We start from the raw sequence: 71,224 nt of genomic DNA on the forward strand, positions 1-71,224 counted from the left end.
TGACAAATCTTTACATTGTGCATTATTTAAAGGGATATTCCCAACAGAGCATTTATGGCTGTATCAGTGGGATATGCCATATCTATCCAATTGATGCGGGTCCTGCCTCATGAACGGGTTCCCCTGCCATAGGTGCGCATGCGCAGGTCTCTCCCTCCACCTGTATGTATACTTGTCAACATTGTAGTTCCCCTATATGGGAGTACAACCCTGTACACTAGGCCAAGCTCCATTGTATGGTCACGTCTCTTTGGTGGTGTCACCCATTTTTTTGTGATATGGGCTAGAACAGGGGTAGGGAACCTTTGGCTCTCCAGCTGCTGTGAAACTACAACTCCCAGCATGCTCCATTCACTTCCATGGGAGTTCCAAGAACAACAGAGCAAGTATGCATGCTGGGAGTTGTAGTTTTGCAACAGCTGGAGAGCCGTACGTTCCCTACCCCTGGGCTAGAATGTCACTTCTTTTTCAAGTTGTGGCCAGTACAGTGAGGGCCCATTGGATGCCGGGGCATTTTGCCAGGATTTGGAGACTTGCCCACTCTTCTGACCCTTCTGGAACCTCTGGAACAATTGGCCAGTGTGCTTGTATGGGACTTCCAAATATACCTGAGGGTCATTTACAACATGCCCTATGGATACAGCCATAAATGCTCAGGTGGGAATACCCCTTTGCGTAAAGGGTTAATTCTATCTTGGCAAATCCAGGTCCGAGGTCTGGTTCCGATCACATGACCCGGGGACGCAAATAGACCCAAACCACCGGGTCCATGATCAAGAATCCAACGGATGAATTAAAGTAAATTTAAGTCCCCTGACAACCCCTTTAAGGGTAGTATACCAAGCCAATGCTCAACGTAGAGATTGCTTGCTTTCCTCATCTCTCGTGACGTAGACATGTCCTGTGGCCTGCAGTACAACAAGGAGTTAATGAATAATTAACGCTCATGGTTAATTTATGGTCTGTGCTCAGTTTCTGAGTTAATCATCCATTCGCCTCCCTTGTGGCTCCGCCATGTGATACCCAGTGTCTTCCCTGTTGTTTACTTTTGTCACCTGGTTGCCATGATCTGTTCCCTCCTCCTTCTGTTGCTATGGAGGAGCTGTTCGTCTTGTAGGAGCATCAGTCATGGCCTCCCGTAAGAGACGATCCTCTACACCAGGTCTTCCTCACGTCTCCGTCCTGACAGTGCTCCTCGAAGCCCAGCACATGGTTCGTGTCATGCGCCGCCATCATATATACGTGTAGAGACTTGATATTATATAATAGATGATGAATAAATATGAATATGATAACCATTGACTTCTATTGTAATAATCTTACCCCTGTGCGCTGTCATCTCTACAGAAATCGATCATCCATAGGCTGATTTACGTGGCAAGGATTTCTCCAGCGCAAGCGCACTGCATGGATATCCCAGGTAAATACAATGCAAGCTCCATCCTTAGCCGTCTAGGATGGTAACGTTATACAAACTTGGGTAACACGTTGGATTTCCTCAAAAAAACAATGTGAAGTATTACATAAGTAACCATTATTGGTTCGGTAAGGTTAAAGAGGTAATCCAACCCCAGGAAAATAAAAAAGAAAAGCCCAAAGGGAGTCTGTCGCCGAAATCCATCATATCGACCTGGGGAGTAAATAGGAACGGCGGGGCACCATAACAAGATTTTGACTGGGCCCTGCACCCCTGATGCACACACAATGCAACAGGCCTTAACTGGCCTCCATATTGCGTAACTCCAACTGTACTGACCTCACACATGGTATAATGGCTCATTTACTAATCCTACATATGGTATAACGCCACCTTTACTGACCTCACACATGGTATAATGACTCAATTATTGACCCTACACATGGTATAAGGTCCCCTTTACTGACCCCGCACATGGTATAATGCCTCCTTTATTGACCCCCATGCAGTATACTGCCCCTTTAATGATGTCCACACAGTAATTGCTTCCTGTACCGACACCCCAAACAGTATACTGCCCCTTTACAGGTAAAGGCTCCTACTCTGACCACTACAGGTGAATTTAGGAAGAACTCCAGCCGGTAACAAACAATATTCACTTACCCATCCCCACGCCTCCTTCACTTTCACTCTTTTGCTGCATGTTACATCCCGACACTGAACAGTGCCACAACATTGAGGACGCCATTTTATTGTATGGCGCGCACTGGAAGTTGAACGCAAAGTGGAGATGGCAGTGAGCCGGAACGGGTAAGTGAACATATTATAAATAAGAAAGCAGTGGGGCTACCCGAATCAAGCAGAGAATCACTGCCTCTACTGCTGAGATATCACTGTTTTTGTCAATATGCAAACAAGCTGTCTGGAGCAACAAGGATGCTGCCCCCTACCTTTTTGGGGCAACAATAATGTCCTCATTACTCCAAGGAGCTCAATTGCATATTGAGAACAATGTCAATATCAGATTTACTGTGACAACTGGTGAGTTATACCAGAAATCTGCATCGGGTAGAGATTTGTGTTCAGGATCCCAAGGACTGTGGGAAGGCGCAGTATGGTCTATCATTCCGTTTCACTACGTTCCATCAGTCCATTATAGATTTTCTCATTGTGACATCCATTATATTAATAATATAATATGTAGATCGATTTCTTATTCTTTGCACACAGACCATTATGAAAAACTGTTCAATCAACTGATAAAATCCAACCTTGGAGAATCCATCTCCGGATTACTTCTGCTCTATCCCAGCTGTGTCGTTCATATGATTGAGGTAAGGGCTATCACTTGGACAGTTCCAGAACCTTTGTATAAGTCAGCGGTACAATCAGTATTCTGCGAGCTTTTACAACTAAAAGTACCAGAAGTAATTGCAGCTTGTGCTGTCATGGGGAAACTGCTGATCTGTGGAGGTCCCAGCAGTCCTAAGGAATAAGATTTGGGTCATAATCACCCAGTTATCACATGAACATGGAAATTAAGAAATATAGACTTTTCACTTAGTGGTATTCCCATCTTATAAAAGTGATTGTATCACCAGGTCATTCATGTAACACTAGGCTATGCCGTCACTTTACGATTGAGGGATTCTGACCTCTGGAACTCCCACCAATCTTGAAAAGAAGATTCCGCTTTGTATCCCCTTCTTAGGGTGGCCATAGACAATACAAGCATATCGATTTTTGTGGGATTGGCCAACAATCTAATGCGTATGGGGTGACCCAACTATTCTTCTGTATAAGATGTCAAGGAAAAGATGGGTCAGGCATGTTGTATTTAAAAATGTCCAATCTATTTGCTCTCAAATGGGAAAGGTCACCCCTAGCGGAGTCTGTCAACAGGTTATTCCCCTTCAGTATTGAAAAAATTCTCATTATGTTACTGGATGGGGCTGGTAGAGTGAGATCTTTACCTTGAAGTATGTGTGACTACCGATTTGGTCATATATCAATACCTCTCTTGTCTACCATCTCTGTAGGCTTCTTCCGAAATTGTGACTGGAATAAATCAAGATCTTGTCCAGATCCAGAATCAGGGAGCAAAGTATGTTTTCCTTATTCTCTAATGTATTCTTCTACCATGGCTGAAATGATGATCTGATTTTAGGCCATAAAGCCTGCAGGTCGTACCTCTGCAATTTCCTGTCTTCACATAATTCATCCATGTTTTCCAGCTCACTTCTACGAGACATCAAAATACTTGTCATCTCCCACAATATCCCGAGCAGGCTCCTTCCTCAGTGGTACTTCCGCATTGTAAGACTACCCACACAGTACTTGTACGACTTTGAGCACGGACAGTCAGTGGAGACTGCGGTGGAAGAATGTCTCACCCTCATGACGAAGTTAGGAATGTTCTTGTCTCAGATACTAGAGGTAAGGTCCTGAAGAGGACTGGGAAACTGGCCATGCGATATGCTTCTTTATAAATTCGTATGAATTATCTTGAAGGAGCACTTTTGGATTTTTGTGTAGTCAGTCACACTTCTTATCGCTTGGACCAATTCCAGTCACACTTCTTATCGCTTCATCCAATCTTAGGCTGGGTTAGTGCCTTCTCTCCCATGTGTTACAAAACTGTCAAACGGAAAGCGATGCCAGAATTGATCTCATATTATTCTACGGTATTGTTTGTGACATCGGACACATCAGTTTTGATGAATGTCTCACTATGTTGGACAGAAAACTATTGCAACATTTTTCTGTTGCACAATGTCTGTCTATGGACGCCAGAATGGTGCTCAACATACAAACTAAAGCATGACATAACTAGCCTCTCACTGCTCGTTCCCCTGGGTCTCTGTCAGTGTCCATTTTATGCTTGTGCCTTGAGGAAATGTGCACCTAGACGTCAGCCACTGGCACTGGGAAATGGTGGCAACATGGCGCTCACCTGACTGCAACCAAAGCCATGAAATTCAAAGTCCGATGCACCACTCATCAAGTCGTAATGCTTATCTTCATGGAGCATTTTCACGATGTCCCCCTTGCAAGTCACCTACCAGAACGTCCCACCTGGGGAAGAAGAAATTCTCACATTTCAAGGTCTTCACTGCAAAGTTATTCACTGTGGTGCTGCAAAGTGAAGCAGCAAACACACATCTAGGGCCTCTAGCAAGGGTCACCACACTTCCACTAGCCTAGGGAATACAATTCTTACCTCCCTCAACCCATGTCACTGTTGCATAATGTATGGCGGTACCGCAGTTCCAAGAACCAGTTGACGTCTTGGTATAAAGGTACCTGCTTCCCCAAGCTAGCCAGGCCGCTTGAGTTATCTGCCTAGGATTTTGCCCTTCAAGTGGACCTTCTAACTACTCTCTTCTAAGCAACATGGACAGATCCTTGAATAGTGTACTCCTTCTTGACTTGGGTAGCCTGAGAAACCCCTCGTGGGAAAGCAACACACAATATTCTCCCTCAGTACGATCCAGTTCTCAGAAAGCACTAGAATACTGACCACACGATGGTCTACTCCAGTTACTCCATTCCCTAGTGAACACTAACTCTAAACAGTCCCACTATATTACACCGTGGCAATGTTATCCAGCATGCACAATGTGAACAGTGGTTGAACCCTTGCCTTGCCCAGCTACGCAACTGCTTGTGCAGACAGAGAGGAGAAAGCCAAAAGTTTAAGGTGTGCATTTGCACCACCCTGCATAAACAGAGAATGTGCTGCCAACAATAATTTACCATATATGAGGATGAACAGCAATAGGTTATTGCCTCCATGCAGTTTGCTTACTCACGATGATTTCCACATGTAAATGGAAGTTAAAAGAGGAAGGAAGTCTGCCTGCGTAATAGAACCTTTAAGTGGTTTTCGCCCTATATAAAAAAGGGTCCTAGAACATTGCAAATGGATCAATGAATAAAATCACTTATACTCACCTTGCCACTGCTGTAAGAACAGTGGCTGAATCCCTGATGTCTTCAATTCAACTCCAAAATGTGTCCGCTTAGCCGATCACTGGGTCACCCGTGAGCCGACATTCCCAGCCATCTTGTGCTTTGTTGGGGCAGGAGCAGAAACTGGAGCACCATCACTGGTAGGAGATCGATGACATTACCTTACCCAAGAGGTAAGCAGCAATGTCCTCGTTCATCCAAAGAGTGAATTTGCCCATTGACAGAAATGGTAAAATCAGCATCGGAGGTACCGATACACATGAGGGAAACATTAGGTGACCCAAACCTATCTATCTGTAGGGCTTGGTTCTGGTGACAGACTTGCTTTAATGATAAAACTTTAATTTGTGCAGCTTGGCAGTAAAGGTCCTGGAGAAAATCTGCATGATTTGGCCCCAGAACTGCTAGTCCGAGAGGAGATCATCTGCTTCCTTCTTCAATCTGAGAGATTTCTAGCGCCAGAAGAATTCCTCGCCATGTATAACAAGCCCATCAACAGTTCTGTTACTTCTGGTAAACATGTACACAGCACTACATGATGTCATAAGTGTGTATATACAGTGCAGTAAGTATTTGCCCCACCCTACTGTTAGGGTATGTTCACACGATGTTTTATAGAGCAGATTTTGACGCGGAATCTGCATCAATATCCGGCTCCCATTGAAGTCAATGGGAGCAGCTCGCTTCTTTTATCTTCTAGCTAGTAGCGGAAAAAAGAAGTGAGCTGCTGTATCCTGCCGCGGATTCCGCTGCGCAAGGCTCCCTCCTGATTAGGCCCATTCTTCGGGCCTAATGCTGTGACTGGATGTTGATGCACTGCACCATCATCCCGTCGCAGCTAGCCGCGCGGAAGTGTTCACATACAGAATGCAAATTGTGTGAACATACCCTTAGGTTGTGGGACTTTGCAAAGTTGGAGATTTTAGTATTAGGATAAGTCAAATAAACACCGACTTCTTCATAGTGATCCATCTCCACAGTCACACCACAGACATTGCATTATAGTAGTAGTCTAAAGATCACCCATAGATTGTGTCAATGCCCATTCGTTGACGTCACCATGATCTACTGAACAGAGGGACGAGCATAGGAAAGTGACATCAGTCAGCCAAGTCTGCCCCAAGGGGGGAACTCAGTACTTTAGGATATATACGTATTTTTGTTTTTCATTTTAGAATATTAAATGCAATGAAAAATTTGCTTTGAGCTGCTGTAGGAAAAACCCCGGAAGATACGAAGTACTGTTATGGCGTGAACACTTTACTTTTCATTCCTTTCCAGATTTTCTCTGGCCAGTTTCTCAACAGCTATCTCTATAGCGGCCATTTTGGACTGGACTACCAGAGGCCATCTTGAATCCACCTCCTCGCTTCATTGGTTGTTTGCATTTTTGTTACCTATTATACATTATAAAAATAAAATTATTTAAAAAAAAAAAAAATCGTGTCCACGTTTGAATGATAGTTCATATGATAGTGAAAAATGTCTGTCACATGACCCAATATGTCTGATAATAAAACATTTTATTTATATAGCGCCAACCCATTCTGCGGCCCTTTACAAATCGCAGGGTTACGGTACAGACAAGATGAGACATTACAATGTAATAAATCAATTTATACAATAGGAGTGAGGACCCTGCTCACAGGAGCTTACAATCTATGAGGTAGAGAGGGGGACATGAGGTAGAGGTCTATTCACATGTCCATGTTATAGACACTAGATCCACAATGTCGTTGGCCTCTCCATTTTACTGGTCTGTCGGAGGACCAGAACAATGGACAGACGGACCACTACAACAGCGGTCACATACAGAGTCTGATGGATCCCATTCACTACAAAGGATCAGTTTTTAAAAACTGAAACCGGTAGCCGAAATAAAAATCGGACTTTTTCATCTTGCAATTTTGACGTATACTGAAATGAAGTCTCCAAACGGTGCGAACGTAGTCTGACAATTTTTCAGGACGTTTCTCTGCCGATTTTAGGAGGAATCTGCGTGAAGTCCTACAGAGACTCCAACGCAGGTGTGAACCTCGCCTTAAACTGGACTGAATGGTTGGAAATCTGCTATTTCAGTCACGACACTTCACGTTTCCGCCTCAAGGTTTCCGTTTTACAGTTGTCGCAGTAAATGCTGTTACTAGAACGTTTTTTCCATGGGAATATTCTTCGGACGGGGAATATTTCGCGTATATACATCCGTCACCTTATATAGCACACGATACGTAGAAAATACTTGTCAAAATCTTTACGTCTACTTTCCACATATTTCACAGCCACCGACTACGATGTTACGTCGGTAAGTCGCATCAAACATGGCCGAGCATTGACTAATAGTGGACGCAGGCGACCTTGTAGGGCTGACATTGCGCTCCTATGTGGTCACATACAGATTTCATCATGTCAGCCAGGGCTCTGTCACACACCGGTCCCTCCCAGTCTCCTCCTCTGACAGAAGAGCTGAGGATAAGGGTAAAGCCGGGCCGGCGTCCACAGAGACAAGATGGCAGCCTCCAAGTGTACGCGTCTGACAGGAGAGCTTTCCCGCCGTTTCCTGGCTTCGGTGGACACGGTGCTGTTCGACTGTGACGGAGTGCTATGGCGGGGGGACGAGCCGGTGCCGGGAGCTCCAGAGCTGGTCACCGGGCTTCGGAAAAGCGGGAAACGGGTCTTCTATCTGACGAATAACAGCACCAAGACCCGGGCCATGTACGCCGACAAGCTGGGGCGGCTGGGCTTCGGCGCGGAGCCGGGGGAGGTGTTCGGCACCGCGTACTGTACGGCCACGTATCTGAGGGATGTGGCGAAGCTGCGGGGCAAGGTCTATCTGATCGGCGGGACGGCCCTGTGCCAGGAGCTGGAGGCTGCCGGTATCCCGCATGTGGGGAGCGGCCCGGAGCCGGTGACCGGCGGCATGAAGGAGTGGGCGGCACTGGAGAAGGAGCCGGAGGTGCGGGCGGTGGTGGTCGGCTTCGATGAGCACTTCAGCTACATGAAACTGAACCGAGCGCTCCAGTATCTGCAGGACCCCGACTGTCTCTTCATCGCCACCAACACGGACACTAGGCTGCCCCTGGAGGGAGGACGCGCCATCCCCGGTACTGAGTGGACACCCCTATATCCCTATACACCGACCCCTTCTATAGGATAGAAAGCCCTCAAAATGGCTGACTGGTAACATAAGGCGGTGTTCACCTCTGCGCCGCGTCCATCCAGGGCCACAGGTTCTAGCTGCAATTTTTGCCTTAGTGATGTCAGGGAGAATACAAGATGGACCCCATTATAGTCCATAGAGTACCTCAGGATCCAATGTCCCTCATGACGCTAGATTCACAACCTGGATGTCCATTGTTCTGGTCTATCAGAGGATTAGAACAACGGACACAAGGATTGCTAATGATGAGTTCACACTCAAAATCCGGCTCCAAAAAACGCCTCCCATTGACTTCAATGGGAGCCATTCACTTCTTTTTTCCGCTAGTGTTTTTTTCCCGCTCGAGGAAAAAAGAACTGCCCTATCGGATTCGGCGGCGCAAGACTCCCTTCCGACTAGGCCCATTCATTTGAGCCTAATCCAGAGCAGAATGCCGCGACTGGATTGCGGCTAGCTGTGGGAGGTGTTTTATGGAGATGGATTATGAGGTGAATGTCGCGTCACAATCCGGACCAAAAAGCTCCCTGTGAACTCCACATAAAACAGCCACTGACTGACCATATTGACTATAATGGTGTCCATTGTTCATTGCAAGATGAAAAAGTCAAAATTACAGCACCTTTTTTTTTTTCCTTCTGTTGTTACTGTGACGGAGTCTCCAAACAAGAGATGTGACGTCAGCCAGAGATGGATCGACAACGACACAGATGTGAACAAGTCCTTAGGCGACACCTGGCAAATATGTCGAAATGATGGTTGTCGGATTTGGTTGCAAGTGCTTGTCACTGTGCTCATGGCGCGGTTACATTCACGTGGTCATTGTCAGTCTTGAGAAATGCAGTCTGCACATGGAGAGTGTTATACTGATGGAACGCGGTTGTGCAAATGATCCCTAATGACAGCAAGTTGGCCTTCTGGATAACCTATGCATGTATTTTAAAACAAATTGGGTGTGAAGTGACCCTTAGGGTGCATTCACACTACTGATACGCTGCCTGATTCTGAACGTTAAAACACGTTCAGAATCAGCGCGTATAAAGCAGTTCCCATTCATTTCTATGGGAGCCGGCATACGAGCGCTCCCCATTGAAATGAATGGGCTGCTTTTTTCACTACGAGCGCTCCCATTGAAGTGAATGGGAAGTGCTCGCTTGTACGGCTAGCTCTGCTCATTCTGAGCCGTACACACGAGCACTTCCCATTCACTTCAATGGGAGTGCTCGTAGTGAAAAAAGCAGCCCATTCATTTCTATGGGGAGCGCTCCTATGCCGGCTCCCATTGAAATGAATGGGGACTGGTTTATACGCTGCTGATTCTGAACGTGTTTTTTGTTTTTTTTTGCAGAATGCAGGTCAGTTTTAGTGGATGGTATAAACCCCTACAGTCAGTGTATGACCTATTGAGATCCTTGAGGATTTGATTTCCGCTGTCCTCAGAGTTCAGCACCTGGACCCCGACTATATTTAGTGACTGCAGAATTGTACGAGCAAGGAAATGTTCTCCTAATGCCAAGTTACTAGGAAAGGTCAAATCTGCTCAATCATCCTGACAGTGGAGGGAGCGGCACCACCAATCTCCATAGGGCAGGGATACTGCTGACATATCCGTTACTCACCTGCTTACTACATACATTACATAAGACTGTTGTGGGGGGAGGAATGTACTTCGCTTTTGTCTGACTATTTTCGATATAATACAGGATACATAGTTTATCGCTCAGTTCATACTTGCACTAAATCACATAATGAATAAATTATGTCCCATTTACTGGGCCAAAGCCGGAGGCAGAAAGCAGGTACAAACATGCTGACTGGGTCACCCATTGACAAATACGACTTATCTCAGCACAATCTGGGGACTTTTTATTCTTTTCCTCCGCCCGGTCAGCTGTTTGAAGAGTCTGCAGCATTTGGGTGAACGCTGCGTTCTTTTAAGTACTGACCAAGCTCACGAATAGTACTGCGCTGCAAACAGATCGAGTGCATGAATGGAAGTTAAGGGGGATCCTATCATTAAAACTCAATTATTTGTCCATAACACGTAGGAATAGCCTTAAGAAAGGCGATTCGTCTCCTACCTTTAGATGATTTCTCTGCGCCATCAATCAGTATAAATCTGTTTTTTGTCGGTATGCAAATCAGTTCTCTCACAGCACTGGGGGCGGTCCTCAGCACTCAAACAGCACTGGGGGCGTCCCCAATGCTGTGAGAGAACTCTCCAGCGCTGCCTCCATCTTCTTCAGGAACGGCCTCTCTTCACATCTTCTTCCGGGGGTTGGCTTCACACTTCTAGGCCTCGGGCAGCCGACTGCACATACCTGCATCCCACAAGAAAATGGCCGCTTACAATACTGTGTAACCAGCCATTTTCTTGTGGCCAGCGGGCATGTGCAGTCAGCTTTGCCCGAGGCCTAGAAGTTTGATCGCCAGCGCCGGAAGAAAACGCCAAGAGAGGCTGTTCCTGAAGAAGATGGAGGCAGCACTGGAGAGTTCTCTTGCAGCATTGGGGACGCTCCCAGTGCTGTTTGAGCGCTGAGGACCGCCACCAGTGCTGCGAGGGAACTCATTTGCATACCGACAAAAACTGGGATTTATACCAATTGGCGGCACGGAGAAGACATCTAAAGGTAGGAGAAGAATAGCCTTTCTTAAGGCTATTCCTATGTGTTATGGACAAAAAAATGAGTTTTAATGATAGGATCCCTTTAAAGGGGTGTATTAAGTTACTTACCTTTTCTGGGTTATCGCCACTTTGCAACTTATGGGTCATGGCTTTCATCTTCTGGGGTCATACCTCCTGGATTGCTTTAAGGCCTCCTCAGATCACATGACCTAGGGTTATAACATGGCTGGAAAACCCAGGAAAATCCATCGGCTGCAATAACCCTGAACAGGGTAAGAACATTAAGGCGTTGCAAGTATTCATGTTTTTTTTGTTTTTTTTTTAACCAGTTGTCTTCTTATTCTTCTTAGGTACCGGCTGCTTGGTACGAGCAGTAGAAACTGCGGCTCATCGCAAAGCCCAGGTCATTGGAAAGCCCAACTCCCTCCTGTACGACAGTGTAGTCAATGAATGTGGCTTGGATCCAGCCAGGACTGTGATGGTGGGCGATCGCCTGGACACAGACATTCAGATGGGTTCTACATGCGGGATCCGCACACTCTTAACTCTAACTGGGTTCTCCAGTCTGGAGGATGCAAAGACCAACCAAGAAAGTGGCGCCCTCTCCATGGTCCCAGACTTCTACGTGGACTCTGTCGCTGATCTCCTCCCGGCACTGTCTACGGCCGATCAGTGACTTGCCCTGCCACGGAAGAGGACTGGGGTTCCCATTAACCTTAATTTATGGAAGTCCTTCTGGTTTGAGCCTTCTTTATGATGATTGTTAAATGGTTATCCTTGCTGAGTACTTGGGTGGGCTCCGTACACGCAGGTCTCACAGTCCTATATTATATCAGAAGTAACGGTTCTATACTGCCGCCCTGTCCTGTGTGTTATAGATTCATGGCAGAATTAACCTATAATGAGAAAGTAACCATCTAATTTATTTTATAATATAAAGAGTCATTTTACAGAAACCGTCCTGTAGTGTTACATTATTTGTCCACGTATGTGCCGACGTCAGGTTTCACCATAAAAATTAATGACCGGATGGATAAATTACACACAAACTGGATATTGGTTAAAAAGGATAGGCCGTCAATCATGGAAACTGGATAAACCCTTTAAATCCCATCTACATCACTACTGTACATCATAGCGGAAAAAAGCCTCCCATTGATTTCAGTGGGTTCCACGCGGAAAACGGTAGCCATTGATGTCAATGGGAGACTTTTTTTTTTCCAACGCTGATCTGTGCCAAAATACTGTGAATGCCCCCTAAGGCCCCACAGGCCCTAATCACAGCGCTAAAGCACTGCGGAAAGAACTGCGGCGTGAATGCATTGCGGTTCTTTCCGCAGCGCTTTTAAGAGAAAGTTCACAGAGTTTTCCTCCGCGGACTTTCTCTTAACATTATATCTACAGGAAAGCCGCCGGCGTTTCCGTAGATATAATTGACATGCTGTGATTTGCAAAGCCGCAACGGCTTTGCAAATTGCAGCGTGTCCGCATTGCGTTTTTTTACGCAAAGTAGGCATGGGATTCGCATGAATCCTATCCCATTTGCTTGCACTGTAAAACGCCGCGATTTTTCCCACAGCGTCTCCGCTGTGGGCAAATCGCGGCGTTTACGTCCTGTGGGGCCCCGGCCTAAAGCAGTTTTTCAGTCTTAGCTCTTTGTCAGATAACCATAATGCAGCAACAGCAGGAGGCATAGGTCCTGCGTCCTTAAAGGGATCCTGTCAGGGCGATTTAGGACACCAAGCCACCCACATGTCCTTATGGATTAGGGGTTTAGTGTCCCAAATCTGTTATGACACAATCAATGGCTGCATAAAAAAATAAACCTTCATACCTACCTAGAGATGGGTCTCGTTGTGCTCGTCTGTTGCTCCTAGTGCCTGCACTGTTCTGCGGATGTACGCCCCGACTCCTCTGTGCATGTGCCTGAGGTTGGGCGCATGCGCACTGTAATCAAGGTATATTCCTCTGGGTTCACTGAAGAACTAGGAGTCAATAGAGGAGTACACTCTATAGGAGATTATAAAGCTGTTTTTTAATTCTTCACGTGGCCACGGATGGCGTCATATCAGGATAAAGAACCCCTGGTCCATAAAGATCTGTGGGTGGTTTACTGTCCCAAATTGCCCTGACAGATTCCTTTTTAAGGCTGAAGCCCCATGTTGTGGAAATGCAGCTTTTTTTGTTGCAGATTGGCTACAAAAGGAATGGGAACTACGTAGGCAGCGCTTCTACTTCTCCCTTCTGCTCAATCCACCCCTGACTTTGACTCAAAAAACCGCAACACAATCTGCAACAAAAAAAGCTGCATTTCTGCAACGTGGGGCCTCAGCCTAAGGGGGTTTACCTACTAGAGCAAATTATCTTTTATCCAAAGATTAGAGTATGCAGATGGGGTGTATGTGACCGCCGGGACCCCGACCAATCATAACAATGGGGGTGCTTATCCCTGTAGATAGAGAAGAAATTGCTCCCGTGGGAAAAACCTTTTACTATAGACATTAAAATGTATTATGGCCGCCTTCATCTGTGATACAATCCACTCTGACCTACATCACTTATAGCAGTGTTTGGATACACCATGTGATACGTCTGATGGCGGCAGAGCTGACTGCTGCTTCTCTCAACTCTTGACTGCAAGGAACAACATTATGGCAGTATTATTGAGTGACTACGGAAGTTACGGTATTTTTCTTCCTTCCTTTTATGTGGTAATGTAATACAAAGTGGCATCAGAAACTCCCGTCCAGGTTTAGGGCGAGTCTTGTTCTACTCTATAGGCATCCTCTAGAGGGCAGTCTAATCAAAGATTTCCAAAAAGCCCATTTGCTAATATGTTTAAGCATGGACAGACTACCTTGAGTACCTCCACATATCTGTCATGTGCATTTAAAGGGAATGAATCAAAAATAGCCAATTGTTTGGTTTAATTTTTGGTGTTCCTATCTGTATTTTAAAAAGTCCTGAAATTTTACGAAGACCACTGAGCCTTGTAATAGGCTGACGCTTCCTGTTCTGTAGAGATCACTTCTCTGCAGTCACCTCTGAGTATTACAATGACAGATAACACCTCTATATGGATAACATAGGATTAACCAGTGATAATGGGGGGGTGGTCATCGATCCTGATATGGTTGGCAATGAGGTTATAGATGGAGTCAGTGACTCTGATGAGATTTTGGTCACATAGGGAGATCACGGTTTGATACAAGGTGCAGCCATATCCTTTTGGTCGCCCTTCAGGACAGATGACCCCAGTATAACCGACTGGCCGCGAGCCTACTAGGTTGTTCCTTATTCCTGAAGTCCGCTCTTTCTTCCTCAGTCCCTGGTTCCCCGCACACAGCGCCTTTTGTGACTTGCTGGGAGTCAGGAATGTGTGCACTTGGCATCCTCTCCATCCTGTCACCGATAAGCTCTTTTTTTTTCCCCCTTTCCCCTTTAGTACAAAGCCCAGGTTTGTGTTTCCATCTCACTGGTTCCAGTTCCAGGGGGGCTCATTTTTTTTCCCGTCTTCCAGTTTCTCATCACAGCCCCGCCATTGTTACATTCCTGCCTCTCGAGTTTCTCAGGTGGAGCCTGGCTAAGAAGGTGGCTCTAGAGGTGCTAGATGCCCGGGTGCTGATGGACGCGCCCTTCACCCTGTGCTGTCCCCGCACCATGCACAAACTTCACATTGCAAGGACTTGCAGAGTTTGGGACTGCAACACAGTATGGAGGGGACTGGAGACGCAACGGTAAGAGACCACATATCTGTATAGGCTGGGCACCCTGCGCTCCTGTGTTGGGGGGCTGTATAGTAACATATTAGGGACCCTATATCTGTATGGTCCATAAGGGGCCCTTGAACCAGAATATTCACTTATTATTGCTGCCATGGTTTTGCTGGATGGAGTCTCAGCATTTGGTCAGTCAGATAATACTGTAGGATTAGAGATGGTTTAGGTGGAGGGGTTTTTTTATAATTAATTTTATGAATTAATTATATTAATATTTCCTCACATCATGGTCATCAGAGCATAACTTGTCCACAGATCGATCTATCTCCTATCTATCTATCTATCTATCTATCTATCTATCTATAATCTATCTCCTATCTATCTATCTCCTATCTATCTATCTATCTATCTATCTATCTATCTAGGACCTTATCTATCTATCTATCTATCTATCTATCTATCTATCTATCTATCTATCTATCTCATATCTATCTAGTATCTTATCTATCTATCTATCTATCATCCATCTCCTATCTATCTATTTATAATCTATCTCCTATCTACCTATCTATCATCTATCTATCTATCTCTTTATCTATCTATCTATCTATCTATCTATCTATCTATCTATCTATCTATCTATCTATCTCTCTCTCTCCAGATATTTCCATACCAGCTCACCCTTACTGTATCTTTTTGTTCACATGACAAAGTTTTTTAGTAGCCCAATAAAACCAATGGTGTCACCTGCTTCCATTATACATATTGTAAAGATTTTCGGCCATGACTAAGTACAGGACATCGTGATGCAGAAGATCCACAGCAGGGCAGGTATTTTGCCAAACCTTAAAGGATCACAAACCTTTCACAAAGTTTTGCATACATCCACAGTACTGGTGAATATAAGAAAGTCTGAGATCTATTAGTATGAGATTGAAACTTATCAGCCTCTCCCTTAAATTCTTCACTCACTCTGAAATCTCTGCTGAATCCATCTTGGTCTCCCAAGACGGACTGTGAGATCACAGAAGCATCAGATGACAGCCACCTATAGAAATCTACACAGAGGGAAGGATAAGCAGAAACATGGTGCCGCATTTTTCTTGTTTTTTTTCCACCAGATGTAATTTATTGACATCAATATAAGTCACTTGCTTCTCTATAATGTTCTTTACGGTGCTGCACCTATGTGTTATTTATGGGAGGCATTATGGCGGCTAGTCGTCACTCAATAGTGCACCTGAACGTTTAGTTATGGATTCCCTCCTTTTCCTGACCACCCAAAAACCAGCAACTAACTCCGACCCCAGGATCAGAATAAATTGATGTTGTAACCCGCCAGCGCCTCATAAGAGCCCTCGGCTACATGTTCATTGCACCCGGTGTGTGAGAGGTAACTGGTCCCAAACCACCGCGCAGGTTCTCTAATCACCACTAGAGGGCGCTTTCTGCAAATCTCCTGTAATAATGCACTACTCTTGGGAATACGCTATGTGAATGAGCACTTACCTCCGGGGTGATCCTGGCCATGCCATATCCTACCTTGCAGACACCTTGCTGAAGAGCACTGACTAAATGCAGACTATTTTCCTACAGCCTCCCACCGAAAGAGGACCTCGAGGAAGATCTAAAGCCGCTACCAGGATATTCTGGGGCTTCCTGGCGGTGGCGCTGCTCTTCTCCATTGTGGGGATAAGCGTGGTGGGAGTTTTAGGATGGAAAGACAATAAGACAAAGGTACGGACTGATGTTATTACTATTCTGCCCACATCTCCAGAACAAATAACTGTATCTACAAATCCTATAGGGAAACCCACTTTTAGAGGATCTTCCAACTCTGTACATGCTTCGATAGGTGGCGCTGCACCGATTCCAGAGTAGTTGGAATTTTTTCTCTAGCCTTTACCATTCCTGAGCAATCCGTGCAGGTTTTTTTTCAGTAAAACTATACTCTATTGTCAAGTGGGCGGTCCTTGGCTGGAGCAGAAAGACAGGACCTCCTACCTGACAGTACAGTATAAATTTACTAAAACTAACAGGGGCAGTGTTATAGGGAGATCATAGATGGGATTTCACATATAAAGATTAAAGGGATTGTCGGAGATTGGACCAAATCTTTGGAAAGGGATAACCTCTTTAAGAAGGAAAATATGAGACTCTACCTATTGAACAAGGCCAGAGACATGTTAGTTTTATGCAGTAGAGATAAGTGGCTGTCAGAACCCCTGATGCGGCTTATCTCGGTTCATACATTGTCACATTCTTAAAGCCTTTATGTTCAGCCTCTCTTACAGGTTGTCCGACTGACCTACAAAAACCTGCAGGGTTCCCTGGTAAACCAGTCTGCGGTCACTGACAAGCGGAGGAATACAGTCACCTATCGAGTGACCACCAGGAATCAGACGTCGGTGGTGTTGTTCGACAGCAAACATGTGAGCAGGGATGGGTATATAGCATGACTGAGTATTAGAGATGAGCAAGTAGGTATTTGATCGGATACTACAGTATTCGAAATACTCGTACTCAGTCGAATACCACGTGGTAAACGTAAAAGGCGTTTACCGTGTGGTATTTGACCGAGTACCGTAGTCTTCGATCAAATACCCTACATTTTTTAGACGGGAACGTCACAATGTCATCTGATGGGGAATACTATAGATAAAAGGAGTTATACGTTTCTATGAAGCCAAGGCGACTCTGTGACTGTGTGATCGGCGGTGTCTAAAGGGACCTTCACTGACCCAGTTCTGAGGGCATTCCAAAATAAAGTCCCTTCCATGTTATTATACATTTACACTCTTCTTTGTGTATTCTTACCAGAACCCTACTAAACCTCGTACACCTTCTCTATACCTCCAACAGGGACTGGTTTGCTATAAGGCTGCTGGAGAGAAATCCTGTTTCCTTCGCCGCATGGAGATGAGAGATATTGAAAATATCCAGTCCTTCCTAAATACGTCTGTAGCCAAGGTCAGGTATTAAATAATGCTCTCCCCCAATATTACTCTTCAATGTGAACCTCATAGGTGACTTCTGTCTGACAGCAGGGTATGACATGGGAGAAAAGCTGAGCTCTGGGATATATCAGGTTTGTGAAAATCACAGCAAACCCTGCCAGGACTCCTAGGGAAACCATTAAGAGTCCTGTGTAACCCGCCCACACATTGATTGACAGCTGCCTTGTGTCCCCACTCCTACAGGGGGAGCTGTCAATCCTATATCCATAGGATATGCCATAAAGACCTGATAATACACCTCTGGGCCCTGCATCTATGTTGAGAACAGGGCCCCTATCGATGCCTGCAAGTGAATAGAAGGGTTGTACACACTTGCATTTTTACCATTCACTTGTATAGGAGTTTTATTTCTTTAACTCCCATGTAAATGTAAAAAATGCAGGCGCTATTGAGACCGCAGCAGGTTCCAGAGGTGGGACCCAAATCTATTAGGTACTTCTGGTGTATCCTACGGCTATAGTCAGAAATACGGAGAGGCGGTAATACTCCTTTGACATACCGTTAGATCGTCCTTCACTCACACGTGTCCTTCTGACCACCTGCCACTTGTCTCTATTACATTGTATGTAAATTTGCTATTTTATAACAGGATGGCGTCCTTTTCCTGCAAAACAACAAAACACGTTACTACCGCGAATTCCTTGGCGTAATAGGAGGTCGAAAGGTCAATTATGACCTCGTAGGGGAACCTGTACAAATGTTGTGTGACCAGCTCCCTATTTACTGGGTAAAAAAGAGTGACGGTAAGTAGGCCTTAAAGGGGAGCTGGCGAAACGGTTAATACTGGGGAGGTTTCTTTTCACTTAAAGGGATTTACCAAGCTTCCAACGTATCAAATAGATACAACATATCTGGGTCCACTCCCAATAATCATGTCCTCAGCATGATGGGGCGGCAGGTTGAGCAGCTCCCCCTTCTGCTCCATCCATAGGATACCCCCATATATACACTTCTGTGTGGTTCTGTATCACTTGCTGTATACTGCAGTATCACATTGCACATTAAATCCTCTCCTCTGGTCACTGCAGGCCCAACAAGACGCCTCATTTACCTCTGCATCGATATCTGCTTCCCTAACAACATCTGTGTGTCCGTCTGCTTCTACTACCTACCTGACTAGGCCAAGCGTACGGCAAACATGGACTCCTCCCAGCGCGGCCTGGACAATCCCTCCCTAGCAGATTTTGCACAAAGTGTGGGAGGAGTTAATTTAGGATTGATCGGTATGGTTTCCTGTTAACCCCTTTTGCGACAGCTGGACTGTGCAGTGTATGGTATGTCTCCCTGAAGAACCACCAAGTGCCTTCGGCGGTGGCAGCGCTGCCACGTGTATCAACTGATTGACGGCGATACGGAATACCAGATAGATGTTGCTTACACACAGTTTACGGATGATATGCAGCGTAACCCCCAACTTCAGTTCTAGCCTGGAAATGGGGATGAATATACACAATGATGGCAGATTCCTGGTTGTATAATCTGTATGTTCGATTACATATTAAAAATACATGCTTTTCAATACTGACTTCATTCACTTACTGCTTTATTATTGGAAATAGAACCTCAACTCGTGGCGGCATTAATACAGCCCCAAACCCCAGTGACTCGCCACATTAACCCTCCGTATATTTACATGTGGCAATGCGTTCATGAAGAGTTGTATCCTCCCCTATTGAATCACACAGTCCGGGGATACTTATTTTTGTCCATTGTCTGGCAAAGTAAAGTCTTATAGTGTACAACAGTAGAGCTTACTGCGTCCAGCTCAAGCTACCCCAGGACGCTGTCATTGAAAGCCAGACAGACCACTGCTTTTTGGTGACCGCTGTATTCTCTCTTGATTTCTCCAGTCTCCACACACCAAAGCCGGGCCAGGTTATCCGATGAAGCTGGAGGAGAGAGAGGAAGTCAATTGTGTGATATACAGGTAGCCATACATGTCCCATGACTTTACCCTCCTGGTACATATGTAGATTTGCCCATACACATAGCCATCTCTCCTATTAAGGCTAGGTTCCCATATGCATTGATGTGAATTTTCTAGTTTCCCTGTAAACCCCCTTTAAGAAATGGGAAAGATCCATACCGGTCACAATGTACTGTGAATCCCCGGAAAAGGCGCAGTCCCACATCCAGCCGCGTGACGTCTCTCCCGGGTTATTGCTCTTGATACTCAGCTCTGTCATCAGAGAGAAGTTTGAGGTCCTCCATATCTTGCAGGTCTGGTCAGCCGAACACGTGGCCAGAAGCCTGGAAAGGAAAACGGAGATGTCCAAGGTGAAGGCTGTGACGTAACGGACTATGTATGAAGCTTGTAAACTTTCATACTGGCCGTGTCAGGACACTTACGTGGAGTCCGGGCTGAATTTACAGCGAAGAGCGCAGCGCTTGTGTGAAGGGATTTTAGTTTTAGGAATGAGCTGTGTGAGATCTTCACCGAGGCCTCCGGTCAGGTTCCAGACAAAGCAGTTGCCCTAAAATAAGTTATATAAAGATCATGGGACAATAAAGAATCTCGAAATGTCATATTATACAAGTAAGAGAAGAAGGGGATTATAAGACAAACACAAAGGTGGTGTCAGTAATGCAGCTATGCCCATCCTCTAAGGCTGCATTCACACGATGTAATGTGCAGCGTGAACTGGCACGTATACGGCGTGTCAGAGTTTGCGCGCCGTAAAAGCTCCCATTCATTTCAATGGGAGTTAGGATCGTATACATTTTACGGCCGCAAAATAACGCGGCGTATATGATCCTAACTCCCATTGAAATGAATGGGATCTTTTTGCAAGCGCAATCTGCTCACATGTGTATACGTGCCAGATTGCGCTCCACTTTCCTCCGTGTGAACTCACCATAACATGGTGACATTAGCCCCAGTGCGCTGTAACTATAGTGCAGCTTAAAAACTATTCACTACAATGCAAAACTCTCTTTCCTACCTAAGTCTACAGCAAAAAGACTAAGCGCATTTATAGCCATCACTTACCGAGCTGTTGACGGCCGCCATGTAACTGGCATCTGGGTCTATGTGAACCGCATTGACAGACGCGTCGGCTTCAGGAATAAGCTGCTCATTCTGGTCCGTTTTGAGGTCCCATATATGAATGGCCCCGCTCTGGTCACCAACAATGAGCTCGGCCTAAGGAGAGAAAGAAAGAATATAACAAAACTAACATAATATATAGAGTAATAAAATCTAAACTAAAATATACTTCATTTTAATAAACCTGTCACCCCATCGATGTTCCTGTATATGTGATTTGCTTTAGATTTCTGGATTTTTGGGAAAAAGGAAAAAAAAAAAAAAAAAAAGGCCACCTTATAATTCCAACACTTTGCCTTTAAATACCCTGGTCACAGAGTGTCCTACATCCGTAAGATAAGTTCCCCACTGGCTGGGGGCTAGGAGAAAGTATTACATTTTTGTTCTGTTCAGACACAAAAGAGCTTTGTATGAGGGGAAATCTCCCAAATAACAAGGTGGCATTGTGTCTGCGGGCTTATCTACCATGTAAGACCCAGCTGCTGACACACCTGACCTATCCCGGGGCACAATATACCTTACTGAAGAACAACTTTCACAGCGCTGCAGAAGCATTATGTGCACGTGTCGACAGAAAGGGAGACTCTGATCGGTATCGAGTGGCTGCAATGGCAACTGAATATATAGGAAAGGCTTTATCCTCCAGAGGATAAGAGAACAGCTTATACTCCGCTCACCACAGAAGCCGCACCTGACACTTGTAACTGGGTATGGTATAAAAGCTGGCGTGTCGGGGAGTTTTGGAAACGGTTCAGCGATTTTCTAATACACATTGTGTTTTCTTTTCACCAAGTCTTCATATCTCCACTTGCTGCCAGTGAATGGAGACATCCTTGTTCACTCACAGAGATGTCCTGATCACTGACACTGGTGCGTGGTTTGTTACAAGAGACTGCTGAGACCTCTGTGCCTGTACTGACCAGTTTCCGAGGTCCCAGACATAATCTGTGATAGGTGCATGACCATCAATGGTTAAAATATACCACTGTACAGCCACGCAGAGGCCTGCACTGGAGACGTCTGTCAGTGACTATTCCCAATGTGTACCTCAAACGTGGCCAAAAAGAAAGAGATGTGACCAGAGTCTAAATATTAGAATTGCCCTTTATTATACCTTGTTACGTTCCCCAATTCTCACCGCATTGCAAATACCTGGTTAGGATGGAGAACAACACAATTGATGGGTGCGTTTACTTGGAAGATTCGCTGACATTGAAGGTTGCGTGACCTGCAAAGAAACAAAGACGGAGTAAACGGAAAAGGAATCTGACAAAGACTCCATCCTTATGACTTACAAAGTAAAGGAGTGGTCCCCCGCTCGGGAAAGCCCCAGAATGTAGGACTGTCCTTTAAGGATGTCTGGTACGTATTGCTACGTTTTCCTCTAGTGGCTGCTGCAGGTAAATGCACATTCAATTGGGGTATCCCGTGGCAATAAGAGCTGATGTAGGGCGATGAGCTGTATTCATACAGTGGCTGTCCATTATAGTATTATTGCTCTTGATACAATACAATATGTAGACATGAGAACAAAGCTACATAATACAAAGATCGCATGACACATCTAAAAGCAAAAAAATCCTCAAATCCTAAAAAATCTCTCATGCCACGAGACGTCATACCTCAGGTCCCATATCCTGGCCATACAGTCTTCTCCACCTGTATACATCCACCGCCCGTCCTCATGGAACCCGACAGAGGTGATGTTCTTGCTGACGCCATCATAGTTTATAACAGGATTGGGGTTGTTGGAGTTCAGATCATACATACGGATATGCTGATATCCTACAAATAACAGAACACGTCAGAGGCAACTTGGGGAGATAAACGATTCTTTATGTCTGGCTGCAGCTCAGTGTGAATAGTGTGAGCGCAATCCGCCTTAAGTATCACCGTACTGAAGTCCAAATTAAGATGGATGTTATAGTTAACATGTCCGTATGCGGCCTCTTACCTCTGCTGCAATACAAGACACAGCCAATGAGGATATTGCACCAGGTAATACAATGAAGAAGTCACAGTGGATGGGATATCAGTATTAAAGGGGATGCTCAGCTTTTTGGTAATGGTGACCTATCCTCAGGATAAGTCATCAATATCTGATTGGTAGGGATCCGACTCACCTGCCGCTGCGATCATGCTTCGATCTGGGGTCACTTCCAAGGCATTCACTTGCTAAAACTTTGAGTCAAAGATCACAATAATACTGACTGCCAGATTGGAATCGGGAAGGAATTTTTTTTCCCCTGAAAAGAGGCAATTGGCATAAACCTCATGAGGTTTCTTGCCTTCCCCTGGATCAACACTGTAGGGGATTGTAGGGTTATAGGTTGGACTTGATGGACTCATGTCTTTATTCAACCTCATCTACTATGTAACTCTAATGCAGCGACCCTGAGAGGGTCAAATCTAAGGAATACAAGAGCCAAGAAAAGGAAGGACTTTAAGGCTAAGACCGCATGTAGTGAGCCATAGCGAAAGTGTTGCGGGAAAACCCACGGCAGAAACACACTGCAGTTCTTCCCACAGAAAGTTTTCCTCTGTGGACTTTCTGCTTCAATTACACCTATAGGAAAACCTCCGGCGCTTCTGTGGCTATTATTGACATGCTGTGTTTGGTTTTGGAACTCACATTTCTGCAATGTGTGGATGGGATTAGCTAGAATCCCATTTGCCTAGTAGGGCCATGTAGGCCCCAACCTAAGGGTGCATTCACACTACGTTTCCTGAAGCTCATTCTGAACGTAAAACACGTTCAGAATAAGCGGCGTATAAAGCAGCTCCATTCATTTCTATGGGAGCCGGCATACGAGCGCTCCCCATAGAAATGAATGGGCTGCTTCTTTCACTGCGAGCAGTCCCATTGAAGTGAATGGGAAGTGCCGGCGTATACGGCAAGCTCTGCTCATGCCGAGCCGTACACGCCGGCACCTCCCATTCACTTCAATGGGACTGCTCGCAGTGAAAGAAGCAGCCCATTCATTTCTATGGGGAGCGCTCGTATGCCGGCTCCCATAGAAATGAATGGAGCTGCTTTAGACGCCGCTTATTCTGAACGTGTTTTACGTTCAGAATGAGCTTCAGGAAACGTAGTGTGAATGCACCCTAATACAGTAAAATGACCTTAGAGGGGTTGGATGTTCTCTGATGTCTCTATATGTTAAGGTGCTGACACTTACTCAGCAGCGCTTCTTCCTCCTCTGCGTTTTTCTTAATTACAACTGATGAACAACCCATCCCGTTCTGCTGCCCCCTGTCTTCTGTGGATGCCCTCCCTCCTCCTTCCCTTCCATAACATAACATGCAACTCCAGGATCCTTATGTCACTCAGCCACCTCCATAGTACCACACTGTACTGCAGAAAGAAGCGCAGGCACAGTGGAGGAGGAGACATATATGATCACGTGGTCCTACAGCTGCTGCCATGTTATGGATGACAAGGGGGTGTTGGTAGAACACTGTTGGGTCCTGCATTTACATCACCTTCTATGTTTTACTCTGACATTTCACCCAGTCTGAAGGATACAGAGTCTTGGTGCTGGACGGTCCTTGTACAGATACCACTATGGGCTTGCCAAAATCGTACGGTGTGGTCATATCCAGCCGTGGCAAGAATGACGGGGTCACTGCCCACTGTGCCCTGCGAGGAGTTCATCATTTTTCCTAAATACAATAAAATGAATGTCAGCAAGATATGAACTTGTGCAGTCAACATTACATCACAGAAGGTCACAGAGACTGTCGCCAGAACAATATGCCGCAGGGAGGGTATGGCCGCCTGTACGTGACCGGGTAATGCATTTGGATTTTCAGGACCAAGTTATGGCCACAAATCCTGTTACGACTTTGGGTTGGAGGAAAATCACTTGCAGTGACCATCCCTATGATGCTGTAAATGTGGCTCATCCTACCCACGCCCAGGATGGAATTGCATCTGTAATATCTGGAAAACCCAGAGACATTGTACAGGGTGCAGGAGGTTTAGCTAGGGGGCGTCCTGCCAGTGGCTGCACAGTATTGCAAGAATTAAAGCTAGGACATTCTAGTATAGAATCAACATCTATTGTAACACCCTGCTGATGTTTCAGGGCTCCAAATCCTCTGCACAGCTGTGAAGAAATATACAATAACAGCCACCATGAGGGGGAGCTTACTGCATACTATGTACAGGGGAGCTGATCCACTGTTCTGCTCCTCAGTCACATGGCGCAAGAAGTTCTGCAGTATCAAAAGGGGACCTGAGGGGGGGGGGGGGGGGGGAGCCACGGTGGCTCAGTGGTTAGCACTGCAGCCTTGCAGCGCTGGGGTCCTGGGCTCGAATCCTGCCAGGAACAACATCAGGAGTTTGTATGTTCTCCCCGTGTTTGCGTGGATTTCCTCCCATTCTACAAAGACATACTGATAGGAAAAAATAATGTACATTTAAAAAAAAATAAAAAAAATCTGCCTCTGGCTCCCATTTAAAGGGATTCTCACATTGGAAAAGGAGGTTTTGAAGAATTGGCACCTTGGAGCCGCCTTCTACTCCTACCTCTCATGCCTCCTGCCGTTTCTGTAAAAAAGCCTTTCTTCCGACAAGTAGAAGGTGCTCAAGGAGCGTACCCCCTGTGCTCCGAGCACACCTGAGACATCAACTGCTCGCCACCCCTTAGAGTAAGTTCACAAGGAGTTTTTTGGTCAGGATTTTGAGGCCATATCTGCCTCAAAATCCTGACCAAAAAGACTGCTCCCATTGAAATCAATGGGAGCCGGAACACACCGATGCGCATTCTTTCAGGCGGATTTGCCTCGGGAAATACTCCCTCTTTCCATCTAGTCCCATTCATTTGGGCCTAATCCAGAGCGGAGTGTGCGACTGGATGCGGTGCACTGCACCAGCATCCAGTCGCAACTACCGTATTTTGGACCGGAACCTGTTGCGGCCTACGCCTCAGATTCCAGTCCAAAAAACCACGTGCAAACTTACCCTTAGTGTCTCCTCGTCTTCAGCCTTGTGTTGGAATCCAATGCTGCGCTATACACGGTTGAAATCGTGTAACAGACCACCGCAAAATGGCCGACGGAGAATTCGCAGTCGGCTTTGCCCGAACCCTAAGAGTCCATTCACATGGAGGAAATTGGTGAGGAATTTGGTGTGGAGATTCAGCACTGGGGGGGAAAAAAAGCCTCCTATTGGCTTCAATGGGTTCCTTTTCCCGTTAAAGGGACCCATTGAAGTCAAAGGGAGGTTTTTTTCCACATGGATTTTCAGCGCCAAAAAACTCTGTATAAATGGACCCTAAATGGCAGAGCCGGATGTCGCAATGTCGGATGACTACGCAAGGCTGAAGACGAAGGGGGGGGGGAGAGACAGGAGACACTAAGTGGCGCGAGCAGGTGATGTTGCGGCTGTGCTCGGAGCACAAGGGGAACGCATAGGACTCCGTTCACTTACACAGGGGGGGGGGGGGTCACAAGGCAACGGGGGTTTTTTTGATCATGGAATAGGAGTCCCAGCCAGTCACCATTACCCTTAGCCTAAAGAGGAAACTAAAATCCTGCCTGAGAGACTCCAGAAAAGCACTTAGAGTTATTACATGGGCTGTCACATGTCTTGTGTTCAGGGAATGGGTTAATTCTTGTTCCCATTCAGCTTATTCTGGTCACAGCTGAGGGTCTGGTACCATGGCAGAAACTGTCAACAACCCACTGCCAGAGCCAGGCTACAGAAGAGCTCTCCCTACAGCCCAGGGGTAGTACTACAACAACTCCCAGCACGATAACCCTCCTCACCACATCCTGCACAGGTCTCCCCTCCCGCCATCTCACTGACAGCTCTGGCCCTCACCTCCTTTATATTCAGTCCTCCCGACCTGTACTTCACTACTTCATACGTCGCCTGCACCGAACGATGACGTCAGTAAACATGGACGTGAGGACGTCACCGGTGACAGGAAATATTGTCTTCATGTGCGGAATCATTTTACCGAGGTCGAGTGTAGGAAATACTGAGAGATGTCACAGGAAAAATGGCGGCCGCTAGTGAGCTCACAACAACTACACTTTGTTCTCTAGTATCTGAAGCGGTTGTTGCCTGGCAACCTGAAAGACTGCAGACTGGGTAGAGACTATGGAGGGGAAAATGGGAGAATCTAATGGAATATTAATGGGGGGGGGGGATTATTATTTGATCAATAATTAATTAGAATCAGTTAATATATTCATATATTTAATAATTATATATGCATTATTTTACTGAACATGTTAATATATTGAATTATTTGTAGCTATAGCATAAAATAATTGATAATGTTTCAATTAGGATTAATATAATACAATATTACATATGATTTTGCACATTTGTGCGATATATACCTACATTGTGCGCCATTATACACGTTTTCCTCATTGCAGTCAGTGGGCAAAATACAATGCGGTCTGATATCAGCTGCAGTATTAAAAAAAATTGCAACCTGCCCTAAAAAAAATTCCCATTTTCTTTGAATAACCTAGCGCTACACAAACGGATTTATATACTTGTTTTACAGTCCAAAATCCTGGCCCGACCACAGGTCATATGACCCAAACGGATAGCATCATAAATCACGACGCTTGCATGACACTGAGTGGCCATATTGTATATGTAATAAATGAGATTCTCTCAAAAACCCGTTTATGTTAGGTTTACACTAGCTTTCCGTTTTTTGGGTCAGGACTCGAAAAACGGAAAGCTAAGCTGCTTAATAAGCGGTTACTCACGGACCCCATAGACTATAGTGGGGTCCGCCAGGTTTCCACTTGAAAAATACACGTTTTTAAGCAGGTTTGGGGACGGAAACAGGGCGCAGGTGTGAACCTAGCCTTAATCTGACATCTAGAATTTGTGGACATTTGTCCCATGAATACTTACCCCCTATCCATAGTATACGTGTTGTATTGCTGGGGATCAGGAGAATGGGGGTCCTGTGATCCCTACTTAAATGAAGTGACCCCTGCTGCTTCCCTCACCACCTATAGACCTGCCAAAGCCCCATAGACATTTAATGTTGTGGGTTTGGACGTGCGGCTGTCACTTCATTCCTATAGGGTATGGGGACCTCCATTCTCTTGATCAGTGGGGGTCCCAGTGGTCAGAACCCTAGTAATGAGACATTGATCGCCATCCCATGGGTAGAGATCGAGTATTGTTCATCGGACAACCCATTTAAAGCCAAGGCCCCTTGTAGGGAACCGCAGCCAAAAATGCCGCGGAAAAGACAATGGCGGAAACGCATTAGATTTTTTCTGAAACGTTTTTCACAAAAAATCTGCAGTTTGTGGACATTCTGCCGCTGTTATACCTATACGGAATATGCCAGGGTTTCTGTAGGTATAATTGACGTGTTATCATTTACAAAAACGTGAGTTATTGAAATCGCGGCATTTCCACTGTGAATTTTTCTCTGCAATGTCTGGATGGACTTAGTCAGAATCCCATCCAGTGGCGTAACTACCGCCATAGCAGCGGAGGCAGCTGCCACAGGGCCCGGGACATTAGGGGCCCGGTGACAGCCGCTACCGCTGCTATCATTATACTTGGGGGTCTTTTCGGACCCCCGAATATAATGATTGGCGGACCGGGAGAGGTAAGAAACATAAAAAAACATGTTACTTACCTCTCCACGATCCTGCCAGGTCTCCTTCCTGACGTCTCTGACGTCACATGAACCCGGCCTGCGTCCCGGGTCATGTGACGACCAACGTCATTGAACAAGGACAGCAGCGCAGAAGGCAGCGGAGAAGACCGCGTAGGAGCCGGGGGACAGGTAAGTAATAGAGATGAGCGAACACTGTTCGGAACAGCCGTTCCGAACAGCACGCTCCCATAGAAATGAATGGAAGCGGCCAGCACGCGGGGGGTTAAGCGGCCGGCCGCCGGCAAAGTCTGCGTGCCAGGTGCTTCCATTCATTTCTATGGGAGCGTGCGGTTCGGATTGGCTGATCCGAACAGTGTTCGTTCATCTCTAGTAAGTAACAGTAGTTTTTTATGTTTATCTCCCCCTGGGTCTCCGATTATTATACTCTGGGGTCTGAAAAGTCACAGTGGGACATAATACTGTGTGCCGGGGCCACTATGGGGTATAATACTGTGTGCAGGGGCCACTATTGGGGATAATACTGTGTGCAGGGGCCACTATTGGGGATAATACTGTGTGCAGGGGCCACTATGGGGGATAATACTGTGTGCAGGGGCCACTATGGGGTATAATACTGTGTGCAGGGGCCACTATTGGGGATAATACTGTTTGCAGGGGCCACTAAGGGACATAATACTGTATGGAGGGGCCACTCTTGGGGATAATACTGTGTGCAGGGGCCACTATGGGGGATAATACTGTGTACTGGGGCCACTATGGGGCATAATACTGTGTACTGGGGCCACTATGGGGCATAATACTGTGTGCAGGGGTCACTATGGGACATAATAGTGTGTACAGGGGCCACTATGGGGGATAATACTGTGTTAAGGGGCCACTATGGAGCATAATAGAACGCGCAGAAATGCATAGGAGGGGGTCGGTCGAGGTCGTCGGGGGGGGGGGGACATGTCAAAAGTTTGCCACGGGGCCCCACCATTCCTATTTATGCCACTGATCCCATCCACTATACAGGTACTGTAAAATGCAATGTTTTCGCAACCTCGGGCCCCGCCTAAAGGAGTATTCCCATTATTAACACCCCTATTGAGGCATATTATAGAAGGTGTTTATATATATGAATATATATATACATATATATATATATACTCGGGTGGGTGAGTGGTGGGGGTGGGGTGTGCGGTTTGGGGTATAACAGTCCATGGAGTCTCATCTTCCTCTTCGTTGGTGACCGTTATATGGGGAGGTGGGGGTGAGTATATATATATATATATATATATATATATATATATGTATATATTTTATATATATATATATATATATATATATATATATATATATATAATATATATATATATACACACGGTATGTAGCTAGTCGTGGCTAATCCCAGATCACTGGGGTTACAGAAACCAATTTAGATGTCTTTGTCCGGATTCCTCAGCCTTGGGAACTTGTAGGGTATCACAAAAAATGCTAGTTTCCCTCTACCACTTGTGATGACATGGCCACATAGACAATGGCGAGATAACGTCCACCAGCCGTGTCCCTGCCTTAAAAGAGTTTGTCCTTAGGGAGGGCATCCCTGTTACTCCCCTATACAATCCTTACATCTGATCCTACAGGTAGAGTACACTGGTATGTAGGTAAGGAAGGTATCTGAGGATATAACACCCCCCGATGTAATATCGGCACAGCCCGGCATGTTCTCCGTGCCCCATTATTGCATTAGCGGTAATATACATAAACCTATTGCTTCTTTCTGCCTGGCTTCCTTGGCTGAGATTGCCAGTTTCTGCCACTTAAGTCACATTTCTCATGACTCTCTGCAGCTCCTCATTCAGAATCACTTAGTCCTGTTCCAGGAAAGTGCTGAGCGCAGACTTGGCAGCGTTTCAGCTTCTAAATAACCATCAGCATATGTTCTCTTTATTTTTCCAACGAGGCTGGCCATGAAGGCTGAAGATCACAGAGCGGAAAGCTTGTGCCGATGTGACTGATTCCATCATCATCCATAGAGGTAATAGTTAACACACAGCATGCTGACCGCAAGAATGCCCGCTGACAGTCCATGGTAAGTGATCATGCAATGGCCACCCACCTCTGCCAGTCATGGGAAGAGCAAAATCCACCCATCTCAAGCTAACGTAAGGTAATGGTGAATACAAGACACGAGGTACAGGAATCAACTTCTGTATAGCTAGGCCTTGGGCATGAGATTGTTCAATGCGCTGATATTGTACATTAGCGTTTCTTAGTATGGGTGCTACAGAACTACTAAGTATTTGGTCAAGCGCTCTCAAGGGTCGCTCATGGCTATTGGTCAATGGTGGTAATGGTGGAGAGGGTATCATGGTGTCTGCCGGTTGACTTAAAACTCTTGACTTAAGACTTAAAACTCTTAGGTCAAAATGCAAAAGGTGTCACCGGGCCTCCAACTACTATGTGCCATTTATAATACTCAGAAGTGGATTTAGTGTTCCTGGCCGTCCAAGTAAATGTATATATGGGGGGGCCTCCTAATAAAACATTAGTTAGTCTATAATCCTTTTTTTTACAGTCCCCTCAGTGGCGCCCACACAGTGCAATGCCACCTTAGTAGTTCCGCACCGTAAAATACCTTTTATGGCCTCACACATGGTATAATACCCCTTTACTGGCCCCACACAATATGATACCCCCTTTATTGTCCCCTACATTACATAATTCCCCTTGTATTGGTCCACATACAGCATAATACCCCCATACAGCTTACGACCCCCAGAGACAATAAGCCGCTACCTAATGGGAAATAGGTGACTACCTGTACTCACCAGTTCTCATTCTGGCACAAGCCCGCTTTTGGTTTATCTCCGTAGGATGCCGCACGCTGTAGATGGGCCTTTGCAGCGGTGGGGATCGACTGTCGGCCATTACCTATTAATATAATCCAATAGGTAATGACTGATATAAAAGAAAACAAGGGGCCACTATGCAGCTCATCTCATCTTGGGGCCCCATGCAATTGCATGGGTTGCTGTATAGCAAAAGCTACCCCTGATTATACTAAAGTCTTGTAAAGTGGCAAAAGGCCCGTGAGGCGACACATTGTTGTGAATGCAGAAATATCTATTGTTGCAGCAAGCCAGGCTTCCCCAGTATTCCTCACTACACCGGTAGACATTGGTATACGTATCCTGGTAGGCTTCACAGTGAGACATGTATGGGGTGATCCATCACTAGCCTTCATATTAAAATTCGGCCAGGCCCAGTAGACTCTGAGCGTTGGAACAAGCAAATCCAGACCTGGCATCGCCATCTTTTAAAATATAATGAAAAACTCTGTAACTTTCTAATCCAATTTGTGTGTTTGATTTTTTTTTTCACTATTCTCAATATCTCTGCTTGCCATCGGTAAAAGTGGGAAATTGCGCAGTACACTTATTCTGCCAATCATTATTTTTATAGGATATGGTAAAACATGCAAAGTGTGATGTGAGCCCTAACGTTGTGTTACTTGGACCCTGTAATGAGTGACATAGTCCATGTAAACTGCACAGATCTGGGGTAATAAATCTATAAATTCTCTCTGTGCAGATATGACATGAGACCTTCATTGCACATAGCTGGGACTGTATAATGCCTATTTAATATACACACTAACTCTGCAGTTTATCTAATCTCCCCTGGCTGTGTAGCTCACTGCAAACTATTGTTCCCTGTTATCAGCCATTACAGGCTGGGAAGAATCTGGCTTTATTGTGTGTTAATAAGATAATGTCCAAAAAACATGTGCCCTGTGCTGAAACCCTCCAGATCCATATAGGATATATACATAGGTGCTCATAGTCCATACACGCCTGTCCCTGAAATGCCCCTTTAACTGAGACTTTTAGTGAAATACTTGATGTGGCCACTAGATGGCAGAGCGATGTTATGATAATTTCCATTGCCACAGATCCAGCAATATAAAGTCCAAGTTTTCTTTGCAGCAGTCCCCTCATTTACATCACAGACAGGATTACAATAGAGATTAACACCTCTATAGATAACACCATAGACCCATCATTACATCACTACAGTTTATCTATTACCCCTCTGCAATGAGTCGGCTACAGTCTATCGCTACCTATAGTCATGAGACTGCTGTCAAGCAGATCACCAAAGGCTGATAACATAGCAGCTCAGGCAAGATGGCCGCCCCCTTAATCATGGACAGAAAATAGTATAAAAATAAAAAAATATATACAATCAGAAAATAAAAACATATTAGAAAAAAAGTGATAGATTTCACTATCTGGTTATATATGTATAAGAAAAAAATATGTCAACACATCCCCTTTAAGTACTGGCGAGGAGATGGTGGTAAAGACGACTGTAAATTCATTATGATCTTGATAAAATCAATAGAATCTAACCTAAGAGAATCCGGGTCAGGAGCGTCATACGTGCCCATACACATAGTGACGGGTCCAGATTTGCCAGAATCTGTCGGATCGGGGTGCAGACATCTCGTGTTTTTGGATAACTTTCCTCTATATTATATCCACCCACGCAGGATCATCGCTGCGGGGTATCAGCCTCTTCCCGCAGTCACAATGATTCATGCAAACCAACAATTCACTGTCTGTCCCAATAGATCCGCTAATAACTAGCTTCAGTTTTCGGCTATGTTCACATCTCTGCCGGAGTCACCATCGCAGTGTGCGGCTTGTGGGGTTTCAGACGGCTGATGGGTCACATCATATGTCAAGGGGTCTGTCGGGTCCCGTAGGTGACCACTGTGGTAATGGTCGCCAACCTGGGTGACCTGTTATAAAACTAGGGCACGCTGGGAGTTATAGTTTCGCAACAGCTGAAAGGACCAACATTTGGAGACCGTGTTCATAGGACCTGCCAGCAGCCTAAAGTGACCCATACACAAGATTTGGCTGACATATATTGAGGTCTCACTAGTCCGATCCTATGGCAGATGTCAGGGGAGATAAGAATTAGGCCATTGGATTTCGGCTGCTTGATCCTTTTGGGGAGATAAGACGCTGTCAAAGGAGGATTTCTTAACTTCATTACACATGCACTGCTTGACCAAGCCGAGTGTGCACATGTGTGGGAATGTCAGGGTGATAGCTGTCAGTTGTAAGAGAATACGCCTCCTAGTGTATGGGCTGCATTGCTTCCATGTTTTGTGAATGGGCCCTTGGTAACAGGTAATATGTCCATTCTGCAAGACGCCGTCTGCGAAGATATACAAGGTGCGTATGTTGCTTTCATTGCACGCAGGGATGTCATGGCCATCCTCTAATGGTGTCCTCCACTTCTCCTCCAGGTAGTCCATGCACTTTTGCATTGCGAGAAGACTGGAACCAAGACTGCAGGAGACAATGGAATCCTATAACTGGTCTTCACAATAGGTAATACAGTTTAGGGCAGGGGTAGGGAACGTACGGCTCTCCAGCTGTTGCAAAACTACAACTCCCAGCATGCATACTGGCTCTGCTGTTCTGGGAACTCCCATGGAAGTGAATGGAGCATGCTGGGAGTTGTAGTTTCACAGCAGCTGGAGAGCCAAAGGTTCCCTACCCCTGGTCTAGGGACTGACTGAATGGGCGTAGTGGAACCATACAAGATGACACCAGTATTATAAGATAAGATAGGATAAGATAAGATAATCCTTTAATAGCCCCCCCATGGGGAAATTCATTGTTACAGCAGCATAGATAATACAATAATAATAGAAGAAAGAAAATGTGTTGTCTTGTTTCTTCGTCACGTGGCCTGTTTGCATCTTAATCCCATAAAAGAGAATGGGGCTGAGTCGCAATACCAAGCACAGCCACTATACAATGTATGGCGCTGTGTTTGGTAAGTAGAGGCTGCAGCGATCACTTGACTGGTGTCTTCAAGCAGCTGATTGGTGGGCGTTCCACGTGTCAGTCTCCCTGCAGATCAGATATTGATGACCTATCCTAAGGGTTTAATTACTGGAAAACCTTTTAACCCCATAAACTACATTGTTCAGGTTGTCACATTTTTACAATGTAGAGCACATAATATTATGAGGGACCTTATTATAAATATACTATATATGGTTGCTTTTCTCATGCGGAGGGGTTGTACAGGCAAAAAAAAGCATAGCGCCACATTTGTTCAGTGGCAGTGTCTGGTATTGCATCTCATTTCCCCTAGTGAATGGGGCTGCAATACTATACACAACCTGTGGACTGGGGTGGTGCTGTTGTTTTACAACCCCTTTAATTCATCTATCTTTTTGTGCACAGAAACATACAGGGCTGGGATATTTGGCCGGAAAGGAACCATATGGACCCCAAGGGCAGGTAAGAGAGTACGGATAGAGGAATAGGTAGGGACGAAGACAAGCTAGAAAATGGTGCTGGCTGCATGGTCGGCATTACTGGGGGGGTCTGATGAAGGGTCCTGTGAGAATACACAATGGGGGGTGGAATTGTGGGGAAATATCAGGATTGCATTGGTAGACAGTAACGGTCAGGCAGCTTTGGACTGACCACATGTGGTTTGTGTGTTATTTTCGGGTGGGGCAGTAGGGGGGTAATACTTGCACACCTTGTGTAACTCCAGTGTGTGCCAGTACTTCGGTTTTCACGGTCCCCGGCTGCAGGTTGTCACTTCCCCATTGCTTTTCCATACAAGTAGCTGCAGATCAAAGCATCATGGTTTCTCAGTCCTCACGTGGGTCAGTGATCCCTGTGAAAGTCACACATTACGCTGACTCAGGGAGCATTAACCCACGCAGCGCCACTATAACAGTCTCAGCGGACGCTGCTCGCCTTGTGTGCTAACATTTACGCACTACTGTTAGGCTGTCGTTCTGGTGACAAACGCGGTTTTATCATCCAGTGGTAAAGCGTATAATTGGAGGCACAGTCTGTGACATTTCTGTAGAGCAGGAAATACAAGTTTTGTCGTGGACTTCCTGGTCTGTTAGATGCCAGCGAGCTGACAGCGAAGTCTCTGCAACACGACGTCTCCACTTTCAGGTCGAACCGCCTGCACGGCAATCTATGGAGTGATCAGGTGAGGCCATCCGCACATCTGTCAGCACACTGCCTGTAAGAATGTCTGTGTGTACTTGACTATTGTCATCTACTCTAATAACGGATTTAGTCTATGTGGTCTGCCATCTTTTTATGTCATGGACCCATTCTATTCCTAGTATAGTGTGTGTGTATATATATATATATATATATATAAATTTTAACTCTTCGCTAACGTCGTCGGTCATTCCACCAATAGACACGACTGTGATCTAAATGACTTGAGTGATTGTTTTCTGACTACGCCAGGGAAATAAAATTTGGCTGACCCCTACCATAAGTTGTCAGTCACCTATCCCTCTACAGGATAGACATTATGCAATGATGGGATTTTTCATACACATCTCGAACATATCTAGGAAGATGCAGTAAATGTGTGACATAGCGTGCACCACGGTGATACATTTGGTGCAGTTTATGGTGTCGTTTTATGCTGTATTCATAATGCTACCCTATTGTCTCTGAGCATTGAGAAACCTATGTCTGTGTCTCTGCTGGGGGTATGCTGTATGGCGTGCTGTAATTTGCAGGATCCATTGACAGTTTAATATATCTGACTGTCCCTGACATCTCCCACCATTATACTTACATTGGCTGGAGTCATGTTGGATAAAAGTCAGCAAAGCTGCCAATTTTGGTAGCATCACCTGATGGTGTAATGTTTATGGCCGCCATATGGCATTCCCCTTGTGCCTTTCAAATAGACGTTATGTTGTTATAGTGACAGTGGGGTGACCACCATTACGCGGTGGCCAGCTTCACCTACACATACGACATCTGCTTCTGACTTTCTGGCATTATATTCTAGATCGGCAGTCACAGATGTTCAGGTAAACCTACAGATAGCTACCTCTTCTTTATGGTATACTAGCTTGTACCCGCGACTTCGTCTGCGGTGATTTGAGAATTGGGTGGACACAGAAGTGCGAAACTGTAAAAGTGCTTTAAAAAGTTTGGTGGGATAGCAAATGTGATGTGTTATATTGTGTATGTAGTGATACAGACAATGTGATGTGTTATATTGTGTATGTAGTGATACAGACAATGTGATGTGTTATATTGTGTATGTAGTGATACAGACAATGTGATGTGTTATATTGTGTATGTAGTGATACAGACAATGTGATGTGTTAAATGTGAGTGAGTAGAGTGAGGGCTACTCCTGAGGTGACAGTAAGGAGTGTGCAGGCAGGTTGAGGCAGGAAATGCCAGGCAGTGTGTGTGTGTCTATAGCTGGGGCTAGGAGTCCTGCTTTTGTGAGTCTCCTGCTAGGAAGCCATGTTGTTTAGTGGCACCAAAAGTAGCCTGTGACTCAATCCTTAGGGAAAACTATATTTGTGGAAAATTGCACGCAAATCCGTCCAGGCGTTTTAGCGTGATTGAGGAACAAACATCCAAACTCACAAACATCCAAACACACAAACTTTCACACTTATAATATTAGTAGGATTGGTGTTGTACCCCACTTCAGTAAAATCACCCAACCATCTAATAGTACAGGCACCTCCCTGGTAAGGATTTGGCATTTAGGTTTCAGGTGCCCGACCTTGTGCTCTCAGGGAGATGAGCTGCACCCAGAGGTGTCTTGCAGCGACTTTCTCCCCATTCAGTACACATTGGCCGAGCCAAGTATGTATTTGCATTGCGGAGGCTGTGTGAGATGACTGTTCTGCCAGCGGCTATCTTATATTGACGGCATTAGTCTAGTTTATTTAATATTTGCTTCCAGCTCAGTTCGTGCAGGAGGATAACTCCCAACATTCCTAAATCTACTCACATCATAATAGTAAACCTACATAATAGGACACCTAACACTGATGCAGAGGTCATAAAATCTATATAGCACTAGACAACACTATGTCATGGGGGCACAGTACTATAGGGGTCACAGCTGTGACCTGGGACCAGGTCCAAAGTGGCCCACAGGTCACCCTCTCCACTCTAGGGCTGGATAGAGTTCTATGACGGCCATCAGTCTGTGCATCATAAATGTATTCCCCCTGCCATCTGGTGCACTGGAGGGAGAAGATTTATGATACACAGCCTGCCACTGTCAGAAAGGTGAACATTAACCCTTTATTGGCAAAATTAGCAGTTGGCCTGCAGCATATCGTCAAGGAGGGATTCTGTGGCAAAAAAGCAGGCAGGCTTACTATGTGGGGGGCACCAACAGGGAACGGGGATGATGGGAAGCTTGGGTGTACAGACATGCTGTGTCATCCATGGATGAATAAGTAATGTAATATGGACCAAGATGGCGACCACGCCCCAATGTATATAATGCCGTACTTGATATACCCGTCTCCCTGTATCAGATTGCTGTAGCGTCTTTGGTTTTCCGTTTTGTACTTCTGTTTGTATTGTCTCTTCTCTCCATAGAGATGTCTTCCCATAACAGAATCCATTACCTGCGCTATATCGTCCTGGTCATTATGGCGCTGGCGTTGATAAAGTATATGCATGGGATCAGGTAAGTGGTTGTGTCTACAGGCATGTCACGTGATGGCTGAACCAGGGTGCCCCATGATGGTACCAACCGGTAGCTGGTACCAGGCAGCAAATGTTCAAATCCCCTGCAGCGCCACCCCTGGGGCCTCCATTTAGGGCCGACATCGGGTCAGCACATGTCAGGGGCCCAGTCACAATGCTCCATAAAGGGGACCTAGTGGACTTTGTGGTGTCAGTGGGCATTAGTGAGGCAGGCAGTGCTATCTTCCGTGCCTCTGATCTTCTGAGCCCCCACCCCAGTCATATGAAGTAACCAGCTGTCCGCCTTCCCTCTCCAGTCATGTAGCCACATGGCGTTCCCAGTCATGCCCACCCTAGGCAGCCCCCTAGCCCCTTACCTTCCAACCACCTCATTTTATATTCACCTGGCCAGGACTTGCCTACCCTGCAAAATTTTCCTGTATGGAGCCCTGAAATTCCTGATGGCAGTCCTCCCGCCATTGGCTATGGGTTCCTGTGTCCCGCAGTTTATCGAAGTGTTGCCCTGTTCAATCTTTCTATCTATTACGCCATTCGAGTGGCGCGCATGGACCCTGTTCTCATCATCTAGTGAGACCCCCAAGGATCAGACACCTATCGCCTGTCATATGGCGGTGCAAACAAAATTGACATGTCACCAGCAATGTAGAATGAATGGGAAAGGTCACACGTAGTGTCAGGTGACTTCCAGGTCACACATGGCAAATTTGTACAACACTATAGTAGTCGGAAGCATCTGACAGGGCAGATCAGGTGAGGTCATTCATATACAGGCGGGACGTGCTGAGTTATTTCTAACCCTTACCCTTATTTCCATAGTATCCTATGGGACTGTGACGCTCATTTTCCTGAATACATGCACCACGGATCCCAAACACAAGGGCAAATAATGAAGGAAGGTTTGTCCAAAACATGGCTGCTTCCTTCTATAAACATTTACACTCCTGTTCTCCGTTTTTTGGCAACCAGCTCCATTGCAGTAAATGTCACTGAGCTGCAATACCAAGCACAACCTGTGGACAAATGTGGCGCTGTTTATGGAAGAAAAAAATCCATGTTTTCCTAATCTTCTGCCCTAATTTATTTACGTAACAAGATAAAAATCCTGATTCCAGATGGAAATGTTCTTGCTTCTCATACGGTGACGGTTTGTGACCCCTCCTAAATATGGGGGTTGTACAGAGGTGCAGCATAAATTCAGATTGCTGTATCGGTTTTGCAACTGTATAGGTTGGTCAAGGTAAAACCTCTGGTATGTAGGCAATAAATACTATAAGACTCTCTGCTACACTTCTATTCTAAGGAGCGGCAAAGCGGCCAAATTACCGGATTGTTTCCTGGACGATGGGCCCTACAATCATCCTACACCCATATAAATGCCCCATCATATGTCATTAACCCTTTCCTAATACGTAGTCATCCATGTCTACAAAGGTCGGGTCATCTTGTCTATCATTTAGACCATTGATGTCAGATTAGTAATTCCGGACAGTCTGGTTTTGGATTAGGTGGAGTCACAATTGGTTTACACAAGTTATAATAAGCGTTCCTTACTGTTGTACAGGACACATCCTGCGCTCTTTGCCGTTATAGCCTATCTGCTGCTCTGTGGTTGGCGCTGATGTGTTGCAAGATTTGAGTCCTGGATTAAAATCGGAGCAGGACCACATGTACAAGGTTCCTCTGGTGTATCCATGTTTGCTCCGGTTTCCATCCATAGAAAATATTACTTCCTATTACACTAGACCTAACCGGGGAGATTTATCAATCCTTTTGAGCCAGTTTTCCGGCATGGAGGGATGATATTCTGGTGCAAATTTGGTGTAAGGCCCTTTCATGAGCCACAGCCCCTATTGTGTGCTTTGCTGGCCACATTGTGCGGGGCGGGCCGGGGCAGGTGAAGTGAAGTTGCTTTGGGTTTAGGGTTCTAGCCCCTATCTATCTATCTATCTATCTATCTATCTATCTATCTATCTATCTATCTATCTATCTATCTATCTATATCCTATCTATCTATCTATATCCTATCTATCTATCTATCTCCTATCTATCTATCTATCTATCTATCTATCTATCTATCTATCTATCTATCTCCTATCTATCTATCTATCTATCTATATCCTATCTATCTATCTATCTATATCCTATCTATCTATCTATCTATATCCTATCTATCTATCTATCTATCTATCTATATCCTATCTATCTATCTATCTATCTCCTATCTATCTATCTATCTATCTATCTATCTATCTATCTATCTATCTATATCCTATCTATCTATCTATCTATCTATCTATCTATCTATCTATAATCTATCTATCTATCTATCTATCTATCTATCTATCTCCTATCTATCTATCTATCTATCTATCTATCTATCTATCTATCTATATCCTATCTATCTATCTATCTATCTATCTATCTATATCCTATCTATCTATCTATATCCTATCTATCTATCTATCTATCTATCTATCTCCTATCTATCTATCTATCTATCTATATCCTATCTATCTATCTATCTATCTATCTATCTATCTATCTATCTATCATCTATCTATGTATCTCCTATCTATCTCTTACTCTTAGTAATTTTTTTCTCTCCAGTCATCTTCAAGTAGAAGAATTCGAGACAGTACAAAAAAAAGATAACTTTTTTTGGGGCGAGAAAACAGACGATCTGGTAGACACGGTCATAAATGATCTTCCACCTGAGCCGCCACGTGAGGAGGATATGGCAGTGCGGCCAAAGGTGAAGATGGCTGCAGGAAAGGTGGCATCTAAAGATTTTAGTCACATGGAGATGAAACTAGTCCACCTCGATCTGAAGGGAGCGCCTCCAAAAGTGTCCTACTATGAGCAGGTAAGGGGACAATTGTCTTATTATTGCAGGATATGGCATCGGAGAGGACAGCGTTACCCCCTCTCTGACTCTATTGTTTGTAACGAGAGGGACAGATGCAGGTCCATGTTGTCTGCCCCTGTAGGAACATAGTGCTGGTGATCTCAGCCATACAGAACCAGTATATCACCCCAGCCCTGCAGATAGGTTACTGTCACCTTAATCTATTGTTGAATTGTCCCATATAGGGATCACAATCTACATTCTCTATGTCTTTGGAGTGTGGGAGGAAACCAGAGTACCCGGAGGAAACCCACACAAACACGGGGAGTACATACAAATTCTTTGCAGATGTTGTTCTTGGCAGGATTTGAACCAGCACTGATGGTATTCTCTGCTAGTCAGTGCAAATGTCATGACTTTGACTAGAGCAGAGTTGTAGGATTGTGTTATATGGAGGGTGGTTCAGAGTCAGGATGAGGAGCGGCAGCATTACAGCCTGACAACTAGTACATGGTAATTTGTCATCTCACCGACACACCCTTACTGGGATTGTTTACTACCTGTGTAAACTGAGAGACTTACTGGATACCTTCGCAGAACATCACTAACCCTTCACTCCTCTCGGACACCAGGGCCGTTATCATTAGCCCTTTTACCTTCCCAAATAACCAGGGATGCTCCTATTAACCTCTTGACCACCAGGGATACTCTTTTACTCCTTGTTTCCTCCCCATAAATCGGAGCAGAATCCCCCTGGAGTATATTAGGATTAATCATCCGTGACAACAATATGTATAGATTATTCATTGTAAACATGGCTTCTGGTTAATAATCAATAGGTGTATATAGTGACCGGAGGAAACAGAAAACTAGTGAAAAGGACAAAGGTGGAGATTTCAATGACTCTCACTCAGGTCCAACCTCACAGGAAACCTTTGCTCCAGTTTTAAATGATAAAGTCCTGCAGCAGCTGAGGTGCATTCTAAGAGGTTCTGCAGCAGCAACAATGTCTATGACAAGGTGATATGATGATTAGGAGGTTCTGCAGAAGGTGACATGTCTATTGAAAGTAGTTTTCCAGCCCCAAACTGAATTTGATACTGATGACCTATCCACAGGAGGGGGGGGGGTCTGACACCCAGACCCCGCACAGATCAGCTGTTCTAGCAGCCTCCAGGTACTGGAGAATGTCCAGCACCACTTATATTCATATAAAAGGAGCCGCACAGCAGCCCCTTCCCCTATATAGCGATGGTCCCAGAGAACCGCCATGCCGCTCCTATCCACTAACAACTTCCAGCTCCCAGAGAAGCTGCAGAACCTCTTTGCAAAGGTTACCCTTGTAACCAGAAGACTTTTCTCTCCTTAGATATTTCCACTTCTCTCTAAGCTTGGGGCCAATGGCTTGCTCATTGAATATGAGGATATGTTTCCATATAGTGGAGAGCTAGCCATCCTGAAGTCTCCATATGCGTACAGGTAAGGGGAGTATAATACACCTTATAACAATCCCTATACCCAGAGCGGGGCCCTGCTGGACTCTGAGCTCTGTGATCTTCTTGGCTATTTGCAGTGAGAGCGACCTTAAGAAAATTCTGCACCTCGCAGAGATAAACAACCTAGAAGTGGTGCCGCTTGTGCAGACGTTTGGGCACATGGAGGTAAGTCTTCTCTATGCAATGGCGCTCCCCGCTATGTAGGGATCAGCAGCCAGCTCAGTTCACTTAATTGGAGCCGCACTACTGTTGTCTGTACAGCAGGGGGCGAGAAGAACCATTGTGCAAGGTAAACCGTGAATGGGGTGCAGCCCTAAACCAATGCTGCAGTCTCTTCATTCTCAGGGTCAGTGGGACTCCCACTGATCATGGAGTCCTGGCCACCCCTTGTGGACTACCCCTTTGCAGCCAAATCTGAATCTACGTGCGCAGTAACTGGGGTCAGTCACTTTCTCTTGCGAGCTCATGTAGCTCCTGCCCTCAGAGACCTAGTATAGGTCCACATGGGTATAGGACCGCCCATGTGGCACTTCCAATTGAATTAGTATAATGGCTTACATTCACTGCCTGGTGCTATATTGCACATTACCCATAATACATGTTTCATTCTATATAGTTTGTCCTGAAGCATGACAAGTACAGAAGTCTCAGAGAGGTGGACCGCTACCCAAATAGCCTGAACCCCCACCATGCTGAAACTATGCCACTAGTCAAAATGATCCTCACCCAGGTTCTGGAAAAGCATCCAACAAGCAATTGGGTCCATATTGGATGCGATGAGGTAAGAACATTTCGCCTAGTAAGATGCAGTTCACCTGCTATTACAACAGTGCCGTAAAGTGTGCACTAATTGAGCCAATTAGATGCCTTGAAGCATCCGGGCCTCTTTCCCATTCCCTCGTATCCCTCATGCCGTCTTAAACACAGTTGGATAGACTGCAGCTGCATCCCCCTCCTCTCCCCGCTGCCTTATTTATTGCATAAAGGGTTATTCTGATCATGGATATTTTTGCAGTATTCACAAGATATGCCGTAAAACTGTGGCAAATTTGGGCTCACCTTTGATGGCACGAAATCTAATACACATGGGCGTTCCTTAAATTTGTAGGGGTGAGTCCATCAGCACATTGCTGACAGATTCCAACTAACTCGAATCTGAAATCTGAGGTTTATGAAGTAAAAACAGAGTACACAATGTACAATGATGTGTCTTAATGCTGACATTGTAGACCAGCCATTAGAATTCATCATAATTTTAGGTTTATCACCTGGGGGAGGGACAAGATTCCAAGTCGTGGCTGAACAGTAACAAAGGAGATCTGGGCAAGATGTTCCTCGGTCACGTGAAGAACGTGGTCAACTTCCTCCATACAAAGTTTCCAGGAAAGACCCAACTCATGTGGGATGACATGCTGAGAAAGCTGAGCGTAGAGAGCATACAGGGTGAGTGGCCAATCAGAAGGGGAAGTGGGTGGGGCTATAACATACTGTAGCCAATCAGATTATGTCAGGGATTACAGCAGCGGAGGATGAGGTGCTTGACATTTGGGAGGCAGTGACTTCTCCGTTTGTATTATGTTACTAAGGGATTGGTCAGGGATAGAGTCATGATGTAAGTGGAATTAGGAAGGTCATAGATAATGGAAGGAGGTTCCCCAGCAGCACAGAGTATTTGAGTATGAGTGTGCTGATTTTGTAGGAGGCAGTGACCTGTCCAATTTTATCATTATGTCGCTAAGGACAGGGCTGTATTAGTCAGGGAGAAGTAGAATGGGGCTCATAATGGAAGGAGGGTCCGCAGCGGCACAGAGTATTTCAGGAGGCAGTGACTTGTCCTATAAAGTGGTCATACTCCATTAGAAGGGGAATAAAGACCTACAAGATGCCAAAGAGCTAGTGAATGGAGCTTAGTCTAATGTTGTCTAGGCAGGCCTTGCACATAAGATTTCACTGACCTCTGCTGTCTGGGTCAGTCGGGAGACCCCCATAGACATTAGACTGTCAGCAAGTCCTGCCTATATGAACCTATGGAGATGATTCTTGTATAACAAGACACTAATATTCACCATGTACTATGATGTTACATGATCTCTTGCAGCCTCCGGCGTCACGAAGTACGTGTCTCCAGTTCTGTGGCTCTACTCCGGCAACTTTAATATGGTACAAACAGGTAAGAAATGTACAGCATCGTGATTTATTAAGGAATTGGCAGGATTTTCTGTAGGTGCATGACTGAAGATAAGAATATGGTGAACAAGATGTCCTATTCTTCCTACAGAGAGTAGTGGCGTCCCACTAACTGTATACTGTCCATGTAATGTCTATGGGTGGCTGCTGAGCATTGACCTGGGGTCCTTATTGCCCAAATGCAGATGAAAATTGCAATGATGGATTGTATATGTGCTAGAATGTTGCCCCCTATTGTCGATATATACGGTATATAATCTCAGGGCACGATTCTGCAGAATGTGTGCTATGTCTTTGTATGGTTGTCCTAGATGGCAGGTCCAACTATCTATCTATCTATCTATCTATCTATCTATCTATCTATCTATCTATCTCCTATCTATCTATCTATCTATCTATCTATCTATCTATCTATCATTGATACTACTTTCTTGTGTTTCCATTCTCAGAGTCCTTTATTTCTAAATATCAGAAAAGCGGATTTACAAATATATGGTTTGCAAGTGCTTTTAAAGGGGCGTCCGACGTGGCCCAGAAGTGGACGCCAATGCAGCTGCACATGAAGAACCACCAGGAGTGGAAGAAAGTCATCAACCAGATGAACAAGTTCCCTAAGATCCACTACAGAGGCATCGCACTGACGGGGTGGCAGAGGTCAGAACGTGTGTGTGCGAGAATATTTGTGATGGTTGGGCTTAAAGGGGTTTTCTGGCAGCTGGAGGTTAAGGCTCTAAGGATAGCTCATCAATATTTGATCTGTAGGGGTTGAGCGCCGTCCCTTTCACTTGAGTAGGACTGAGCTGTACCATGTGACTGATGAAACAGCTGGTTGGTGGGGGTCCTGGGGGGTGGACCTTTGAAGGGTTAATCTGGCAAGGGCTAAATTCCCGATGAATTGCTCAAAATGGGTTGAAATCCTAAAATAAGTATGACTGGTAGAACAGCATTGCCTCTGTTTGGTGAGGGGCCATGAAGTAGTCACCGGAGCCCCTCTACCACATCACAAGGCACTATTATACATGAGACATGGTCGCTGGGAACCCATTACAAATTGGGGCCCCAGTTACACCTATAAGTGCCCCTTTGGCCTGCATGCCCATAAGACCTTCATAGGTTTCAGTGAGAGAGGGCATGTTGTCCAATAAACCCCCACAGGCCCTGACTATAGACCCCAGGTCATCCCAAACATATAATATGTCTTAAAGGGGACTCTGCACTTCTTACCTAATCCCACAAACGGTTAAAGGTCTATGGAGTTTTGCGTTTTTTTTTGGAGGGGTTTTAAAGGTATCTTCCAGCCTCGCAACCCCTTGTATTGTCTATAAATTTATTATCAACTGCAATTCCCAAACTCGCAGACAGAGGGCAGTATTTACCTCCCATTATCTAAGATTTCAGTCTCAGCAGCATGGTGTATTAATAACGGAGGGCGGCAGGTAATTGGCATCATATTTTGGGTCTCAGAGTGTCAGAGCAGCTGCGGAGCCCTGGGCTATTACATCTGCTATAGTGTAAATACTGAGCGCAGCTCTGGAGGCATCAGCCAATGTTAATACCATACTGTCCTGGAGTCTCTATACTGCTTGGCGCTCTACCCTGCCAATGCATTGTACACTTACTAGCCAGTATAATGGATTGCTGACAGTCATGGTGGCGTATGAGTTATAATGGCAGTATAGCTGAGCTGAAGGTGTTATATCACCGCTGTTCCGGTGACGTCACCGCGTCTTGTCTGTCCCTACAGGTATGATCATTACTCAGTACTGTGCGAGCTCCTGCCGGTAGGCATCCCTTCCCTGGCCGTGTGTCTGAAGACTCTCAAGGACGGTAAGTGCGTCCGCCGATGTCTTTGAGATGCGTCTTATTTGCAGCATTGTCACTTATCATCTTCCACACAGGACAATTCACCGAGGAGGCCAAAAAAGACATTTCTAACATCCTGGGATTCAACAATGTCGATGTGCGGAAGAATATTTGGTGAGCAAAATGTCATTAATAAATGGGTAGTTTTTTTCCACCCAAACAGTGCTCCTCCTGTCCAATGGCTGTGTCTGGTATTGCAGCTCAGGGAAAAGATTGCCAGAAGATGACCTACGTTTTTTATTAAACATATTTTTTTAAAGAATATTAAAAAAAAAAATCCATGTCATTAACTGTATTTTTTTTTAAATTCCTAAAAAATGTGCAAATCTGACTCTGCCCACTAAGCTAAACAATATGCTGAGACTTCCTGATTCTGTAAGAGATTTTTTTTTTGCAGCAGTTACCTCACTTATTGGCACACTGATGGTCACAGCTCTCATGTATATGTAGATAAGACACTTAAAATACGGGATTTCACTGCCATTCTATGCCCACAATACCCAATGCAGTGACCTTCTGCACAGGTCGCTGATCATAACTAGCACACTCTCCCATACAAGTCAGTAGGGTCTGCTCCAGGCCATTGTGTGTATCTCCAGAAGACTTGCTATAAAAATTCCACCATGTGAACTTAACCCTAATGAGGTTTATTATAGTAACCTGACAGTCTGGTGATGTTTTTCCTCTCAGTGAAGGGACCGGGGCGTTTCCTGGAGCCCAAATTTATACCATGGTGAAAAAGGTCCATGATGAACTGAAAGCAACGGTCCGTGCAATCACAGAGGAAGAAGGGTAAGAGGGGAAGGACCAGCACCGAACCATGTGACTGCTATAGGACCTCTAGTGTGCCCGGGTGACCGTGCCCATCACAGGGCCAGTACAGTGCGGGTAATGCCAGTCATCTACCAACATAGTGGTCCTGTCCAAGATAATGAGGTACCCCCTAAAGACACCTACTGGGGTTCACATACTTTATTTTAAGGAATTAGGGCACAGTGCTGATCATGTGACCTCCTGTTTTTAATGCATGGGTATCAGTGGCGTAACTAGGAATGGCGGATCCCCGTGGCGAACTTTTGATATGGGGACCCCCTTCCTGTCCGACACCAAAAACCTCGACCGACCGACACCCCCCCCCCCCCCCACTGCATTCCTGCGCGCTCTATTATGCTGCATAGCGGCCCCTGCACACAGTATTATCCCCATAGTGGCCCCTGCACACAATATTATCCCCATAGTGGCCCCTGCACACAATATTATGCCCCATAGTGACCCCTGCACACAGTGTTATGCCCCATTGTGGCCCCTGTACACAGTATTATCCCCATAGTGGCCCCTGCACACAGTATTATGCCCCATTGTGGCCCCTGCACACAGTATTATGCCCCATAGTGGCCCCTGCACACAATATTATGCCCCATAATGAACAATTATTATACTCTATATATCTTTTCAGACCCCAGAGTATAATAATTGGAGACCCAGGGGGATACAAACAATAAAAAAATACACTGTTACTCACCTATCTCGCACTCCGCTGCAGTCTTTGGTGGTGTCGGCCTTCTTTAATTACGTACTCACGTCAAATGACCCGGGACGCAGGCCCAGGTCATGTGATGTCAGGGACGTCACGCAACTAGGCCTGCCCGGAGCGTGGAAAGGTAAGTAACACGTTTATTATGTTTCTTTACCTTTCCGGGGCCTCCGATCATTATACTCGAGTATAATGATGGTGCTTGTGGGGCCCATGGTATCACTTACCGATCCCGGCCCCTTCCAGGATTGGTAAGTAAATAGGGCCTGTTACCGGTTGGAGTGACTCCAGCTGGTAACGGCCTATTAAAAAAAGAAAAAAAAAACACAGCAGTAGCGGCTGTCGCCGGGCCCCCCGATGTCCTGGGCCCTGTGGCAGCCGCTACCCCGGTAGTTACACCACTAATGGGTATAACTGTCCAGGTGCGGTAGGTCATGAGAGAGGAGACCATAGTAATCCAGACTTATGAACCTGCCAATTACGGCATGGTGGGGCCCCATACATGGGTTTCTTATAGGGCCACATGGTTATATCTTATGTATCTTATATGTATTATTGGTAGGAGCCATTTTTACTCTCTTCGGTAACACTCTTGTTTTCTTGCTCAGTGTCAGCGGCTGGTTCTCGGGGTATCACAGGGCACACCGATTTGGCAATCCGTATAAAATGGAGATGTTCGGTGCTAAACTCATAAAGTGAGTATAGAGTGGCTCTCCTTCAAGTGGCCTGTCCATTACCAAGGACAGCGCCATACTTTTAGTAGTGGTGAGGCCTGGCATTGCAGCGCACAGCAGCTTCATCCCATTCAAGTAAGTGGGAGCAGACATTGATGGAGTTGTGGCTATTAAATAATGAAGGGGATCGGTTTGTACCCCACTGATCTCCAGTTTAGTAACCCTGGAGAACTCCTTGACAAGACTCCCTATAAACATGGTGGGTTATCATAGGTACAGTAGTCCGGTATCACCTTTCACTTTCTTACCTGTGTCTGGCCTGGTTTCTCCAAGACCCTGTGTCCCTATGATAACAGTTGTAATAACATACATAGTCCATAGACAAGAGTGGCGCTATTTCTAAAAAAAAACAAAAAAAAAACAACTTTTGTGACCCCACGACTTATATATATCCTTAGGATAAGTCACCAATATGTGATCAGTGGAGCTGACACCAGGCCAAAGTGTTTGGATGAGCGCTGCGGCCTCTTCACTGAATACTACTACAGTATAGTACATTGTGACCATATTGTAGCTTGCATGAATGGGACTGAGCTGCTGTTGTATCATCAGTACAGGAAGCAAAGGGCAGCGATCTCTTCAAACAGCTGATCGGTGGTGGTCCCAGGTGTTGACCCCCCCTAGACCCCGATCACGTATTAACCTATCCTACGTGTAGGCAGGGTGACCAGAAAGAGCAGCGTGACCCCTGGTGAAAAGCCTCAGTCCCTCTATCTTCAGTGCCAGGTATTACGTTGCCCTCCATTATCTTCCAGAGCCCTTGAAGATTGGGAATCTCACATCGGGGCCCTTCGATCCCAGCTCGATTCCATCTATTTCCCAGACACGGTGGAAGAATGGATGGAGGAGAACGTAAACCCGTACATGGACCCTCTACGAGAAATGGTTAAAGATTTCCGAGCGATTCTGCCACTCAATGCCAAGCCAAAGGTCATGTTGAAAAATTGAAGTCCACAGGTGCCCGGGCGATGTGAGAACACTGCAGACTGGATATTACTTGAGAACCAGAGGAAGGGTTAATATTCTGCAGACCAATGCAAACGGCTGCTATAGACTGGACTATTGCAGGGGTCTGGGAATAGCCTGTGTTCATATACAGTAGATGGGAATATGTGCTGGGTATAGGGGAAGAGCCCCCTGTGCCCTGGTGTGTGCAGTAGGACATTCTGCATTATGTAGCCAGGTTTAGTGCCCTCCAATGAAGGGTTATGTCTGTCATCAGCTTTGCAGAGCATTATGGGAGTAGCTACCTGTCATCTGCACGGTGGGGTAGTCAGGTTGTACTAGACCTATAGGAAGGCGTATATCTGTCCATACACATCTGACTAGGACTCTGTACAGACCAGTATATGATCAATGACCGCTCATGACCGCCTCCTGTTTATAGTTAATTTTGGACATTCCAAAATGGCCGCCTCGCAATGGATGCCAAGGTGACGGGTTATGCTTAAAATTGCAAAAAAATGTGCTGCATACAAAACAATAGGTAGAATTTACAGGATCAGACTTTTTACCATTCTTGCCAGAAAATTAGTACTTGGCCCTGTGGTCAGAAACGTACACTAAGAACCCTTTAGTACCCGTGAGGGTGTGGGCAGGTAGGGATCAATGAATTTATATCGTGTGACATGTTATAGTTTATGGCCATCTTGGCTCCAGTGTATTTTGATTAAAATTTGCAAATAGATTTGATTTAAAAAAATCTGCCGTTTAGTGTTCACAGCTCCTGTGCAGACCTATGTGTCTCCGTGTTTGCAGACTACATCCAACACCTATGGGGCTTGTAGTCCTACCCCATTTCCTCGGTCTCCCCCCTCTATAGGAGGAAGATGGAATGCGACATGATTGTAGGATCTGACTACGCAGGGTTCGGTTGTAGTCTGTAACCATGGAAATCCATGGGTCTGCAAGGGAGTTGTAAACCTTAAACATTCCGAAAATTGCAACGTCACTTTGTTCTTTGATAAATTAGACAAATGAAGTTTGGGCCGCAAGTTGGGCGTACCCTTTAAGCATTTTTGACGGCCGAGTGTCATCCGATTTGGATTCGTTTTTAGTGTGCAGATAACAGGATGAATTTCATTGGTGTTTTTTTTCTTTCTTTCTTTTTTTTTTTTTTTTTTTTTTTTTTTTGGGGGGGGGGGGTTGATCAAACACAGAAATCCGTTTTTATCGGCCATCACATGGATGCAGTCTACTTGGCCCCTTTTTACCCTCTCATGGCGCTCCTATCCTCCAAATACCTCCTAAGACGATGATCTTATCTTCTTCTGTTTCATTTACGCTAGGTTCACACCTGCGTTCATGTCTCCGTTCTGTGGTTTCCATCTTCTGCATGCCAGAAGACGGAAACCATAGACCGGGTCCGGCCGTGAGCGGCGGTGAGCGTTTTAGGCTCTCCGCCGCGAAACCGGATTTTTTTATCCGGACACAGAGTACTGCATGTCCGACTCTGTGTCCGGATTATAAAACCCGGTTTCGCGGCAGAGAGCCTAAAACACTCACCGCCGCTCACGGCCGGACAGCTTTCTCACCCATTCAAATGAATGGGCGAGAAAGCGTCCTGCAGGTTTCCGTCTCCTGCCTCTGTTTTAGGCAGGAAACGGAAACCTGAAGTACAGAGTGTCGGGCGCAGATGTGAACGAGCCCTTATTTTGTTTTGCAATTTTTAAATTAATTGATATAAATTATGTAACTTTTTGTTTAGTTTGCTTTTTTAATGTTATTTAGTGCTAGTATAAAATAAAAAAAATATTTTCTTAATTAACTTTGTATTTTATTCAGTGGTATACACAACATATTACCTGCATCCAATCTGCTGTCAACAGTCTGGTCCTGATGGGCTGGAAGGTCCATAGAGGGCACTAGAGAGGCAATCACAATACAGGGATATTTGGGCTAAGACGCAGAATTCCTATTTTAAGCTGGATGAGAGCTGTGTAGGATCTGTGTAAACTTATACCAGAAGTGGCCAGACCGCATACCCTCCGCCAGGTTGTACACCCCCTTGCCAGGCCGCACACTTTCCACCAGGCCGCACACTCTCTGCTAGGCCGCACACCCTCCTGCCAGGCCTCACACCCTCTGCCACGCCGTGCACTCTTCACCAGGCCGCACACCCCCCCCTGCCAGGCCGCACACCCCCCCCTGCCAGGCCGCACACCCCCCCCTGCCAGGCCGCACACCCTCCTGCCAGGCCTCACACCCTCTGCATCAGGCCGCACACCCCCCTGCCAGGCTGCACACCCTCCTGCCAGGCTGCACACCCTCCTGCCAGGCTGCACACCCTCCTGCCAGGCCGCACACCCTCCTGCCAGGCTGCACACCCTCCTGCCAGGCCGCACACTCTCTGTCAGGCTGCATGATAGCTGCTGCTGCACCAGTCACCCTCCTGTAACTCCTAAGGGGCCAGTAAGGGACTACTATACGATTTTGGGTCCAATAAGGGGCCGTTATTCTGTTTGGGGGCCAATAAGGTGATATTATACTGTTTAGGGGCAGTAAGGGGGTATTACGTTGTGCAGGAGGCACATAGGGGTGTTATACTGTATATGGGCCACTAAGGGGGTATTATACTATGTGAGTTATCAGAGTTAGTGGCAGGCAGGAGACCAATAACTTTCTGCCCCCCCCCCCCCTTTCCCTCCCTCCCTCCCTCCCCCCCACACACTGTTTTTAATGACATTGGGCCCTAAAGATAGGGCTGTGCAGCGCCCCCTTCTCACAAGGTGAGAAGACGTCTCAGAAATGAGACAGATTACTAATTTTTGGGGTTTTGATGCCTTCAGAGATGAAGGGATGAGAAGATCCTGGATCCTTGAGGTCTGGGACACCTGCTGAGATCTGGTCAGGAAGATTTTTGGCTTCGTCGCCTCCTTGTATTGAGTCAAAGCTGAAAAATAGAGAAAACCAAATTAATGCAACGAAAACTCATGATGGAGAGGTACAGGTGGGGGGTAGGGAGGGGGTCGGACCTGGGCACATAGAAGATGCAGAGGAACATCTAGGTTAGGAGATCACTGGAGGTGAAGATCCAGGTTAGGAGATCACTGGAGGTGGAGATCCAGGTTAGGAGATCACTGGAGGTGGAGATCCAGGTTAGGAGATCACTGGAGGTGGAGATCCAGGTTTAGGAGATCACTGGAGGTGAAGATCCAGGTTAGGAGATCACTGGAGGTAGAGTTGTGGATGTTTTGAGGTGGCTCTCCAGTTGGTGGTGTGGAGGATGCTGTTGCTGGGACTTAGCCAAATATGCTGCAGATTATGTTGGAGAGCAGGTCCAGTGGTTCAGTAGATTTGGCAGGAATATTAAACTGGGGGCAGATGAAGGGCGGGGGGCAATTAAACTGGGGGGGGGGAGACTAAGAAGGACAATTAAACTGGAGACAACTGGAGGGGAAATTAAACAATGGGGGTCACTGGAGGAGGACATTAAACCGTGGGAGTAGCTGGAGGTTTGATGTCCCCCTCTAGTTGCCCCCTGTTTAATGTCCCGCTTCAGCTGCCATTAATTTATTGCCCCCCTCCAACTACCATCATTGTTAATGTCCCCCTCCAGCTGCCCCAGTTTCATGTCCCCTCTAGTTTCCCCCAGTTTAAACTGGGGCACCAGGAGAGGGACCTAATACTTTGGGGCAGTTTGAGGGGAACATTATAATTTAGGGACATATAATGTATGGGTGACTGTAGGAGGATTATACTGTGTGGGGGCACAAAGAAAAATGGATGAGGATGGGCGGGGTCAATGTAGAAGTGGGTGGGGCTAAATTTTCCAGGCCGCACATTTTGTCCCTCTTTCTGTTCTTTGAATATTGGGAGGTGTGCAATAACCACCTTCAGTCTGTATCCAGGGGAAAAATCCTAAATGATAGGATCCTATATCCTTTGTATGCAGACTTGTATAGAGAGGACATTTTTCACATATAAAATCCTGTTCACACAATGAGGGGACACATGTGTCTGATTTTAAGGACATGTCGCGTTTTTTTTTTTGCATATGTTTTTGCATAAGTAACGCCGTTCAGCTAAAATTTTTATCACGCACTACCTACTAGTGACCAGTGTGCGGCAGTGTTACTCCTCCAAGTACTATAAGACCAAGCAATGTGTCCTGGCAGGCAGCTGAACGGAGTCGGGGTACGATAGGGAGCGGAGAGTGACACAACTCCCAGCTTCATACCCCCGCACTGATTCCTGCAGCACAATGGAAAGTATTCTTACTTGTCTTAATGATAATTATCATGAACATCGAGGCTGCCAAGACGTCTTATTACCCTCCTTCTATTATGTGGAAAGCAAACAGACAGGAGAACGTGAGCGCCCCCACAGACTGAACCTGCACTGCCATCTCCAGATCTTCTTATATCTATGTGATAAAGCAGGACTACAAGTCTATGTCGCCATAAGACGCTATATTATTACCCGCTATAGACGATTTATGACACCATATATCTCACTACAATATATATAACCATATATGTTGCCTTGTAGCGCTGGTCAAATCTGTCATACTGTGACGTGCCCAGGTCTGACTGGCGAAGAACAACACGTACCAGCCCCGTCACTCTGTAAAGGGGCCCAATCACATCTCCTGGCAGTAGTCAGGCCTTATTCACACATCCTGAATCTCAGGTAAGTATGCGGTCTGTATTTGTCGCCAACGGCTTACGGATTCCATTGATTTCAATGTCTTCATTCTAGCGTACATTTTTTTTTTTTATAGATGAGCAGAAGTTAGTGTTGCCCAAAATATTCACAGACCGTTCCACACGGATGTCACATGTCTGAACTTGATAAACTGATAAACTCGGGCTGCCTGCAGTCACCACTAAAGGGCGCTCACTGCACATAAAGCTGAATGGGAGCTGTGGAGGTATGTATGCAGTGAGCTCCCCCTAGTGGAAGGTCTGACAGTTTCACAGCAAGAAGGGAAAGCAGCTCAGTGTTGGGCCCCCCTGCACCACGGGCCCCCATAGCGGTCACATGGCCTATCTGAATGATCACTAAACCACTGGCTCTATGTAATAACTACTCCTTCTTGCATTAGAGAGCAAAACAGTGTCCGATCCTTCTACCAACTGTGTTACTGTATACAGAGGCCTGTCAGTACGCATCTCCTATCCATTCTGATTCCCTATAGATTCTGAGTGTCCTCCGCGCCATGCCTGCCCTGTCCTATCTGTGCTGAAATCATTAATGCCGTCTACCCGCTCCATATAACACCAGCTCGTCTGAACTATATTGATTTATCCTGAGCCCGGCTGTAGCTGTAGAGACCCCCCCGCGTAACCGGCGCACTGAGACAGCACTGACATGTAATACATGACACTATATATACACAACGCTATACTGTCCCATCTAAGGCTTCATATACACCACCGCAGTTTTATCCACAACTATTATCTATCTATCTATCTATCTATCTATCTATCTATCTATCTATCTATCTATCTATCTATCTATCTCCTATTATCTATTTATCTATCTATCTATCTATCTATCTATCTATCTATCTATCTCCTATCTATCTATCTATCTATCTATCTCCTATCTATCTATCTATCTATCTATCTATCTATCTATCTATCTATCTATCTCCTATCTATCTATCTATCTATCATCTATCTATCTATCTCTCTCCTATCTATCTATCTATCTATCTATCTATCTCCTATCTATCTATCTATTTATCTATCTATCAATCATCTATCTATCTATCTATCTATCTATCTATCTCCTATCTATCTATCTATCTATCTATCTATCTATCTATCTATCTATTTATCTATCTATCAATCATCTATCTATCTATCTCCTATCTATCTATCTATCTATCTATCTATCTATCTATCTATCTATCTATCTATCTATCTATCTATCTATCTATCATCTATCTATCTATCTATCTATCTATCTATCTATCTATCTATCTATCTATCCATCCATCCATCCATCCATCCATCCAATCTATCTATCCTTCCATCCCCAATGAATGTAGCATGCAGATTCTTCTATAATCTTTCTCTTAGTGCACTGAATAGCGGTCGGTTTTCTGGAGATTTCCGGATCTGCTGTATTACATTTTTTCTATCTTTATAGATACTTTATAGCAAATATGTGACTGTATCTTACACAACCACAAGATCTGTGCTGTGTCTCCTCTGGTATTATCTATATCTGACTTGGTAACATAGTGAGGGTCATATATTCTGGTAAACCTCCCCCCTACATACTGTATGTGCCGCTCTCTATAGGGGCCCCGCTGAGGGCCCAGTATACATATCAGACACATCACACGACAGCTATTCTTTATATTAGGCTTTTTTCCCCCCACACAGTCATATCTTTGTCCCCATGTTCTTCTATATCCTTAAAGGGGTTGTCCAGAATAGAAAAACATGGCTTCCGTCTTCCAGAAATTTCTCCACAGGTGGTGTGTGGTATTACACATAAGACAGATTCACCTTCATGGAGCAAAAATGCAATACCAGGCACAACCTGTGGACAGGTGTGGCGCTGTTTATGGAATAAGGAGGCCATGTTTTTCTAGTCCTGAACAATCCCATTACTGTTTCTATCCCAATATCCTGCACATGCTGGGAATTCCTTTCTGGCCACACGACTGGTTTATATTACTGGGAGGATAAAGCAGGACCAGTACGAGGATCCCACAACCCAAGTGCAGGATTGTTAACTCTGTGAAGACCAGGATGGTGCAACACCCCCGTCCATACTATGGGGGCGAACAAGAAGGTCCTGTCTGGGAAAGGTGAGAAGGTTGACTAGTACATAGCCGACCATTAGTAGTCCAAGTCCTCAGCTTAGATCACATCAACTTGGTGGACATTGTTGGACTGAGGTTCCTTGGACACTCCCTTCAACAACCCCTGGAAAATAGACCTTCAGATTTGGATGTCTTCTATGGGACCCTTATGTTAGAGCCTTGGCCCAGCAGAGGATCCTCTGATACTTTGGTGGGGCAGCCCAATACTTGGAGGAGACCCTCCTTGGGTTACGGCCCCAATGATCCAGTTATATACTACATGGCAGATTGGTCCATGCATGGTGGATGTATGGTAGACGCAACACTGTCCACCATGTTTCTTCCTAGATGTCTCCAATCTAAGCAGACGTTCAGGAGGTTGTGCCTCCTCCAAGGTCACAGTGAAGTTTGGGTTTCACTATTTTATGATCTTCATATTGTTAAAGCCACAGTTCACATTCTTTGTGATACAACTGGAGGGACAGCTGGCACCATGTATGACTCCACATCATGTTCTCAAGATCTATGACAAGTCAGAGGAGTCTCTACTACTGCCTGGGAAAGCTAGGTGAGAACCAATATGGCCACCATGGGGGTCACCACCCAGCTTTAATTCTATAGGGGAAGGAGACTGACTGGTGGAGATGTAGGATGGGGGCAGTGCATGAAATTTGTTGCAGGCAGAAAATAGAGCACACGACGAAGCCATTACCTCCCATGGACCCTACAATTGTGTGTGTGTAGCCTGTGGGGTCACGGGGCATTGCCCAGGATTCTGCCCACGTTACATTAGCTGTGGTGCGGAGGGTCACATAGAGAAGGAGAAAGGTGAATATTTGGGGTAGAAATAGTACAAAGTAGATAAATAGCCATAAATAGAATTCTTGGGACTTCTTTAATATCACCCCTTTAAGGAGGACTATTACAGGGCGACCGCTATAGGTCAGGATATTACAATAAGACCCCAGACCTGCTGCTTCTGCTGGAATCTGAATGTTGGCATGTTTGACCACGGCGGACGGCGCCCCCCACAGCCTCAGGGATCGTTTACTTTGCCTTTTTAAACACTGAGGTGACTCCCACCCCCACACTCGGGTGTTTCATTTCGCCTCCGGCTGCAGATTTTGCTGAACTGGTCTGGTAGATCTGTCAGAAGTAAAATGATGACATTTCTGTTGCATAACAACCCACGTCTGTGCCCAGTCCGGGGTAATGTATGTAATGTATATACATACCTCGCCTCCTATACAATGTGTGGGTCCTGTCGTAAACTGGGAGTTATGGGGGGCAGCACTGAGACTCACCAGGGAAAGGGGCATCGCTGCCCATAATGACCAGGATCCAGGATTCACCATAGCCCCATAGATGTCTGTTAATGCCACTGACACGGGGGCACTACCTATGATTACCATTGACAAGGGGGTGCTATTTATGACTACCATTGACATGGGGGTACTACCTATGACTACCATTGACATGGGGGCACTATCTATGACTTCAATTGATATGGGGGCCCTTTCTATGACTGCCATTGACATGGGGGCACTGTCTATGACTACCATTGGCATGGGAACACTGTGACTGCCATTGACATGGGGGCACTTTCAATGACTACCAATGACATGGGGGCACTACCTATAACTACCATTGACATGGGGGCACCATCTATGACTGCCATTGACATGGGGACACTATCTATGACTACCATTGACATGGGGGCACTGTCTATGCCTGCCATTGGCATGGGGGCACTTTCTATGACTACCATTGACATGGGGGAACTTTCTATGTCTACCATTGGCAAGGGGGCACTTTCTATGACTACCATTGACATAGGGGCACTGTCTATGACTACCATTGACAAGGGGGTGCTATCTATGACTACCATTGACATGGGGGCACTGTCTATGACTACCATTGGCATGGGGGCACTTTCTATGACTACCATTGGCATGGGGGCACTTTCTATGACTACCATTGACATAGGGGCACTGTCTATGACTACCATTGACATGGGGGCACTACCTATAACTACCATTGACATAGGGGCACTGTCTATGACTACCATTGACATGGGGGCACTACCTATAACTACCATTGACATAGGGGCACTGTCTATGACTGCCATTGGCATGGGGGCACTTTCTATGACTACCATCGACATACAGTTAGGGCCAGAAATATTTGGACAGTGACACAATTTTCGCGAGTTGGGCTCTGCATGCCACCACATTGGTTTTGAAATGAAACCTCTACAACAGAATTCAAGTGCAGATTGTAACGTTTAATTTGAAGGGTTGAACAAAAATATCTGATAGAAAATGTAGGAATTGTACACATTTCTTTACAAACACTCCACATTTTAGGAGCTCAAAAGTAATTGGACAAATAAACATAACCCAAACAAAATATTTTTATTTTCAATATTTTGTTGCGAATCCTTTGGAGGCAATCACTGCCTTAAGTCTGGAACCCATGGACATCACCAAACGCTGGGTTTCCTCCTTCTTAAGGCTTTGCCAGGCCTTTACAGCCGCAGCCTTCAGGTCTTGCTTGTTTGTGGGTCTTTCCGCCTTAAGTCTGGATTTGAGCAAGTGAAATGCATGCTCAATTGGGTTAAGATCTGGTGATTGACTTGGCCATTGCAGAATGTTCCACTTTTTTGCACTCATGAACTCCTGGGTAGCTTTGGCTGTATGCTTGGGGTCATTGTCCATCTGTACTATGAAGCGCCATCCGATCAACTTGGCAGCATTTGGCTGAATCTGGGCTGAAAGTATATCCCGGTACACTTCAGAATTCATCCGGCTACTCTTGTCTGCTGTTATGTCATCAATAAACACAAGTGACCCAGTGCCATTGAAAGCCATGCATGCCCATGCCATCACGTTGCCTCCACCATGTTTTACAGAGGATGTGGTGTGCCTTGGATCATGTGCCGTTCCCTTTCTTCTCCAAACTTTTTTCTTCCCATCATTCTGGTACAGGTTGATCTTTGTCTCATCTGTCCATAGAATACTTTTCCAGAACTGAGCTGGCTTCTTGAGGTGTTTTTCAGCAAATGTAACTCTGGCCTGTCTATTTTTGGAATTGATGAATGGTTTGCATCTAGATGTGAACCCTTTGGATTTACTTTCATGGAGTCTTCTCTTTACTGTTGACTTAGAGACAGATACACCTACTTCACTGAGAGTGTTCTGGACTTCAGTTGATGTTGTGAATGGGTTCTTCTTGACCAAAGAAAGTATGCAGCGATCATCCACCACTGTTGTCATCCGTGGACGCCCAGGCCTTTTTGAGTTCCCAAGCTCACCAGTCAATTCCTTTTTTCTTAGAATGTATCCGACTGTTGATTTTGCTACTCCAAGCATGTCTGCTATCTCTCTGATGGATTTTTTCTTTTTTTTCAGCCTCAGGATGTTCTGCTTCACCTCAATTGAGAGTTCCTTTGACCGCATGTTGTCTGGTCACAGCAACAGCTTCCAAATGCAAAACCACACACCTGGAATCAACCCCAGACCTTTTAACCACTTCATTGATTACAGGTTTACGAGGGAGACGCCTTCAGAGTTAATTGCAGCCCTTAGAGTCCATTGTCCAATTACTTTTGGTCCCTTGAAAAAGAGGAGGCTATGCATTACAGAGCTATGATTCCTAAACCCTTTCTCCGATTTGGATGTGGAAACTCTCATATTGCAGCTGGGAGTGTGCACTTTCAGCCCATATTATACAGTCCTATGAAAAAGTTTGGGCACCCCTATTAATCTTAATCATTTTTTGTTCTAAATATTTTGGTGTTTGCAACAGCCATTTCAGTTTGATATATCTAATAACTGATGGACACAGTAATATTTCAGGATTGAAATGAGGTTTATTGTACTAACAGAAAATGTGCAATATGCATTAAACCAAAATTTGACCGGTGCAAAAGTATGGGCACCCTTATCATTTTATTGATTTGAATTCCCCTAACTACTTTTTACTGACTTACTGAAGCACAAAATTGGTTTTGTAACCTCAGTGAGCGTTGAACTTCATAGCCAGATGTATCCAATCATAAGAAAAGGTATTTAAGGTGGCCAATTGCAAGTTGATCTCCTATTTGAATCTCCTCTGAAGAGTGGCATCATGGGCTACTCAAAACAACTCTCAAATGATCTGAAAACAAAGATTGTTCAACATAGTTGTTCAGGGGAAGGATACAAAAAGTTGTCTCAGAGATTTAACCTGTCAGTTTCCACTGTGAGGAACATAGTAAGGAAATGGAAGACCACAGGGACAGTTCTTGTTAAGCCCAGAAGTGGCAGGCCAAGAAAAATATCAGAAAGGCAGAGAAGAAGAATGGTGAGAACAGTCAAGGACAATCCACAGACCACCTCCAAAGAGCTGCAGCATCATCTTGCTGCAGATGGTGTCACTGTGCATCGGTCAACTATACAGCGCACTTTGCACAAATAGAAGCTGTATGGGAGAGTGATGAGAAAGAAGCCGTTTCTGCACGTACGCCACAAATAGAGTTGCCTGAGGTATGAAAAAGCACATTTGGACAAGGCAGCTTCATTTTGGAAACAAAAATTGAGTTGTTTGGTTATAAAAAAAGGCGTTATGCATGGCGTCCAAAAAGAAACAGCATTCCAAGAAAAACACTTGCTACCCACTGTAAAATTTGGTGGAGGTTCCATCATGCTTTGGGGCTGTGTGGCCAATGCCGGTATCGGGAATCTTGTTAAAGTTGAGAGTCGCATGGATTCCACTCAGTATCAGCAGATTCTTGAGAATAATGAAGTTGAAGTTACGCCGGGGATGGATATTTCAGCAAGACAATGATCCAAAACACCGCTCCAAATCCTCAGGCATTCATGCAGAGGAACAATTACAATGTTCTGGAATGGCCATCCCAGTCCCCAGACCTGAATATCATTGAACATCTGTGGGATGATTTGAAGCGGGCTGTCCATGCTCGGCGACCATCTAACTTAACTGAACTTGAATTGTTTGTCCAAAATACCTTTATCCAGGATCCAGGAACTGATTAAAAGCTACAGGAAGCGACTAGAGGCTGTTATCTTTGCAAAAGGAGGATCTACTAAATATTAATGTCACTTTTCTGTTGAGGTGCCCATACTTTTGCACCGGTCAAATTTTGGTTTAATGCATATTGCACATTTTCTGTTAGTACAATAAACCTCATTTCAATCCTGAAATATTACTGTGTCCATCAGTTATTAGATATATCAAACTGAAATGGCTGTTATAAACACCAAAATATTTAGAACTAAAAATGATTAAGATTAATAGGGGTGCCCAAACTTTTTCATAGGACTGTATATATAATTGTATTTCTGAACATGTTTTAGTAAACAGCTAAAATAACAAAACTTGTGTCACTGTCCAAATATTTCTGGCCCTAACTGTAGGGGCACTGTCTAAGACTGCCATTAACAAGGGGGCACAACCTACGACTGCTATTAAAAAGGGGGCACTATTTATAACTGCCATTGAAATTGGGGTACTTTCTATGACAACCATTGCCATGGGGGGCACTATCTATAACTGCTGCTGACATGGGGTATTATCTATGACAAGGTGGTGCTTTCTATGGCTCCCACTGGCATGGTGGTGCTGTCTTTGAAAGCAATATATCAGGACTGTTTCTGACTGGCAATGACATGGGGCACTTCCTATGACTGGCATGGTGGCTCTGGTTAGGACCTTAATGGATCTGGTCACCTCTTTGTGGTTGCCAATGTTATAAGGGCACTATAAAGGCTGGCATCATGGCTAGCAGTGATATGGGTACACTGGATATGGCTAGCAGTGATATGGGTACACTGGATATGGCTAGCAGTGATATGGGTACATTGGATATGGCTAGAAGTGATATGGGGATACATTATGTGACAGCTAGTGAAATGGGGGTTCAGTCTGGCAGGCAAAATTAAGGGGGCACAGCAGTATAGGGCTAAATGCCTTTCCGGGGTTCTGCCGCATGTGTACCCCCTCTGCTCTATACTGTCCGCAGCTGCCCCTATATTCTACTATTATCTGTGGTTCTGTGTGGTTTAACCCTTTATGGACACCTTATTTAGAGTACCCCCTGTGTGTGATCAGGACTGTTCTATATCCCGATCACTTCTACATCACATCTCCTCTATAATTTTCTGCCCATAATGCACCCCAGGTGTGACCCCGGCCTCACTGTATAATGTGCAGAGACACCATATTATCACATTATACTGTTTGACCTCGCACAATACAGATGTGTCGGCCGGCGGCGTGTTCACAGGGTTGTGCGATGTTCACATGTGAGCGGGACATCACCTCCTTGTCTAGTTTACACAGCACTGCAGCAAACATTGCCCAGACCCCACAGCCCACTGGGACATATGTATACAGGCGGCTATACAGAGGGGCCACTTCTGGAGCCCAGGGCCAGTCTGTACCAGGCCCCATCTACCATATATAATACTGATGTCTTCTCATATATCAGGGGGATCTATGGGCCCCCACAGGCTGCAGGGCCCGGGTGTGACTGCTACCTCTGCGTTACTGGAGCTAAATTCACTATAGCAAAGCCAAGTGTGTATATCGGATACGGGCGCACATGTATGACTGGGGTCAGAGCAAACATGGAGGAGGAGGAGGAGGAGGGGGCTGCAAAATCAGCAGAGATTTAGTATTCAGAGGTCTGGAAAACCTGCAGATGGTGATATGTTTTTGATCCAGCTTTCCCAGTAACAGATAAAAAGGCTAAATAGAATTTACGGCAATGTGGCAGAAGAGGGCGCCGCACAAATGATATATACTGGTAATTTATTACATTTTATTATAGCAGGTTACATCAGGACTGGTTTTTATTAAGAAAAAAAAAAAGGGAACGAGGAAAAGGAGGTATATAGACTAACTGCGTAACTTAACTCACATAATACTGCAATACAGTGCCAATATACCGTATATATACAAAAAGAGAAAAACATGGCCCGCACATCCCAATCTTATACATTGATCTAGTAGTGCTTCTCAGCAAATTCTACAATACTGAACATGAGGTTCTTAGTATACATATTGATCAAGGTGTATAAGCCCACTAGCCACTTCACGGCGACCTCTTTATAGTGGGTCCCTACTCTACTGGGTGTGGTGCCGCACAGCGACCGCCACAACCGCAACACGGCGCCCGCAGGGCGAGCGACCCAGTGGTATAACTGCCATATAACTCTTTGATAATGCTGCCATATATTGCCACATAATTATACCAAAATATAGTGCCAATATTATACTGTCATATGCAGCCAACATAATACTGCCATATACAACCAACATAATACTGCCATATACAGCCTATGTAATACCAAAATATACACATAATACAACCATATAGTGCCAATATAGTACTACTAGTACTACGATCTACAGCCCACATAATACCACCATATAATACAACCACATAATACTGCCATTTAGTGTCAACATAAAACTCCATGTCCAACTCCATACTACCATATAATACTGTGATATACAGCCACGTAATACCACCATATAGTGCCCACACCATACTGCCATCTACAGCCCACATAATACAACCATTTAATACTGTCTTATACATCCACATAATACCATAATATATTACTTCCATATAGTCTACATAATACCACCATACCATACTGCCATATAGAACCCACATAATACCGCCATATATTGCCACATAATACCGGCATATAGGGCCAACATAACACTTCTATTTATAGCAAATATAATACTACAATATAATACTGCCACCTACAGCCCACAGAATACCACTATAAAATGCTGTCATATGCAGCCACATAATACCACTATACAGTGCCATACACAACCAATATAATACCACCAAATTGGGCACCCAGTGAAGGGCAATTACAAAGTCTGCCACCGAAACTGCAGCACAGCTCTGCACGGCCTTCATGTTGGGTGGAGTTTCCCTTTTATATTGATAGACATGTCCTAATTGAATTGTATTGTCTGTAATGTCTCCCGACTCTTCGCAATGACTCGGATATTCCTGTAACGTCCACACCAGGTTCTGACTCAGCTTTTCTGCAGCGCTGATACTTCTACAAGACTCCCCGGGAATCCCGGCCAGATGAGCGAGGCCTCTGTAATAAGTCACAGTTTACACCTGGCTCTGCACTTCTGGGACATTACAGAAATGAGCCGCCTCAGCACCTACAGGAGGGAGTCCGCCATTGTGCTGTACTCCTCTCGGCCTCTGTATGGCGCTCTTAGTCGTATCTCCCACTTCAGAGGCTGGCTGTTAGTTTTCCTTGCGCTGTATATTTTTCTCGCTGTGGTTTTCGGCTCCTGCAGCTGGAAGGGATCAATAGCGGACACTTGGCGCAGATTCCTCTCAGTTTGCTGCGTAATGATTACCTGTCCGCTCCCCCCACGAGACATGGCCGAAAAATCCTATGAACACACACTAGACATGCAAAGAAAATCCGCCTATAGGCCTGTGAGGAGGGATGTGTCTCTGCTGGGCAAAATCTGCCATGATGCTGAACCTAACAAATAGGCCTGTGTGCTGTGGCGGCCATCTTGGCAAGGACAAAATGGCGGCCTATAGAATCCATTTACTGTACCTGCAAAACAAAGGGCAACCATTACTGTATAGGCCACAGGCAGGGTAGCTATAAGGGGTGCAGAGGCCTTGGACACTGATAGGGCCCTCTGCCACGTTAGCTATACCACTATTCTGAATGGCACATGATAGGTAGGGGCCCCATCCCCATAACATTGGGGCCCAAGAGCTTATAGTTGCCCCTCTAGCTACAGGACTGGACAAAGAGCCAAAGTTACCCCGTACTTTCGCCAGTCTGTCCATACTATGCTAGTCCAACGCTATGCACTGCTATATGCTGTAATACTATTTAACCATATAGGGGCACTATATTTGGGCATTATATGACACTATTATGTCTCCACTATACAACACTATTATATAAGTAATGAATGGCGGTATAGTGCGGATGGTTGTTATATAATACAGTACTTAATATGATTTAGGTACTGTAAGGTATTATTAGGCACTATATGGTGGTATTGTTTAGGGCACAGGATGTTAGTATTACATACTTACAATATGGTACCATTTGCCTTTATAGGATTGTATTACTGAAGCATGGTGTGGTAGTTACTGAACAATAGCATGCTGTTGGCTTTGTTTACTAACTGTTACTTGACATTGTATGGTGGTATTATTGATGCACAGTGTGGCAGTATTACCTAGTTACTGAATGACAGTATTACAGTATATGGACACTATTTGGCTGTATGGCAATTTTATATAGTTACTGAACAATAGCATGCTGTTGGCTTTGTTTACTAACTGTTATTTGACATTGTATGGTGGTATTATTGATGCACAGTGTGGCAGTATTACATAATTACTGAATGACAGTATTACAGTATATGGACACTATTTGGCTATATGGCAATTTTATATCGTTACTGAATGGTAGCATGCTGTTGGTGTTGTTTACTAATTGTCATTTGACATTGTATGGTGGTATTATTGAGGCACAGTATAGCAGTATTACCTAGTTACTGAACAGTTTTATTGTGTAGGAACTATTGGCATTGTTGAGGCATAGTATGGCAGTATTACTTAGTGAATGGTATGACAATGTATGGGCACTACTAGGCTGTATGGTGGTATTCTTGAAGTACAGTATGGCATACTCCTACTGTTAGAAAGGAACAGAGCATCGGACCCCCCATCGATAGAGCCTCGGCCTGCACACTGGAGGACACCATAGTAAAAGGAATATGAGCCCCCTCCTTGCACACCCATGGCCACTCAGCCCCATATTCCACCTTATAGAAGTGACGCGCCCTGTGCGTAATGTAACCCGCCCATGACTATTGCGCCATAACCCTGAAGAAATGTTATAGGGTATTCCTGTCAGAAATCGGCGGCTCATTGATTTCCCACATGAAAACAGGGCAAGGGATAATATTATCCGCAATATGGAAATGAGCCCTTCAGAAGCCATTTTTGCCGGTTGTGCATATAACACATTCACCGGGGAGCAGCATGAGTCAGAGCCGAGCGCAGGAAGATCAGCAGCCATTACCATATATACCTTTACATTGACCTACCAAATTGAAGGCCACTTGCAGGAACAAAAATGAATAGATATGGGGGGACCGCGATAGTCAGATGGGGGTGTCTGTATGAGAGAGGAGGAGGAGGGAAGAGTCGTCCATAGCAAGCGCTCTCATTTACTGCCATCTTTTAGAAGAATTATCATTGAGGCCTAGTTGGTTGCTATAGGTAACACAGTCTGTAGTTGAGGTTGTGATTAGTGCTGTGTTGTGTAGTAGTGTAGCACAGTGTGCGGTTGTGATTAGTGCTGAGTTGTATAGTAGTGTAGCACAGTGTGCGGTTGTGATTAGTGCTGTGTTGTGTAGTAGTGTAGCACAGTGTGCGGTTGTGATTCGTGCTGTGGTTGTATAGTAGTGTAGCACAGTGTGCGGCTGTGGTTGTGTAGTAGTGTAGCACAGTGTGCGGCTGTGATTAGTGCTGAGTTGTATAGTAGTGTAGCACAGTGTGCGGTTGTGATTAGTGCTGTGGTGTATAGTAGTGTAGCACAGTGTGCGGCTGTGATTAGTGGTGTGTTGTATAGTAGTGTAGCACAGTGTGCGGTTGTGATTAGTGCTGTGGTGTATAGTAGTGTAGCACAGTGTGCGGCTGTGATTAGTGGTGTGTTGTATAGTAGTGTAGCACAGTGTGCGGCTGTGGTTGTGTAGTAGTGTAGCACAGTGTGCGGCTGTGATTAGTGCTGTGTTGTGTAGTAGTGTAGCACAGTGTGCGGTTGTGATTAGTGCTGTGGTTGTGTAGTAGTGTAGCACAGTGTGCGGCTGTGATTAGTGGTGTGTTGTATAGTAGTGTAGCACAGTGTGCGGCTGTGATTAGTGGTGCGGTTGTGTAGTAGTATAGCACAGTGTGCGGCTGTGATTAGTGCTGTGTTGTATAGTAGTGTAGCACAGTGTGCGGTTGTGATTAGTGCTGTGTTGTATAGTAGTGTAGCACAGTGTGCAGTTGTGATTCGTGCTGTGGTTGTATAGTAGTGTAGCACAGTGTGCGGCTGTGGTTGTGTAGTAGTGTAGCACAGTGTGCGGCTGTGATTAGTGCTGTGTTGTATAGTAGTGTAGCACAGTGTGCAGTTGTGATTAGTGCTGTGGTTGTGTAGTAGTGTAGCACAGTGTGCGCTTGTGATTAGTGGTGTGGTTGTATAGTAGTGTAGCACAGTGTGCAGTTGTGATTAGTGCTGTGTGTTGTATAGTAGTGTAGCACAGTGTGCGGTTGTGATTAGTGCTGTGTGTTGTGTAGTAGTGTAGCACAGTGTGCGGTTGTGATTAGTGCTGTGTTGTATAGTAGTGTAGCACAGTGTGCGGTTGTGATTAGTGCTGTGTTGTATAGTAGTGTAGCACAGTGTGCAGTTGTGATTCGTGCTGTGGTTGTATAGTAGTGTAGCACAGTGTGCAGTTGTGATTAGTGCTGTGTTGTATAGTAGTGTAGCACAGTGTGCAGTTGTGATTAGTGCTGTGGTTGTGTAGTAGTGTAGCACAGTGTGCGGTTGTGATTAGTGCTGTGTTGTATGGTAGTGTAGCACAGTGTGTGGTTGTGATTAGTGCTGTGTTGTATAGTAGTGTAGCACAGTGTGCGGTTGTGATTAGTGCTGTGTTGTATAGTAGTGTAGCACAGTGTGCGGTTGTGATTAGTGCTGTGTTGTATAGTAGTGTAGCACAGTGTGCAGTTGTGATTCGTGCTGTGGTTGTATAGTAGTGTCGCACAGTGTGCGGCTGTGGTTGTGTAGTAGTGTAGCACAGTGTGCGGTTGTGATTAGTGCTGTGTTGTATAGTAGTGTAGCACAGTGTGCAGTTGTGATTCGTGCTGTGGTTGTATAGTAGTGTAGCACAGTGTGCGGCTGTGGTTGTGTAGTAGTGTAGCACAGTGTGCGGCTGTGATTAGTGCTGTGTTGTATAGTAGTGTAGCACAGTGTGCAGTTGTGATTAGTGCTGTGGTTGTGTAGTAGTGTAGCACAGTGTGCGCTTGTGATTAGTGGTGTGGTTGTATAGTAGTGTAGCACAGTGTGCAGTTGTGATTAGTGCTGTGTGTTGTATAGTAGTGTAGCACAGTGTGCGGTTGTGATTAGTGCTGTGTGTTGTGTAGTAGTGTAGCACAGTGTGCGGTTGTGATTAGTGCTGTGTTGTATAGTAGTGTAGCACAGTGTGCGGTTGTGATTAGTGCTGTGTTGTATAGTAGTGTAGCACAGTGTGCAGTTGTGATTCGTGCTGTGGTTGTATAGTAGTGTAGCACAGTGTGCAGTTGTGATTAGTGCTGTGTTGTATAGTAGTGTAGCACAGTGTGCAGTTGTGATTAGTGCTGTGGTTGTGTAGTAGTGTAGCACAGTGTGCGGTTGTGATTAGTGCTGTGTTGTATGGTAGTGTAGCACAGTGTGTGGTTGTGATTAGTGCTGTGTTGTATAGTAGTGTAGCACAGTGTGCGGTTGTGATTAGTGCTGTGTTGTATAGTAGTGTAGCACAGTGTGCGGTTGTGATTAGTGCTGTGTTGTATAGTAGTGTAGCACAGTGTGCAGTTGTGATTCGTGCTGTGGTTGTATAGTAGTGTCGCACAGTGTGCGGCTGTGGTTGTGTAGTAGTGTAGCACAGTGTGCGCTTGTGATTAGTGGTGTGGTTGTATAGTAGTGTAGCACAGTGTGCGGTTGTGATTAGTGCTGTGTGTTGTATAGTAGTGTAGCACAGTGTGCGGTTGTGATTAGTGCTGTGTTGTATAGTAGTGTAGCACAGTGTGTGGTTGTGATTAGTGCTGTGTTGTATAGTAGTGTAGCACAGTGTGCGGTTGTGATTAGTGCTGTGTTGTATAGTAGTGTAGCACAGTGTGCAGTTGTGATTCGTGCTGTGGTTGTATAGTAGTGTCGCACAGTGTGCGGCTGTGGTTGTGTAGTAGTGTAGCACAGTGTGCGCTTGTGATTAGTGGTGTGGTTGTATAGTAGTGTAGCACAGTGTGCAGTTGTGATTAGTGCTGTGTGTTGTATAGTAGTGTAGCACAGTGTGCGGTTGTGATTAGTGCTGTGTGTTGTGTAGTAGTGTAGCACAGTGTGCGGTTGTGATTAGTGCTGTGTTGTATAGTAGTGTAGCACAGTTTGCGGTTGTGATTAGTGCTGTGTTGTATAGTAGTATAGCACAGTGTGCAGTTGTGATTAGTGCTGTGGTTGTGTAGTAGTGTAGCACAGTGTGCGGTTGTGATTAGTGGTGTGTTGTATAGTAGTGTAGCACAGTGTGCAGTTGTGATTAGTGCTGTGTTGTATAGTAGTGTAGCACAGTGTGCAGTTGTGATTAGTGCTGTGGTTGTGTAGTAGTGTAGCACAGTGTGCGGTTGTGATTAGTGGTGTGTTGTATAGTAGTGTATCACAGTGTGCGCTTGTGGTTAGTGCTGTGTGTTGTATAGTAGTGTAGCACAGTGTGCAGTTGTGATTAGTGGTGTGTTGTATAGTAGTATAGAACAGTGTGCGGTTGTGATTAGTGCTGTGTTGTATAGTAGTGTAGCACAGTGTGCGGTTGTGATTAGTGCTGTGTTGTGTAGTAGTGTAGCACAGTGTGCGGTTGTGATTAGTGCTGTGTTGTATAGTAGTGTAGCACAGTGTGCAGTTGTGATTAGTGCTGTGGTTGTGTAGTAGTGTAGCACAGTGTGCGCTTGTGATTAGTGGTGTGGTTGTATAGTAGTGTAGCACAGTGTGCAGTTGTGATTAGTGCTGTGTGTTGTATAGTAGTGTAGCACAGTGTGCGGTTGTGATTAGTGCTGTGTGTTGTGTAGTAGTGTAGCACAGTGTGCGGTTGTGATTAGTGCTGTGTTGTATAGTAGTGTAGCACAGTGTGCGGTTGTGATTAGTGCTGTGTTGTATAGTAGTGTAGCACAGTGTGCAGTTGTGATTCGTGCTGTGGTTGTATAGTAGTGTAGCACAGTGTGCAGTTGTGATTAGTGCTGTGTTGTATAGTAGTGTAGCACAGTGTGCAGTTGTGATTAGTGCTGTGGTTGTGTAGTAGTGTAGCACAGTGTGCGGTTGTGATTAGTGCTGTGTTGTATGGTAGTGTAGCACAGTGTGTGGTTGTGATTAGTGCTGTGTTGTATAGTAGTGTAGCACAGTGTGCGGTTGTGATTAGTGCTGTGTTGTATAGTAGTGTAGCACAGTGTGCGGTTGTGATTAGTGCTGTGTTGTATAGTAGTGTAGCACAGTGTGCAGTTGTGATTCGTGCTGTGGTTGTATAGTAGTGTCGCACAGTGTGCGGCTGTGGTTGTGTAGTAGTGTAGCACAGTGTGCGCTTGTGATTAGTGGTGTGGTTGTATAGTAGTGTAGCACAGTGTGCGGTTGTGATTAGTGCTGTGTGTTGTATAGTAGTGTAGCACAGTGTGCGGTTGTGATTAGTGCTGTGTTGTATAGTAGTGTAGCACAGTGTGTGGTTGTGATTAGTGCTGTGTTGTATAGTAGTGTAGCACAGTGTGCGGTTGTGATTAGTGCTGTGTTGTATAGTAGTGTAGCACAGTGTGCAGTTGTGATTCGTGCTGTGGTTGTATAGTAGTGTCGCACAGTGTGCGGCTGTGGTTGTGTAGTAGTGTAGCACAGTGTGCGC

General features: G+C 45.3%; 5 protein-coding genes across 5 annotated transcripts; 4 read left to right on the forward strand and 1 right to left on the reverse strand.

Moving 5' to 3' along the window:
- The first annotated feature begins 1,128 nt into the window (after positions 1-1,128).
- LOC142216725 (testis-expressed protein 47-like) lies at positions 1,129-6,757 on the forward strand. The gene is made up of 7 exons (XM_075284759.1): positions 1,129-1,212; positions 1,348-1,420; positions 2,648-2,751; positions 3,457-3,521; positions 3,652-3,853; positions 5,743-5,902; positions 6,671-6,757. The coding sequence occupies exons 1-7, from the start codon at positions 1,129-1,131 to the stop codon at positions 6,706-6,708; spliced, it is 726 nt and encodes a 241-aa protein (XP_075140860.1). The 3' UTR covers positions 6,709-6,757.
- Positions 6,758-7,815: 1,058 nt separating this feature from the next.
- On the forward strand, positions 7,816-12,105 carry PGP (phosphoglycolate phosphatase). The gene is made up of 2 exons (XM_075285584.1): positions 7,816-8,490; positions 11,520-12,105. Exons 1-2 carry the CDS (start codon positions 7,896-7,898, stop codon positions 11,843-11,845), a joined length of 921 nt encoding a protein of 306 aa, XP_075141685.1. The 5' UTR covers positions 7,816-7,895; the 3' UTR covers positions 11,846-12,105.
- A 2,777-nt stretch (positions 12,106-14,882) lies between these two features.
- Positions 14,883-19,234, forward strand: BRICD5 (BRICHOS domain containing 5). The gene is made up of 6 exons (XM_075284897.1): positions 14,883-14,906; positions 16,485-16,625; positions 17,171-17,320; positions 17,751-17,858; positions 18,495-18,648; positions 18,934-19,234. Exons 1-6 carry the CDS (start codon positions 14,883-14,885, stop codon positions 19,023-19,025), a joined length of 669 nt encoding a protein of 222 aa, XP_075140998.1. The 3' UTR covers positions 19,026-19,234.
- A 212-nt stretch (positions 19,235-19,446) lies between these two features.
- Positions 19,447-26,850, reverse strand: MLST8 (MTOR associated protein MLST8). Its single transcript, XM_075285575.1, has 9 exons — positions 26,779-26,850; positions 24,478-24,614; positions 23,075-23,126; positions 22,574-22,736; positions 22,104-22,179; positions 20,895-21,047; positions 20,255-20,379; positions 19,992-20,155; positions 19,447-19,794 (listed from the first exon to the last, which is right to left on the reverse strand). Exons 2-9 carry the CDS (start codon positions 24,607-24,609, stop codon positions 19,676-19,678), a joined length of 984 nt encoding a protein of 327 aa, XP_075141676.1. The 5' UTR covers positions 24,610-24,614; positions 26,779-26,850; the 3' UTR covers positions 19,447-19,675.
- Positions 26,851-35,337: 8,487 nt separating this feature from the next.
- On the forward strand, positions 35,338-50,850 carry LOC142217400 (hexosaminidase D-like). Its single transcript, XM_075285628.1, has 14 exons — positions 35,338-35,599; positions 37,999-38,089; positions 40,717-40,972; positions 42,324-42,433; positions 42,528-42,615; positions 43,067-43,231; positions 43,710-43,893; positions 44,549-44,620; positions 45,087-45,291; positions 46,382-46,464; positions 46,536-46,614; positions 47,191-47,292; positions 48,643-48,729; positions 49,524-50,850. Exons 2-14 carry the CDS (start codon positions 38,001-38,003, stop codon positions 49,714-49,716), a joined length of 1,713 nt encoding a protein of 570 aa, XP_075141729.1. The 5' UTR covers positions 35,338-35,599; positions 37,999-38,000; the 3' UTR covers positions 49,717-50,850.
- Positions 50,851-71,224: the final 20,374 nt, after the last annotated feature.

This window comes from Leptodactylus fuscus, chromosome 8, assembly GCF_031893055.1.
Source record: "Leptodactylus fuscus isolate aLepFus1 chromosome 8, aLepFus1.hap2, whole genome shotgun sequence".
In the NCBI taxonomy this organism is placed as follows: domain Eukaryota; kingdom Metazoa; phylum Chordata; class Amphibia; order Anura; family Leptodactylidae; genus Leptodactylus; species Leptodactylus fuscus.

What these genes read in the sequence shown, in the direction of transcription:
- LOC142216725 (XM_075284759.1), top strand. Translation starts at nt 1,129, where the DNA reads ATGGCCTCCCGTAAGAGACGATCCTCTACACCAGGTCTTCCTCACGTC. An exon ending in TCCTCGAAGCCCAGCACATG is followed by an intron (nt 1,213 to 1,347) that starts GTTCGTGTCATG and finishes TCATCTCTACAG; the next exon opens with AAATCGATCATCCATAGGCT. An exon ending in ATCCAGAATCAGGGAGCAAA is followed by an intron (nt 3,522 to 3,651) that starts GTATGTTTTCCT and finishes CATGTTTTCCAG; the next exon opens with CTCACTTCTACGAGACATCA.
- PGP (XM_075285584.1), top strand. Translation starts at nt 7,896, where the DNA reads ATGGCAGCCTCCAAGTGTACGCGTCTGACAGGAGAGCTTTCCCGCCGT. An exon ending in GGGAGGACGCGCCATCCCCG is followed by an intron (nt 8,491 to 11,519) that starts GTACTGAGTGGA and finishes TATTCTTCTTAG; the next exon opens with GTACCGGCTGCTTGGTACGA.
- BRICD5 (XM_075284897.1), top strand. Translation starts at nt 14,883, where the DNA reads ATGGAGGGGACTGGAGACGCAACG. An exon ending in TGTTGTTCGACAGCAAACAT is followed by an intron (nt 17,321 to 17,750) that starts GTGAGCAGGGAT and finishes TACCTCCAACAG; the next exon opens with GGACTGGTTTGCTATAAGGC. An exon ending in TAAATACGTCTGTAGCCAAG is followed by an intron (nt 17,859 to 18,494) that starts GTCAGGTATTAA and finishes ATTTTATAACAG; the next exon opens with GATGGCGTCCTTTTCCTGCA.
- MLST8 (XM_075285575.1), bottom strand. Translation starts at nt 24,609, where the DNA reads ATGATGAACTCCTCGCAGGGCACAGTGGGCAGTGACCCCGTCATTCTT. An exon ending in GCCAGGATATGGGACCTGAG is followed by an intron (nt 22,180 to 22,573) that starts GTATGACGTCTC and finishes GTTTCTTTGCAG; the next exon opens with GTCACGCAACCTTCAATGTC. An exon ending in TGGCGGCCGTCAACAGCTCG is followed by an intron (nt 20,380 to 20,894) that starts GTAAGTGATGGC and finishes AACTTATTTTAG; the next exon opens with GGCAACTGCTTTGTCTGGAA.
- LOC142217400 (XM_075285628.1), top strand. Translation starts at nt 38,001, where the DNA reads ATGTCTTCCCATAACAGAATCCATTACCTGCGCTATATCGTCCTGGTC. An exon ending in TCTGAAGACTCTCAAGGACG is followed by an intron (nt 46,465 to 46,535) that starts GTAAGTGCGTCC and finishes TCTTCCACACAG; the next exon opens with GACAATTCACCGAGGAGGCC. An exon ending in TTCGGTGCTAAACTCATAAA is followed by an intron (nt 48,730 to 49,523) that starts GTGAGTATAGAG and finishes ATTATCTTCCAG; the next exon opens with AGCCCTTGAAGATTGGGAAT.